This window comes from Hemitrygon akajei, chromosome 5 (assembly GCF_048418815.1).
Source record: "Hemitrygon akajei chromosome 5, sHemAka1.3, whole genome shotgun sequence".
In the NCBI taxonomy this organism is placed as follows: Eukaryota; Metazoa; Chordata; class Chondrichthyes; order Myliobatiformes; family Dasyatidae; genus Hemitrygon; species Hemitrygon akajei.
Genome location: NC_133128.1, coordinates 31,080,309 through 31,152,397, shown reverse-complemented (window position 1 = coordinate 31,152,397; position 72,089 = coordinate 31,080,309). Strand labels below are relative to the sequence as shown.

Here is a 72,089-nt window from a genome sequence, read left to right as displayed (position 1 = left end):
TAGCAGCGATGGAGGTACAAGGAGGTATGATATTTTCACTTTTGAAAGAATGTGCTTCCAGGATCACCAGAATCTTTATCAGAATCAAGTTTAATATCACCAGCATATGTCATGAAATTTGTTAACTTTACAGCAGCAGTACAATGCAATACATGATAAATAAACATAGGGAAAAGAAGAATTCCAGTAAGTATATCCATGTCTATTAAGTAGTTAAGATAAAATAAGTAGTGCAACAAAAAAAGGCAGAAATAAGGAAGTAGTGAGGCAGTGTTCAAGGCTTCAATGCCCATTTAGGAATCGGATGGCAGAGGGGAAGAAGCTGTTCCTGAATCACTGAGTGTGTGTCTTCAGGCTTCTGTACCTCCTACCTGACAGTAACAATGATACTGATTCACACAGATAAACATTGTTTTAAATGAAAAAGCAACAAAAAAAAATGTTGGAAATCTGCAATAAGAACAGAAAAGGCTGGAGAAACTCAACATGTCATCCGGATCAGTGAAGAGAGCAACAGAGTTAATCTTTCTCAAAAGACTAGTATGTAGATACAACAAGTAATTAGGAAAACTGACAGAATATTATTTATTTTATTTTATGTTATTTCATTTAGAAATACAATGTGGAATAGGCCCTCTCAGTGCTTTGAGCTATGCTACTTACAGAACAGTGCCAGAATTGAACACCCCAAGCTGTAATAGGTTAATTACAATGCTACCATGGCACCCCATATATTTTTCTTTCTAGCTAGATGAAATTAATATAAAAGTAGGGAGATGGTGCTTCACATGTGCTAGAGATTCACTTGTTTTGGTTTGGGGGGACTCTGATTTTTTGCCAAGCTCAGCTTCCTAAACACAGCAGCTGTGAGCTTCTAAAGGTCAAAGAGTTGAGTTAATCTTCCAACCACTATTCTTCGTTTAGCTTCTCATCATAAACGGGAACTAGTCTTCAGTTCTTAATGTAAATGGAAAGCAGTAATCAGCTTGAAGTTAAAAATCCAACTTTGCAAACAAGCAATGTCTATAGAACCCAGGGTGCTACTTTGCAAGACTAACTGCTGGAGAGGTACAGTGTAACACAATGGGCTTTTTAATTCAGCTTGTTTCAAAACTGAGCCAAATTAAAACATTTTTTAGTTCATGGACGTTTGAAGACCAGATATAAGTTAGCATGTTAATAACTGATCTATTAATAAGTTGGAAGGCTTGTGTACTCATAAAGTCAGCTTCACAACATTAACTGTGGGTATCAGGGAACTCCGTCTTCAAGAAGCTTTTAGACTACCTGTATTAAAAGGTATTTGAAAAAAATTTCATGCATGTATGAAGTCACCCAAAAGACAGTATAAGTGTAGAGAGCAGTTTAGTCTTATTTGGAAAGGTCAAGAAAAATCAAGAAGAATAACTGAAACACAGATTAAACTAGAATTTATTCCTCTCCCTTCAATTTCTGTGACAGACGACTGATTTGTCTGAGGCTCATGTGTATGTCGTTATAGCTTATAGAAATTGTACCTGTGTTTCGATATCCTTTGTGTTTTAAAAATAATTTGTAATTTGGAAACCTTTCATAAGGTAGAATCTTCTGTGAATTTTAAATGTGTTTTAAGAATGTTGCTTGGATTTAAACGTGTATCACTGAAAATAAATGAACTGCATTTAAGTTTCTTTGTTAGCTGGAAGTAACTCCTCCTTGGTAGGGAAGGGGGACCCACAACTCAATAATGGGTATTGGCAGCTAAACATGCCGTGGAAGATAAACAGGGAAGTGAACTCATCGTTGAAGATTGTGTACTTACAATATAACCTCTTTATTGTGAGAGTACCCATAGCTATCTATATTCAATGGGTTTAAAGTGTTCGTTTGAGTTTAGAATTTTGCGGTCAGCAAACCCAATACTATCTCACAGATAATTAGTATAGATCTGCCATTGCCTAAGGGATGTAACATCTGATGTGCTGCGTTCATAAGTAGCTGACTCATTCTCTCTTCTGAGAATCACTGGCAAAGAGAGCTTATGGTAAATGAGAAACACAGTTTATCCCAAATGCAGGCTGCTTTCGAATGTTCTTTGAAGCTGACACACAGCAACATGAAGATCTGTTACCCTGGGAATGATTCCACTCCTTCACTGCCCAGCTGATGAATGCCTTTCACAGTAAATCGAGCAAGTTAGTGCTCAGCAGCCTAACAGCAGCCATAATTATTTGATTCTACATCAGTCTGCTAAGTGATTTGCATTTGAACAAACCATTGTGGGCCTAATGGTTTCAACAGAAAGAGACAATCAGCAAAAGGGGAAGTTTCTGCAATGCTTTGCCACCTCAAACCCTTCCACATGGACAAAGTATCTACTCTAGCTGAGCTGTCCCACAATCTAAACATCACCTCTGCTGGCTGATGGTGTCGCCACAACAACTTTGCACTCAAAGCCTGTAAGACTAAATAATTGACAGTAGACTTCAGGAAAGGGAAGTCAGGACCACCAGATGTGATCGAGGGGTCAACTCCAGAAAGAGTGAACAGCTTCAAGTTCCTGTGCTTCATTGTCTCAGAAGATCTATCTTTGGCCCAACACATCGGTGCAATCATGAAGAAGGCACTCTAGTGGCTCTTCATCATTAGGAGTTTGAGGAGACGTGGTACGTCATGAAAGATTCGAGCAAATATCCTTGCACACAGGTGTGTAGAGCTGTTGGGGAGGGTTTAAACTAATTCAGAAAGGGGTGGGAACTGGAGTGTTAAGGCTGAGGATAGGATGGTTGGTGTACAAATAGATGCAGTCTGTACTGAGACTGTGAGGAAGGACAGGCAGATGATAAGAAACAATTGCAGTCAGTGGGATGATTGGAGGTAAAATCAAAATGGATGATGAATAAAGGACTGAAGATGTTATATAACTAAATGCATGTAGTATATAGAAAAAAATAGATGATCTTGTAACACAGTTAGAGATGGGCAGGTATGACATTATGGGCACCACTGATTCGTGGCTGAAAGAAGATCATAGTTGGGAGCTTAACATCCAAGAATACACATTCTATTGACAGGACAGGTAGACAGACAGAGCAGGTGGGGTTTCTCTGTTGGTACAAAATGAAAGAGGTGACATAGAGAATCCTTGTGGGTAGAGTTAATAAATTGCAAGGTTAAAAATTCCCTGATGGGAGTTATATACGAACTTCTGAAATATAACCAGGGTGTGGTTACAAGTTGTAACAGGAGGTAGAAAAGGCATGTAATAAAGGCAACATTATGATAGTTTTGGGTATTTCGTTATGCAGGTAGACGGGGAAAATCAGGTTAATGTTGAAACCCAAGAGACAGAATTTGTAGAATGCACATTAGATGGCTTTTATAGTGGTTGAGTCCTCGAGGGGAAAGACAGTTCTGGATTGGGTGTTGTGTAATGAGCCAGATTTGATTAGGGAGCTTAAGGTAAAGGAACCCTTAGGAGACAGTGATTATAATATGATAGAATTCACTTTGCAGTTTGACGGGGAGAAGATAAAGTCAGATGTTTCAGTATTTAAGTGGAGTAAAGGAATTACAAGAGCATGAGAGTGAAACTGACCAAAGTTGATTGGGAGGAAACACAAACTGGGATGATGGCAGAACAGCAATGGCTGGATTTTCTAGAAGTAACTTGGAAGGTATAAGATAGATACACCTACAGGGGGGATGAGGGAACTGTGGTTGACCAGAGAAGTTAAAGACAGCTTAAAAGGAAAAGAGAGAGCATATAATATAGCAATATTTAGTGGGAAGTTAGAAGATTGGGAAGCTTTTAAAAACCAACAGAAGGCAACTAAAATAAGGTAGAAGGAGATAAAAGATTAAATATGAAGGTAAGATGGCCAGTAATATAAAATAAGATACCAAAAATTTTTTCAGATATATAAAGAGTAAAAGAAAAATGAGAGTGGATATTGGATTACTAAAAAAATGACACTAGAGAGGTAGTAATGGGGGACAAATAAATGGTGGGTGAACTTAATAAGTATTTTGCATTAGTCTTCACTGTGGAAGACATTAGCAGTATGACTGTCAGGGGGCAGAAGTGAGTGTAGTTGCCATTTCTAAGGAGAAGATGCTTGGGAAGCTGAAAGGTCTGAAGGTAGGTAAGTCACCTGGACCAGATGGGCTGCACACTATGGTTCTGAAAGTGTTAGCTGAATAGATTGTGATTAGCTTTCAAGAATCACTAGATTTTGGAATGGTTCTGGGAGTCCTTGTGAATCATTTCCTGAAGGTTAACTTGCAGATTGATTCAGTGGTGAGGAAGGCTATGCGAGGAAAGCTTTCATTTTGAGAGGACTAGAATGCAAGTTCAAGGATGTAATGCTGATGATTTATAAGGCATTGGTCAGACCACACCTGGAGTATTGTGAGCAGTTTTGGGCCTCTTATCTAAGAAATATTGTGTTGGCTTTGCAGGATTTTGGAAATGAAAGGGTTAACTTATGAGCAGAGTTTGATGGCTGTACTCACTGGAGTTTAGAATAATAAGGGGATATCTCATTGAATGTTGTAAGACCTAGACAGAGTGGAGGTGGAAAGGATGTTCCCTATTGTGGGGGACTCTAAGACCAGAGGGCACAGCCTCAGAATAGAGGGATAACCATTTAGAACTGAAGTGAGGAGGAATTTCTTTATCCAGAGAATAGTTGATCTGTGGAATTCATTGCCACAGACAGCTGTGGAGGCCAAGTCACGGAGTACATTTAAATCAGAGTTTAATTGGTTCTTGATTAGTCAGGGTATCAAAGGTTATGGGGAGAATGGGATTGAGAGGGATAGCACATCATCCGTGATAGAATGACAGAACAGACTCGATGGGGAATAGTCTAATTCTGCTGCTATGTTCTATGGTCTTATGGTCAAATGTTTGCAGATGTATCATGGAGAGTACTCTGACTGATTATATCACTGCCTGGTATGGGGGCTCCAATGCGCAGGATCAGTTACAGCTGCAGAGGGTTGAATGCTCAGCCAGCTCCATCACAGGCACTAGCTTCCCCATCATCAAGGACATCTTCACAAGATGGTTTCTTGAGAAGGCAGCTTTCCTCTTTGGGGACCCTCGTCATGCCTCTTCTCATTAGTACCATCAGCGATTAAGTACGAGAGGCTAAAGACACACACTTACTGTTTTAGGAACAGTTTCCCTCTGCCATCAGATTTCTGAACCGTCCATGAACACATGAATATGACCTCAATATTTTGCTTTGTTTTCACATTATTTATTTATCCTGTATACAGTCGACTCTCCTTATCCGTGGGTTCCGCATGTGCGGATTTAACCAACCGCAGATGGGGAAAACCCGGAAGTTCTCTCTCCAGCACTCGTTGCTGAGATGATTTAAAGTACAGGCAGTCTTTAAGTCAGATTTGTACATAAATCGGAACAGGTATATCGGGTATTATTTAGCGTCAAGTTAGTCAAACGTGTGTCTTAGTATATAGTATATATTTTACCTTTCTATGCATATAAAACACTTAAGAAATGTATGTATTTCAATAATTAAACCACTGTGTTGCTTAGTAATAATTGTAGCTTTCATGGGGGCAGGGCCTTTCACATTCTCCATTATTCTCACTTTATCCTTTAAAATTGTCCCCATCATTGACCGACTGTAGCCTAACACATTTAAAATGACCGATGGCGTTTCACCTCTTTCTGATCGCTTTATTATTTCCACTTCACAGTATTTTCAATTGTGATTGTTTTCCGTCAACTGAACAGAAACACTGTGGATGCAGCAGCAGCTGTGGGCGGTGGGTCCGGAGCTCCCCTGGTTCCTAAAGTCCACCCGCACTGAGAAGGGTTAAATAAGGGACTTGAGCATCTGCGTTTTTTGGCATCCGCAAAGGGTCCCGGAACCAATCTCCCGCGGATAAGGAGGGCGGACTGTATAATATTGTAACTTCTAGTATTTTCACTATGTATTGCACTGCACTGTTCTGCAAAGCAAGAAATTTCATGACATACAATAAACTGATAACAATCTGATTCTGATGATGGTTTTGGAATATTGGGTACTTTCAGGATGTTAACATAATCAAGCAATATGTAATCCAATTGATTCCTGAGACGGTGGGATGTTGGCAATGTTTTCCTGGAAAAACTCTTTTGCTTTCTTTCATTAAGATTTGCCTTTTTACCCCTGCAACTACATTAAGCTATTGTCTTCTAAAATCCATCCTTAGTCTCTTAAATGCAAGTGATCCTGCAGTTGCTGGAAATCGAGAGCAACACACTTTGAAAGTCAGCAACTTGCCATGAGACATATTACTGCCATTAAGGCCGAATTACATTGAGTATCTCTGTAGGCAAAGATGGATGGGAGACAAACATAAGGGTGTTTCCCAGGGTAATAAGCTGATTTTCATGTGTGATGTGTTATGATTTCATTCATTAATTCACTCTGATATGTCTGCTATGTAACGACATTCATTCATGTATTATGTTCAAGAAGGGGTGAAGAGACGTTCAGCAGATAAAGTATGGGACCATTGGTGACTGAGGAATTGAAGCACTGGTTGCTGGATTAGTGCTTGTCTTAGATTTTCTACAGAAAGACCAGGACAAAAACTTATTGCCTAGATTGCATCCTCTCCAAATGTACTTCCTTCTCCACTGTATCTGGTAAAGGCTATGCCTTGTGATAGAAAAACTGTGTGGTATGTAGCAGATGGACATTGACACCAGATCTTCCAACTACTGCTGAGATCCTTCAGCATGCTAGTGATTTTATATATAATGCTAATTTCATAATACTAGGCTACAACATTATGTTCTGTGATTCACTGTCTATGACCATTCAGCAAATGGACTTTAAGAGAGTGGATTTGAATCCATTTCGGGTCAATGCAGCTTCTTTAAGGTGATATGCATATATTTAATCATATGCTGCAGACTGTGGAAATCTAAAATCTTCACAAAGTTACAAACTCAGTCTATGTGTTGCTATTTGGCAAAAAACCCCATAAAAAATCACCATCTCCCAGATGCAACATTTCTTGGCAAACTGTAAGACACTGCAGATATGTCTAGCTTGGACCAGGAGGGGTGAGGATGGGTGTGTCCGGAAGGTCACAGTGGAGTTGTTAGCGGAGCCACCTCCTCACAATGACCATACCCAATTCAGTCCTGAATACATTGGGCGCTTTCTGTTTGGAGCTTCCATGTTTCTTCTGTAGACTGCAGATGATCCATTTCCCTCCCACTTTCCAAAGGTGTGCAGGTTACAAGTAAATTGGCCTGATGTGTACTGTAAGGGAATGGCAGAATCTGGAGGAATTGAGAACATTCAGGTCAAATGCGAGTTCTAGATTCATACAGCATGGAAACAGGCCCTGTGGTCAAACTGATCTATACCAACCAAGATTCACATCTAAACTAGTTCTATTTGCCTGCAAATGGTCAATATTCCTCTGAACCTTCCTGTCAATGTACATATCTAAATACCTTTAAAGTTGTTGATGTACCTGCCTCAGCCATTTCTTCTGGCAGCTCATTCCATATACTGACTGTTCTCTGGGTGAAGGAGCTTTCTCTCAGGTTCCTATTACATTTCTCTCCTCTCACCCTACATTTGTGCCCTCTAGATCTGGATTCCTCATCTCTGGGTAAAGGACTGTGCATTGACCCTATCCATGCCCATCATAATTTTATACATCTCTGTTAAATCACTCCTCATTCTCCCACACTCCAATGGAAAAAATTTCTCAAACAAATCAGCCTCCCTCTATAATTCAGTCCCTTGAGTCCCAGTAACATTCCCGTAAATCTCTTCTGCACTCTTTCTAGCTTAATGGCAACTTTCTTACTGCGGGGAATGAAAAGTGAACACAATGTTCCAAATTGAGCTTGTCCAATATCTAGTAAAATGTAGAGTATGTAGGACTGCTGTAAATGGATGGTAATTGGCACAGACTCAAGGGTGGGGGAGGGGATGACTTCTCTATCGCATACATCTCTGCGAGTCCATTTTACGGTGTGCTTGATAAATAGGCATTCATTACCACAGTTACTTTGATAGAAACAATCCTTGCCCTGTACCAGTGTTCTGATTGGGGCACAGGAGGTGGCTGACTTTAGTCAGGCTGTTCTTATAGAATCAAAGCCATCTCACAGATTGTACTTCGCTGAGATTAAGTTCAGAGAATTGGGATCTGAACAAATGGGTGGTAACCTAGCAGCTGTGAGACAACCCCTGCCTATCCTTCTCCACCAGCAACTGTTCTTATTCTGTTCACTTTTTCCCAGTCTTGGTTACACTGAAGTGAATGCCTGCCGATACACCCATGTCTGGAATCAACTTAAAAATCAACTTACTGTCTGGAAAAAAAAACTTAAGTCACTAAAATGTTCTTCAGCCGCTGTTCTTCACTGTAGGTTTCAGCCACACAAAAACTCTGTAACTCCTAAAGTTCCCATAGAATCACAACAACATCAAAACGCCTCAATCAAATAATAATCTGAAACTAGTTGATGATCGCTTCAAATAAACTGATTGGGTTCATCAACTGAGTATGTGTTCCTCTACCCTGCAGGCTTAAGAAGAAAGCTGTCTGTGAACTTAAACTGCCAGTTATCTAATGACTTTTGGACATTGACTGACATCCTGATGTTCTACTTTACGTAATTCTAAAGGGCATTGTTTTTGCATGTGGCATAATTAATTTGACAAGTGTTTATTCATTACAGGCTTAATTTTGACTTGTAAAGATTTTTGTTATTAACAGAAATTGGATAATTTTGCCTATATTGTATAATTATGTGCTAAAGTATATGTTGTTTCTTGAGTTCTTTTCTTTTGAATGTAAGTTATTTTTATTAAGCCCACATGCATTCAAATGATATATTAGGGTATTAAGAATTAGAGAGATACCCCTGCAAACAGGAACAGTACTAAAGGTTTGTTTAATTTCTTTGCTTATATAAATCAGTCTTGCATGTTCTGCTTAATTTGGTAACGCTGAGGAGGTATTGATTAAAGATGTGTCTTAAAATAAATAAATTTGAGTTGTAGCCTTTTAGGTCAATGTAGATAATGTTTACTACTCAATAACAAATGCAAACAGTTTTAATAAATGGTTGCACCAAGAATCAGAGCCAACATTTACACACCAAAGCTTATTAGTATATAGTATAATTAAAGAACAGCAAATATCCAGCTTCTGCTGTATTTTTCATTTCTGCTCTAACTGGATATGCATCCTGGATTTTTCTTCTATAGCCTGCCATGTGTTTTTGGCACATTCTTTTTTCATATCATATATACTCCTGTTTTTGTCTGAGGGGAGGGGCATGAAAAGTAGTGATGTGGTATTGACATTTCTACCAGTGTAAGTCTGATGGCTGTAAGAATGAAATGGACTTCATTTTGTCATGTATTGCCACTCCCCTGATTGCTGCATTAAAATTAATTCACTTCAAATGGGAAATGATACAAATGCAGTGCAAGAAGATACTATCAATTATTCTTACATTACAAGTGCAGAAGATGAATAATCTGACATAAACATTGAGATGATCTGGGGCATCACAAAAGATAGCCTCTTTTCAAACAAAGATCTAGCTCTGTGTGTGCTGTACCACACATAGTGAAAAGACAATAGGCTACATAGTTGACGCATAACTAAATGACATCAACTAGATGGCAGCAATTAGAAAAGAAATCGATTTCTATTGCACTTCACCAACAAAATTCCAATATACCAGATAACAACCTGGTGTAGGTAGTGCGGCAGATGTAACTTCTGCACTGCAGTGAAGTGAGAAATTGCACTGTCACAAGCAGAAGTACGGAAGCAGCAACAACAAAAATGCATGAAAACTTCTCAATGTAGCGAAAAACCCGAGCCACATTTTGGGGCCAGAGTTAAGATTTGAAATAATGGCCTGACAGCTGCTACTAACTTAGAGGAGCCAGTCTCCATCTGATAAAGTTGGAATCTGTTTTATCTGATTTTTTAAGTTCAACTCTTGACTACTAATAGACCTTCTGATTTTTCCACATGCAATTTCTGTTTTGGATTGATAAATAAATTTGACAGTCTAGAAGTTTTAAAATGTTTCCTAGCTGTATGAGAGGATTAACTGCATCAGTGTTTTAGAGCCGAAATACTACTGTAGGGCTTATGTTATGATGCTGGTTGCTGCTGACGGATTATTCTGAACTGAGAAGGTTGCAATTCACAAATAAAGCAGGCGATTGTAATAGTACATCTTACACCTGTGATGCCGTGATCCATATTCATTGCGCACCTTTGAAAGTAACATCATTCTTAATGTCACTACCCCATTTTTACCCAGCATGTTAAAGGAGAAAAGGACATATCCATCTTCTCCCACAATTATTTGGATGTTAGTTAGAAGCTGATAATCATGGAATGCTTTGTCAACGTTCATACATTTCCAATAGAAAAATATTTTAATTATTTTTATTTTGGAATATTGATTGACAAAGATCTTTTATTTCAGATACAGTTTGATGAATAAATTGTTTTTTGAAGTCTACTCCTTTGCCCTCCAGTGGTGTAGGTAAATTACCTAGCAGGCTTAGGTTAAAATTGGGGAGCTTCACCTACCACCATTTTCCATGTTGTCTACAATACAAATGAGGGCAATTTTCATTTCACAATAGAAAACAGCCATCACCGCATGCAGAGAGATTTTCAAGCAGGTCTTGAACTACAAATCCTGTAATGGAACCAGTGGGAAGCATATTGTATTAATTGAACTATATTGTTATACCCAGTGGAATTTCTTAATCTCAGAGGTTGGTATGAGTGTCCTCATGAATATGACAGAAATAAAATACAGTTGGCCCTCCTTATCCACAAGGGATTGGTTCTGGGACCTCCCGCGGATACAAGAAGACGCAGATGGTCAAGTCCCTTATATAAAATGGCTATGTAAGTAGTTGTTACACTGTCTTGTTTAGGGAATATTGACAAGAAAAAAAACTGTACATATTCCTCTTGCTCACAACGCAAGCAGCAAACAAACGAGATGCGAGGCGGACAATGATCAAACAACGAGTAAAACTTGTAATACCTGTACAGTAGTTGTTACACTGCCTTGTTTGGGGAATAAGGACGCTTTGGAGGAGGCTCAGTAATACTAAAGTCAGGAACTGTGGAGGTTGAGGGCTGACAATCTTCAAGCGTTGAACGTCGAGACTTCAGAATTGCAGATGCTTTAGTTAGAAACATTGTTATAGGAAGCTGTCTCTTCTTTTTCTTTGCATCATCAAACAAATCTTGCAAGGTAGCCTTTCTCTTCTGTGAGATTCTTGAGCTCCTCTGGGAATGTTGCTGCGGCCTCGGCGTTAACCGATGCCAATTCTCCTGTGATCTTTACGTTCTTGAGGCTGTAGCGCTTTACATAGCCAGCCATCCCTTATTAGCCTTAAATTCTTTTCTCTCGCTCTCATCAACCCCGTCACAGTAGTGCTCATAGAGTCTAAGAGCTTTTTCACATATAATTTGGCCATCGACAGGGATATGATTCTGTGACATGTTCTCTAGCCACCCACTCATTAAGAGATAGCACTTTACGCTCCCTCTTAGCCTTTGAGGAATTGCTTTGACCACGTAATTGCTCTTTAGGAGCCATTTTTTCACGGGAACAAAGTAGCGAATGAATGAGATGCGAGGCAAACAATGCTTGAACAATGAGTGCTGGAAGAGCACTTCTGGGTTTTCTAGATTCGCAGTTGGTTGAATTCGCGCATGCGGAACTCGCGGATAAGGAGGGCCGACAGTACTGCAGACATTGAAAATCTGAAATAAAGCAGAGAAAGCTGAAAATACACTGCAGATTTGGCAACATTTGTGAAGGGAGGGACAGTCACTTTTATGAGTCAATGTATTCTCATCCATCTGTTGCTGCCAAGATTTGATGAGCAATGACTTTTTTTCTAATAAGCTGTGATATCTTTGTGGGATCAGAATAAATGCACCAACTGGTTCCAGCTGACCCATCCCCTAATCTGTCTTCACTTCTTTGATTCTTCATTCATGGGCTTAACCCTGGACATTAATCTCCAGGTTCTAAGTATTTTTGCTCCAATGTCAAGGTGCTGGCAGTTCCCCTGGAATATTGGGATGAACTTGACTCTGGTTGAGAGATCTCACTGCTGCCTTGTTGTTTTTGAAAATAATGTCCTTTTTTGTGTGTGTTTGTGTGGGTACATTAATGTGTATGAGTGCATGTGCAAGCATACAAATCATTTTGTGAAAGAAATGGAAATAAAAGATGGAATTAAGGAAGGTGAGGTGAACATTTGGCAGAGGGGTTTGAAAGTGTTATCTCTTAATGCAGCCCAAACGCATATTTGGATTATAACTCCAATACAATGAAAGGTACATTTAAAAGGAACTACCAATGTTCTGTGCTGTTACTACACAGACAGTATTCTAACGACTCAGAATACTGTAGAATAAAACAAAATGTCACTGCCTTGACATTTATGTCTTTAACATATTAAAAAAAACTATTCATGGGATGGAGCTTTCTGACAGAATATTCCTGTGGTGATTTCAGTGCAACCTGCACTTACTGAAACACACTCAGTGTATATACACTTTATCATGTATACCTGTACACTTGCTTGTTAATCCAAATATATAATCAGCCGATCATGTGGCAGCAACTCAATGCATAAAAGCATGCAGACTTGGTCAAAAGGTTCAGTTGTTGTTCAGACCAAACAACAGAACATGGAAGGAATGTGATCAAGGAGACTTTGACCAGGAATGATTGTTGGTGCCAGATGGAGTAGTTTGCATATCTCAGAAACTGCTGATCTCCTGGGATTTTCATGCACAACAGCCTCTGGAGAATGGTGTGAAAAACAAAAAAAAATCCAGTGAGCGGCAGTTTTATGGGTGAAAACACCTTGTTAATGAGAGAGGCTGGAAGATGGCCAGACTGAGAGGAAGGCGACAGTAACTCAAATAACCACACATTACAAAGGTGGTGTGCAGAAGAGCATCTCTGAATGCACAAGACATCGCACCTTGAAGCTACAGTAACAGAAGACCATGAACATAAATACATTGACCACTTTATTAAGTACCTATTACAGGAGGTTTTTCTTGAATCACGTTAACATCAGTAGCAACCAGGGCTGAGTCGTCTGCATACAGAAGCTCTCTGACACATATCTCTCTTGATTTGGTTGAGGCTTTGAGTCTTGACAGGTTGAACAATTTTCCATCTGAGCGAATCCTGATGTATACACCTTTGTCCAAATTATGGTCCATTATTTCCAAAACTGCAGCAAGATACAGTGTGAACAAAGTTGGAACAAGAACGCATCCCTGTTTTACCCTGTGGTTGATGGTGAAGGCTTCACTGACGTCTCCTCCGATAGATACTATGCCAGACATGTTCTCATGAAACAAAGCTGCTTTCTATGGCCAGCTACATGAAGGAAAGAGGAAGCATGGTGGTCAGAAGCTGCGCTACAAGGATGTGCTCGAGCGCCATATGAAGAACACTGACATGAATGTCAACACCTGGGAGAAAGACGCTTTGGACAGAAGAAGTTGACGCTGCATTGTCAAGAAGTCAATCCCAGCTATCGAGGAGAAAAGGCAGAAGAAATATGAAACAGGTCATGAACATTCGGTGCTAGACCAGTCAAATCACAAATGCAACCGATGTGAGAGACAGTGCCGATCTAATGCTGGTCTTGTAGCCCAGAAATGTGCCTGCAGAGACTAAACTCTTAGCACAGTCAACATCGAAACTGATAGACAGCTGAAGAAGTACAGGAGGTACTAATACAATGGCCACTGAGTGTAGTACAAGAAGGTTCATTGCAGAGGAATTACACAGGTGTTGGCAGTTTCTGTGTAACTACATTCTGTGAATGCTTGGGCACTTCACATGGCTGGGATATGAGAAACTTAAAATAAAACCAGACTACAATAATTTATATATTCAACTCTTTTTAATTGAATAAGCTTATTTTGATATGTAACTGTCTGACATTTCATGGAACTACACTTGATACACTGTAATTTGAAATGCCTTGAAAAAGTTTGAACACTAGAAGCCTACCAGTGCACAAGATTTCAGCTGCAGGTAAATTCAGTTTGTGTAATATGTTGTCTTTTAAGTTAGCATTTCTATCATATCTTATTACTTATTTAAATTAATTTCCTTTGATTAAAATCACTTCTGTTTTCTTAATTTAAGTTTACACAGATGGGAGAGATAGGCTTCTCTACCATTAAGAGTGGTATAAGATAGTGATGGACAGAGACGGAGTAAAAGCATTTTTTTCCTCAGGGAGGGGAGCTGAAAACAGGATGGCATAGGTTTATGATAAGAGGGACATCAGGGGTAGCTTCTTCATGCAAAAGGTGATGTGTGATTAAAATGAGCTGCCAGAAATAGTGATTGAGGCAGGTGCATTAGCAACGTTTAAAAGCCATCTAAATGTATACATGGATGAGAGAGGTTTAGAGGGCTAAGGGACAAATGCAGGCAGTTGAGACAAACTCACTGAACAAGACAGACAGCAAAGACACGTTGTGCTACAGCCTTGTTTCCATGCTGTACGACCAGCCCAGCACACACTGTTTCCTAAAGAAGGGCCTTGGCCCAAAATGGTGACTGTTTATTCCCCTCCATAGACGCTGTCTGACTTGCTGAGTTCATTCAGCATTTTGTGCATGTTACTCAACATTTCCAGCATCTGCAGAACCTGTGTTTATTATTAGGGCATTCTTGTGGTTGTACATAAAGTAATTAACTTCAACAACTAACTTCAGGCACCAATCTTCAGGTCTGAATATGGATTGTAGATTAAATTTAAAATGCAGCTTTAAACAATGGGTTCCTATGAGTCATGAACCACAGTTAAACGCAAGGGCAGACAATGCTGATTTCAATTCATTTGGGTATCTGTAGTGTGGGTGCGAAGAGGGAAGTGTGAAGGTTGTGTTCAGTTCAAAGGAAGTATTGTGAATGCATTGTAAAATGGAATTCTCCTTTGATCTTTAGCACATAAAATGTCATGTAGTATTGGGTGAAGCCTCTTCCTCCAAAAGGGTCTCAATATGTTCCCTGCTATGTCTCACTTTGTCGAATAAAGAGACTACTTAGTATCTTAGTGTATTAGAAACGGCAACTGTACTTTCATTTATAGATGCTGCCTGGCCTGCTGAGTTCCTCCAGCATTTTGTGTGTGTTACTCGGATTTCCAGCATCTGCAGATTTCCACTTCTTTCTACTTCCTATCTACCTGGTACTTTTCTCCGGTGACTTTGTTCAAGCAACAACATTTATGATATACTGTTTAAGCTGCACACACTTCAGGACACGTTAAAAAGCAACGCCATTGTGGTGAACTAGATATACCTGTCTGACTGCTCCTGTGGCTCCTCCCACAGACCCCTGTATAAAGGCGACTGTGGGCTGCTGCTCTCCCTCATTTTCCCCAGGATGTAGTGTTGTTTATTCTTCCAGTCAATAAAAGCCGATATCTCGTTTCCTAAGTCTCAGCGTGAGTTATTGATGGTGCATCAATTTTATTGGGTCCCCCATTACGCAGACAAGGCCCGCCCCCTGGTCAGGTCTACCACTTTTCCCCTCTCTGCCGAGGCCCGCGCGGCCTTCAGCTGCATTAAAGGGGACATTGCCAAAGCAACGATGCATGCGGTGGACGAGACCATTCCCTTCCAAGTAGAGAGTGACGCCCCACTTCTTTCTACTTCGTATCTACCTGGTACTTTTCTCCGGTGACTTTGTTCAAGCAACAACATTTATGATATACTGTTTAAGCTGCACACACTTCAGGACACGTTAAAAAGCAACGCCATATAATGCAAGAACCATTTGCTTCACTCTTCCATGATTTATATCTGGGGGGGAAAACTTAACTGAAGGTTTTACAACATTTCATTCAATGTGTGTAAGTGCATCAACTATGCAATCTGGAACCATGTATTTGAACCTGAACTATATGTTCCACATTGTTTATAATCTAAAGCTAGCTGTGATATGTCATATGTTTGGACATTGTGAAACTGAGATTTAGTAGTATCTCTTTACTCAAACTCATTCCATCATTGGCTAATCTAAATATCATTTATCATCCATTAAACTAGGCAAGAATAAACTGGAAGAAAATGAGTAGACTACTTATCTAAATTCACTATTTGCCTTTTTCTCTTTACATGTAATAATTTAATGAAAGTTAATACAACTTAATACACTTTTTAAAAATATTCATTATATTTCGCTTAACCTTCCTTTATATAAAAACAATTTTGACAAACCATGCTTACTTATCTCTGACAATGATAAAGAACAGTAGAGATCAGTACTGTAACCAAATTAGAACTGTGTTCTGCTTGTCGGTTTAGTATTCATCAGTTGTAGCTGCTTTATTTATAATATATCTATATTTCTCAATTTCATTGCAAAAGTAGTTTATTCACAAAAGCATTGGTTTAATGTGTGTATGAGATTAATTTAATTGTGAGAAATGTAATAAATTATGGAGGAATATGTTTTTACAGCTCTATTAAAAGTGCCATTGACTCTTCTAATAGACTGGAATTTATTTACTGTAAAAAAGATTAATTTGTAAACCTTTATTGCATATTAAGATGGATGGCCAATGAAAGGAATGAAATCTTGGTGTTTTATATAATTGTGGCTTTTGACACCAATTAAAGCCAAAACACATCACTTGGTCAAAGGCAAAATCTTTAGTCTAATGCAGCAGCTGCAATTACTTATCTCCAAATATGACTGATACTTACCTTTCACCCATCTTTAAATTAAAAGCTGTGTTTTTACTGTATGCAGTTACACAAACATTGGCACGATAAGCTTTATGGCAGACACATGATGGATTTGTTGGTATAAGTTTCTAAAAGAGAACAAATTGGCTCAAATTGTTCACTCAGAGCTAACAAGTTTTCAACGACTTGTACAAAAGGTATAGCTTAAGTAAAAAATGAAAACTTCCTATGATTGCCATATGGTTTGGTACCTTGAAAGGATGGTAATGCTTATGAAGCATTAAGCTTCAAACAGCTGGCATTGTGTATATGATTGTTAGCATAGTCATCTGTCTAATTATACAGGAATGCAGTAAAGTCCATGTTATGTTTTGACAGCTCAGATCACCGTGTTCCCTTAAGACTTCCAATTAGACTCTGGATAGAGGAAATACTTGTAGAAATAATTTTGAGTCAAACAAATAAATTTTTGGAGTCATTATTGCTTTTATTTCCAGGCATATTTAAAATACTATAAATATCTTTAAATGTTATTTTCTCACACATTGGGCTGTTATGGGTCTTTAAAATTTAACTCAGGAAACTTTGATAATCATTGAAATGTAGAACATTGTGTGAACATGTTATTTTACCTGAAATCTGCAATGTGATACTAGATTAAAACCAATGAAAATGATGAAAAGAATACCAGTTGTTTAAAGGGAACGTCCACAGGGGTTGAAGCCGGAAATATTTTCCCCATGTTTAGTTGTAGATGTGCAAACACTGCATTTAGTTAACAAGGCAGAGCAGAATCTTTATGAGAGTTTTTTTTTCCGGAAGTTCATTTAATAATATAATTGATTTTAACATTTTCCGTAGCCACAGGTCTGTGATTGCTTTCAATGCACATTTGCTTTTATTTAAGTGTATACATGATAAAATAATGCACAATAATCAGTGAGCAGAAGTGGGTTATGAGGTTAGGACCACCATGCTTTGTTTTTTAATAAACTACCAGTCCTTGTTTTGAAATCAGGAGTCCGACTGGGAGTGAAACAAAAGTTTTGAAAGCCTTTTGCACCGTACAGGAGGGCGAAAGGACAACAGGATTGTGGTGAGGGTTTTTAAAAACCTACATTGTTACCATAGGGATGGCCTCAACTAAACACCATCCATGCAGTGCTGAATGGTTTGGGTGATCTTCTAAATGTCATGAGTTCTGAAAAGTTTCAAAAGTGTAATCAGAGTACAAAAAAAAACTGTTTGAAGTTGGACCTTTATAAATTCTTTACTGGCATTAAAATCTGAAAGATTGCAGTACTTGTAGCTCTAATCTATATGCAAGGTATAAAACATTACTTGCTCAGTGATATGGATTTCTGACTTGCAAAACTAAAATACTTTGTAAAATATGGATTCAATTACTGTACTTAAAATTATAAGTATTAGGTTGGAATGAATTTCTGTTGACCAAATCAGTGCCCATCAAAAGTGTATTGAAATGTTAATTCATATTTGCCTTCAGACAAATCTTGAGATAGAGTATTTATATTTCAATCGACACCTGTGGGGACCACAATGTTCATCAGATCTTAAATGTAAGAGATGGATGCTAGTAGAGTCAGAAATAAAAACTGTGATAATTTTTAAAATTGTATTCCTTTCCACTCCCTGATAATCTTGTTTAGACCTCAGGACCTCCTTGTGCAACTGGATCCTCACCCTCCTGACTTGCAAACCCAATTAGTTCAGGTTGGCAACAACATCTCGTCTGCAATCACAGGTGAACTACGAGGCTGTGTGCTTAGCCCCCTGCTCTAGCTGCTTTATATGTGAGGCTAAGCACAGCTCCAATGCCATATTTAAGCCTGCTAATGATTCCACTGTCGTTGGATGAATCAAAGATGGTGACGAATCAGCATATAGGAGGGAGATTGAAAATCTGGCTGAGTGGTGTCACAACAACAGCCTCTTACTCAATATCAGCAAGACCAAGGAGCTGATTATTGACTTCAGGAGGTGGAAACTGAAGGTCCATGAGCCAGTCCTCACTGGGGTTTCAGAGGTGGTGAGAGTCAGAAACTAAGTTTCTCAGTGTCACCAATGCCCTTGAACAGAAAATCCTACAAAAAGTACTGGATGGGGCCCCGTCCATCACAGGTAAAGCCCTCCCCACCACTGAGCACATCTACATGGAGCATTATCAAAGGAAAGTGGCACCCAGGGACCCTCACTACCCAGGTCATGCTTTCTTCTCTCTGCTGCCATCAGGAAGGAGATACAAGAGCCTCAATACCAACACCACCAGTTTCAGGAACAGTTATTAATTCTCAACCATCAGGGTCTTGAGCCAGAGAGGATAACATCACTCGACTTCACTCACCCTATCACTACAGACTCATTTTCAAGGATGCTTCATCTCATGTTCTCAATATTTATTGCTCATTTATTATTATTATTCTTTAAAATTTCTCAACTCAAGCTGGTAAAACCTGAGGTACGAGCACAGTCGAGCATGCTCACTTGTCAATTGATAGGAACTTTTGGACTATTTTAGTGGTGTTTAGTATTGTGACTTACTGAAGATTTACATACTGTAGATAGTACTGTGTAACAATAATTGTATAATCATATTGTGCCTTTGAGATGACACCAGATGTAGATATTACTATCGGGACAATGTATACCTTGTTCATATTCCAAAGTCTTTCAATTTCCTCTTTTAATTTTGCATACTTCTGGTGTTTTTCATTAATTGATTTCTGTCATGTGTGTTTGGAATATCTATTAAATAAGTTGATTTTGCTTGTTTATCCCATATTATTATATCCAGATGGTTATTATGGATTGTCCTATCTGTAATAACTGATCGGTCATCATATATTTTGTGGTTTTCTGACCCTAAAACTGGATCAGGCGTGGTTTTATGGTAAGGTTTGATATCATTTATGAGTTTGTATCCTGAAGCAAGATTTTGATGAATGATGCTTGCAACTTGATTGTACCTTTGTAAGTAATCAGAATGTGTTAAACTGCTACAGGATCCTGTAATGTGTTGGATTGTTGTCAATATTTAGTCTGCTCAGATCATGGGATTGTCTTTCATGGAGGATCATGCAACTTTTTTTTCAATAGTGATTATTTCTTCATTTTTCTGGGTTGCGCTGTCATATAAGTTTAGTGGTATATACTTATTGGAATTGCATATGCTCACATGGAGTGCTGATTCCTGTTTTCGGTGATGAAAGTATATCCTTAGAAGTTTTATCTGACTGCTGTCTAGATGTTTAATGCCTGTTATTCCTCTTCCCCCTTCTGTCCTAGGTAGTGTTAACATAAGCACATTCAAATGTTTTCTGAAACTTGTCATTTCAGTTCTTAGTTTTCTTTGTAAATTTTCCAGATCAGTTTCGGGCCAAGATATTATGCCAAAAGAATACATAAATATAGCTATAGCAAAAGTTTTTATTGCCTTTGTTATATTTTTACTGTTGAGCCCTGTTTGGCAGATTTTCTTAAGCCTTGAAGTAAATTATGTCAGAAGTTCTTCCTTTATTGCACTGTGATCTATTTTCTTGTTGATATCCCAGATACTTCCATGTTTCATTTTCATCCATCGGTCGTATTGTATCCTGTATTCTATTAGTTCTATTGCACCTTTCTTTATGTTTAATGTTCTGCATTTATCCAGTCCAAATAGGTCTACTATTTGAATTAATTGCTTTAGTTTAACTGATGAAGGGGTGCATAATTTCACGGCACCCATGTATCATTGTTATTCTCTTTTTGTATTTAGACAGTTTGTTGTCTTTTGCACATTGGCGTTTGGCTGTCTTGTTGGGTGCAGTCTTTCATTGATTTCTCAGTATTTCTTTGTACTTACTAGGAATGCTTACAAGAAAATGAATCTGAGGCTTGTATATGGTGATCTATATGTACAGTATTTTGATAATAAATTTACACTAAACTTTGCACTTCTTTCTTTAATAGTCTGATGATGAGCATGCATCCAAAACAGTTTCTCTTCAGTTCACATAAAACAACAGACACTATGTGAGTTTTAGATTTTGTTGCCAATGTAACACTCGCTTCGCCTAGCGGCTTAATCTAGAGGGTGATAACCCCCTGCCCAGCCAAACTTAAGAAATCTCGTTTGGGTGATGTGTTCCCTGTTACAAATCAGTCCCCTGAAATAACAAACAGTACACAATATGTGATTAAACGATTAAGCTTTATAACTCCTACTTTGATATATGGTTAGTTGAGGAACAAAATATAAAAGAAAAAGGGCACTTATCTTATTAAACAGTCCGTGCACAATAGTTGGAGCTCACACTGTTCAGTAGTCCTTCTTCCACCACTGATCTGCTCCTTCGGACCCCCACTCAGAGTCCACCTCCTCCGGCGAGCTATCACATTTCTCCATTTGCGTCTTCTCTCTTCATCTCTCCGTCTCCTTCTGGCAAAAGCCCGCAAAAACCACTGCTTCCAGAATCACAAGACAGGGCAACAAAATCCCGATTAGCTAACATGCACTAACAGTCCGGTTATCTCCAGCAATAACCCAAACAATGCTGCTACAGAGAAACCGTTACCTCAGCTGTGAACATTACAAAGAAGCTACTTTACAGAGAAGCCATTACACTAACTTTCAGATTTTCAGCATCTGCAATTGAATGATTTTGCCTTTAATTTGTTTTTTTCCCCCTTCAATATATGAGAACTAAGCAAGAAAGTAACATAAGGAAAGGTTATTTGGTCCTTCAGACGCTTCATTCATCAAAGTCCTTCAGAGGGAGAGCCTCTGGTGAATTCTCAGATCTAATGGGATTCCTTCCAAAATTGTCAAGTGTATCCAGAGTTTCTATGTTAATCTTACCTACATGGTCAGGGACTGCAATTTGAACTTCAAAGTCAAGAAAGAAGTCAGGCAAGACTGTGCGATGATGGTGATATTATTTAACCTGGTGATTGACTGGGTTATGAGGCAAACAATGAAAGATAAGCAGAGAGTCTTTAAGTGGACTCTATTTTCTACTTTAGAAGACCCAGACTTTGCAGATGACCTCGTACACCAGAACACGCAAAAGAGAACTCATCACCTGTGTACCTTTGCTTGACAGGTTGGACTCAGAGTCACCAGAGAAAGACTGAGACCATGACCCTCAATGTTGAGTCTCCTCCTCCCATCAAGGCATATGGCATCATCTTACCCAGCACCGGCAGAGTCACCTAACTGGGTGTCATTCAGCAGGATGGTGGGACCAAGGATGACTTTCAGTGCAGACTCAGACTCATTTCATCAAAGCTAGAAATGTCTTCGGATCGATGAGCACCATGTGGCAATCAGCTTAGTACAATGTCCACACCAAGGTAAAACTGTACCAGAGCTGTGATCTGTCCAAAGTCTTGTACAGGTCAGAATGCTATCACATGACAGAGAGCAACCTTGCCAAGCTGTCCTCATTCCAAACCATGAGCCCTTGGAAGATCTTCTGTATATTCTGGCCAAGAAAATTCTCCAACCATGCCCTGCTCCTTCAGTGCCATCAAGAGGACAAGACCATTGGAGATGGACCACTGGAGATGAATCATAAACATTGGAGATGGATTGGGCACACGATGAGAAGAGAGGGTAATTCCATCATTCAAACAGCACCTCATTGGACCCTGAAGGGGGAAATGCAGGGGACTAAAGAAAACTTGGCACTGTGTGTAAAAGGTAGAGATGCGGATCCTGAACCAAACCTGGGGCACAATGGAGAAAATGGTAAAGAACATTTATTGTGTACAGTTCTGGTCACCGAATTATAGGAAAGATGTCAACAAAATAGAAAGAGTACGGAGGAGATTTACTAGAATGTTACCTGGGTTTCAGCACCTAAGTTACAGAAAAAGGTTGAACAAGTTAGGTCTTTATTCTTTGGAGGGTAGGAGGTTGAGGGGGGACTTGATAGAGGATTTAAAATTATGAGGGGGATAGATAGCGTTGACGTGGATAGGCTTTTTCCATTGAGGGGAGGGGAGATTCAAACAAGAGGACATGAGTTGAGAGTTAAGGGGCAAAAGTTTAGGGGTAACACGAGGGGGACTTCTTTACTCAGAGAGTGGTAGCTGTGTGGAACGAGCTTCCGGTAGAAGTGGTAGAGGCAGGTTCGATTTTGTCATTTAAAGTAAAATTGGATAGGTAAATGGACAGGAAAGGAATGGAGGGTTATGGGCTGAGTGGAGCTAGGTGGGACTAGGTGAGAGTAAGCGTTCGGCACGGACTAGAAGGGCCGAGATGGCCTGTTTCCATGCTGTAATTGTTAAATGGTTATAACAGACAGCGATAGAGGACATCATTGCTGCCCTGAGCGCCAGTCGCATAAATGGCAGTAAGTACAACAATCTATTGTAGTCTTGATAAAATACATTTCCATTTCCACTCTTCCAGGAATGATAACTGAACATTCTTTCTATCTTTCAAACATAGAACATTGAATAGTACAACCCAGGAACAAGGCCTTTAGCTCACAATGTTATTGCCAAACTAATTAAATTGGTAATAAAATGCCCAGCTAAACTAATTCATTCCATCCACACTGTCCACGTCCCTCAGCTTCTTGACATACAGATTCAGATTCATTTATTTAACACATATACCTCTAAGCATACGGGCAAACACGTCATTTGTGTTCATGAACAACGCAGCCTAAGAATGTGATGGGGGTAGCCTGCAAGTGAGGCCAGACATTCCAGTGCCAGTATAACTTGCCCACCATTTTCACAGAACACACAAGCAATGTCAACAACAGAATTCATGTGCATATCTAATAATCTCGTGAAAGCCCCTATCGTATTTGCCTTCCCCACCACCACTGGCAGTGCATTCCAGCATTCTCGGTGTTAAAAAAAACTTGTGTCACACATTTCCTTTGAACACATTCCTCTCACCTTAATTGTATGCCTTCTACTATTAGACACGTCAAACCTGGGAAAAAGCTATTGTAAGCCTCTCATAATCTTATAAACCTCTATCAGATCTCCCCTCAGACTTTGATGTTACAGAGGAAACAAACAAAGCTTGTCCAAGCTGTCCTTACAGCACGTGCCCTATAATCCAGGTACCATCCTGGTAAACCTCTTCTGCACCTCTACAAAGCCTCCACATCTCCCACCACAAACAACAGAAAACCTGCAGATGCTGGAAATCCAAGCAACACACTCAAAATGCTGGAGGAACTCAGCAGGCCAGGCAGCGTCTACGGAAAAGAGTACACTCGACGTTTTGGGCCGAGACCCTTCAGCAAGACTGGAGAAAAAAAGCTGAGGAGTAGAGTTAAAATGTGGGGCGGGGGCGGGAGGGAGAGAGAAACACAAGGTGACAGATAAAAATGGAAGGGGAGGGATGAAATAAAGAGCTGGGAAGTTGATTGGTGAAAGAGGTACAGGGTTGGAGAAAGGGGAAGTCTGACAGAAGGGGACAGAAGGCCATGAAGGAAAGAAAAGGGGGAGGAGCACCCGAGGGAGGCAATGTGTGGGCAAGGAGATAAAGTGAGAGAGGAAAAAGGAGATGGGGAATGGTGAAGGGTGGGGCATTACCTGAAGTTCGAGAAATTGATGTTCATGCCATCCTATGATGGAGAACCAGAACTGAATCCAATACTCCAAATGCGACCTAATTAGAGTTTTCGATAGCTGCAACATAACTTCTCAACTCACGAACTGAACTCTTCGAGTAATAAAGGCAAGCATGCCATGTGTCTATCAAACTGTGCTTCCACTTTCAGGAAGCTATGAACTTGCTCCCCAAGATCCCTCTACTCATCAACACTGTTAAGGATTCTGCCTTAACACTGTACTGTCTATTGTATTTGATCTCCCAGAGTGTAATATTTTACACTTGGCCAGGTTAAGTTCCATCTGCCATTTCACTGCCCATATCTGTAACTGATCTATATCCCAATGAATCCTTTGCCGGTCTTCTACAGCATCTACCACACCAACAATCTTCATATCATCTGAAGATTTACTAACCCACTGGTTTCCAAAGCAGTGGTCCCAGTCCAGTTCCCTGCGGAACACTACTGGTTACATACCTGAAAAGGAAGGGGGAAGAAACCAGAATAAGAGAGTGCATGGAAGGGAAGGAGTACTAGCTAGAAAGTGATACGTGAAGCCAGGTGGGTGGGGGAGGAAATAAGAAGCAGGGAGGTGATAGGTAGAAAAGGTAAAGGGCTAGAGAAGGAGAGGAGAGTGGTTTATGGGAGAAAGGGAAGGAGGAGGGGCACTGGGGGAGATGGTAACCAGGAGAGGAGGAGATGTTAGAGTGGAGTGGGGAATGGACGAAGAGGGAATGGGAGGGGCAAATTACCAAAAGTTAGAGAAACCAATGTTCATACTATCATGTTAGAGATTACCCAGACAGAATATGAGATGTTTCTCCTCCAGCTTGAGAGTGGCCACATCGTGGCAGTAGAGGCCACTTTGAGAGCATTGGATATTGTAGTTGACCCAAACAGATTTGCTGATGAAGTATTGCCTTGAATAGACGTGAAGGAGGAGGTGAGTGGGCAGGTACTCCCAATGTAGCCTCCTCTGTATTGGTAAGAGCCAATATAGATAGTGGGTCTGCTTTGTTGAGCACCCTCACTCCACCCGCAAAATGCAGGATATCCCTGCGGTCAACTATTTTAATTCTCATCCCCATTTGCCTTCCAACATGCCGGTCCATGGCCGCCTCTACTGCCATGATGAAGCCATTCTCAGGTTGGAGGAGCAACAATGTAAGCAGATCATTGACTTTACGCGCTTTGTGGATGGGTATGACTGGTGTGCTTCTAACAGTTTTCTAGTTACAATTTATCATGCTTTAATATGCCCTTGTCTGGATTATGGTTGTATGATTTATAGGGAGGCAGCTTGTTGAGTTTTATATAGGTTGGATGTTCTACAGGCCAATACACTTAAAATCTGTAGTGCTGCTTTCTGGACCACACCTAGAAATGCATTGGGGGTTGAACTAGCTGGGATGCCTCTTGAGATGTGGAGAGGAAAATTGAGCCTTGCATCCTGGACTTCCTTCGTAGAGTGGGGACGTCCCATTTGATGTATTCTGTTTTAATAGATTGGTGGGAATATACTAGCAGAGATGGTAAGTGTTTTGGGTTGATAATTAGGAAATATGTGCAGGAGTATGATCTTAGGGATTTGCAGATTAGCTCAACTGTGGCCTGGCCAGGAGTTCCACTGTGGAAATTCCAGATGTGGCAGTAGATTTTGATGTTAGTGGAGGATAGATAGGGTGTCTGCTCATTGATGGCATCAATAGATTTCCTTTTTGCCTATCTTTACAGATAGTTCTAAAGACCCAGTAAGTAACTGGGTGGGCTCAGGGATATTTATGCCCTAGTTTAATATTGAGGTAGGGAAAGGCTGAAAAATGTGTTGTCTGTCTATTCAGCAGAATTTATGACCATTATCATTAGTTTACAGTGGGTTGAACAAGTTAAGCCAAACAAAGTCGTGATCTGCTCAGACTCTGCCTTGGTGCTGCAGAGTTTGGAATCGACCTGATCTGCTGATGGAAGTGTATTGTAATGTAAAAACACAAAATGCTGGCAGAACTCAGCAGGCCAGACAGCATCAATGGGAGGAGGTAGTGACGATGTTTCAGGCCAAAACCCTTCATCAGGATGCTGTCTGGCCTGCTGAGTTCTGCCAGCATTTTGTGTTTTTATTTATTTCCAGCATCTGCAGATTCACTCATGTATTATAATGCATATGTTATGGAGAGTGCAAGAATAGTGATTTAGTTTTGTTGAGTACCTGCACATGCGGTTATATCGGGTAATGAAAGGGCAGCAAAACAGGCACTTACAGTACTGGTCTGAAATAGATAGTAGGCAGCTATCGATACCGGGGGATCATGGGTTTGCGCCTCTGGTGGACTGTGTCCGCTCCGGGGCGCAAGCCTGGGCCAGAAGATTTGAAGAACCGGCTGTTGCTCGTGCAGCGGGTTCCCCCTCTCAACATCACTGATGTAGTCCAAGGAAAGGGCGAACAACAACACACAGCTTGGCATCAGTGTCATCGCAGAGGTTGCCAGAGTGAAGTTGTAAACAACATCAAACTGCCTTAGGGACCCTGGCTCCAGAATTCTTCATTGGGGTTTATTCCTGAAGCCTTTCCCATGGGCAGGTATGGCTGCAAGCCAGCGGATGTCTAAAATCAGAGTTTTCCCTCTCCTAGGCGGGCTGCCGTCCTAGGCTGATGAGCCCCACCCGCCCGAAGCAATTGTTTTTGCATGCCAGTGGTCTGCCTTTGCCCTTTCTCTTATCAGTAGAAACTGTTCCGCCAGGCCTAGTAGCTAAGCCATATGTAAAAGCCAAGAGTTGGACTTGGTTTTCAGAGGCGTCTGAATAAACATGCCATTTGGAGCTCTTTATAGGTAGTAGGAGCTTATCCCCACTCCCACCCTGGCTATGACAACCTTAGGAACCCTGAAGTAGATATTATAATTAATGTGGAAAAAGACAAAGTCAAATCTTGTATTAGGTTGGCTAGGATTTGGGAAATGGCAGAAATTGTGGGATAGGGACGTGGTATTACAACTTGTTTCTATCAGACAAGGGGAGGTGCCCTTTGGGAAGGAATAGGAGGGAAGGTGTGTGTTGGCGAGACTGAGGTTTGGACATACCAGTTCGCACTCTACTTTGGCACTTCTTCATAAGCATGAGAATGAATGGTGTGATTTCTGTAAGGTCCCAGGGATGGTGCCACAGATATTTGTTGGAACATAGGAAGCTGTTTAGGCAATTGTTGGGTAGATCTGAACTGTCTAGTTTGCAGGATACTCTGGCACCTAAGGTAGGGATGATTAAGTTGTGTAGGGCCCTGGTGAAATTTTAAATCCAAATAGGTTTAGGGGTGGGGACAGTTAGGATTTGATCCTCGTCATTTCTCCCTTTATAATCCATTACAGTAGGTGGCGGTAATGCACCTTCCTGACAGGTGCAAACTCCATTAGCATAAAAGAAGAAAAAGATTTTACTTGCTCCACCACTGATAGCAATGAATTCCGTTGCCAGGAACCTAAGTTCTTGGGTCCTCCCCTTCAATGCATCTGCCTCTCTACCTCTCTTTCATCTTTAAAGTGCCCCTTAAAACTTACTATTCTGAACAAGTACATATTTGATTGTAACATCTAATATCCCCATATTTAGGACACTGTGAAATTTTCCCTGTGAAGAATACTTGTCTTTTTAAAGGTACTAAGTAAACATAAGTTGCTTTTGTTCCAGTGTAAATCTGGACTTAAACACAGCAAAATAAAAGGCTTGATTTCATTTCAATTTATTTCACATTATCTTTGGTATAGCTGTCATTATTTACATTTGATATTTAATTTCATGAGATAAATATTTCCACACAGCAGATCAGTCTAAAGTGAACAATAAGACAATAATTTTGAGCTTGAAACTAAACATTGAGTAAACCTTGAACATGTTAATTAACAATTATTTATGACTTTTATGTACAAACAGAAATCGAATACATACCAAATAATTGGCGAGATAACATACATAAAATTTACACACAAATGATCTGTAGAGCCTTGCACATAGTGAAAATATACACTATATGGACACATTTTTAGGTACGCCTACACACCTGTTCATTAATGCAGATATCTAATCAGCCAATCATGTGGCAGCAACTCAATATATAAGAGCATGCAGACATGGTCAAGAGGTTCAGTTGCTGTTCAGACTAAACTTCAGAATGGAGATAAAATATCACCTAAGTGACTTTGACTGTGGAAAGATTGTTGGTGCTAGATAGGGAGATTTGAGTAGCTCAGAAACTGAACATCTCATGGCATTTTCACCAACGTTCTCCAGAGCTTACAGAGAATGGTGCAACCCCCCCCCCCCCAAAATAAAACATCCAGTGAGCAGCAGTTCTATGGATGAAAACACCCTGTTAATGAGAGCAGTGGAGAATGGCCAGACTGGTTCAAGCTGACAGAAAGGTAACTAACTCACATGATCACACATTACATGCAGAGCATGTTTGAACACACAATGTTGAAGTTTGAAATAGATGGGCTACAGCAGCAAAAGACCACACCAAGTTCCACTCCAGTACCTAATGAGTTGTTCCTCATAGTCTAGTGAGGTATTATTGTTATAGTATTACTGTTTTTATTAATCAGTTTTGCACATTATTGTGTATGTTTGCATGCATCACAGTATATTGGAAATAGATAAACAGAAGTGAATATATAACTGTTCTATTATGTAATAGCACAATTAACTATTCAAACACGAGGAAATCTGCAGATGCTGGAAATTCAAGCAAGACACACAAAATGCTGGTGGAACACAGCAGGCCAGGCAGCATCTATAGGGAGAAGCGCTGTCGACGTTTCGGGCTGAGACCCTTTGGTCTATTATTAACTATTATTTATTACTATTAATATTAACGAATATTATTAACTATTGTTTGTTCTTTTATAAAACAATTAACTAAATTTATATTCTAGATTATCTCATTCCCGTGATGCTATGCCATACGGGCAAAGTTACTAAAGACGTTTTTTTTTCCAACTTGTATTTGGAATCTTGCCATAAAGGGAGTAAAGACTATAATACAAAAATAATTTCACCACGTCATTCATAAATTGTTCTACAGTTACATTGTAACGACGTCAAAGTGTATTGTCTCCTACCCTAGACACAATGTAAAATTTTCCACCGTTGTTTAAGAATTGACACAAAATTGTTTTTTTTATTAGGGAATGTATCTGTCTATTTCTTTTAACTTGGTTTACTGTCCATATTAGTGCAGGGTCTTTGATATATATAGCCGTAGAAACAACAGTTGAAGCTCTGTGAAGAAACTGCTGGCTGCACGCACTAATTAATTTGGGGAGGGGTCCTGCAGTCTTTCCTTTTGCTGTTTTTGGCCTGCGGATTGGAATGAAGTTATTGGCGCGGTAAATAAACCAATGAGAAGTGCTAGCACTAAATACTCTAAATTCAACTTTGATTCGCAATTAGAAGCTAATTATTGTCGGCTTATTAGCTCAATTGATTAGAGTAGTTACCAATAATGTTAAGAGTGCGGGCCTTGCCCCCAATATTCTGATGTACCTTGGCTGGCTTTGTGGATTCCGTCCATAAACATGCCTGTCTTTCATTTCTCTGCTGAAAGTAAATTAAGTTTTTTTTTAAAAAAGTGTACTTCATAGATTGAGCCTCAAACCAAGAAGAAAAGAGCTCAAGAACACTAAAGTTTCTGCAGCTTCTCAAAATGATTATTTAATGAGATCCAGCGCGGAGTGGTAACGAGGCATTTACAAAGTACAAGTTGCAGTCAGTTACGGACTGTCTTGGCAATGTGAATTAAAGCAGGCGATAGGTACGTCGACATTCCTGACAAAAAAATAAAGGAATTGACTTCTTCCCCATTTAAAAGACTTTACAGAATCAGTAAAACTGGAAAGATAAACTTTGCCATTTTATTTTAATAGATAGTCGATAGAGGTAAAGGATTACTTGACTTTAATACGGTATCTTACTCGAGTTAAACATGTTGATGCAACGTAATTGTATAAATAAAATAATACATAACATAATTGATGCAAACAGCTGTCATATTATATCGGGAAACAACAGACTGCTACTAAAAATAATCTTTTTTCCGGGCTCACCTTCATACCACCAACTGCATACTAAAATGCTACTTGGATATTATACGTATGGACTGTTTATATCATGTTTGTAATACCAACTTTTTTTTAATCGGGCCTCTTTAGTTTCTGATACTATGTGATACCATCGGTATGAAATAAGGAATGGTGTACACTGACACACATTTCACCTCTAATAGAGCCGTCAGAGTATAAAGGAACGTTTAACTGATTATTTAGAGCTATCGGACCTCGACCCCTTAGCTCATCATGGACCAGCGCATTTCGGCTCACCATTTTCTGCCATTGTTTGTTACAAGGCACAAACACAGTGAGCGGCACAATGGCCATATATTTTGAACCCATTCCACGCGCAAAGCTCTGGCTTTGCCGATCATTTAAATAGTCTGGGTAAACAGCTGCCCACGGACTGGTTGCATTTTATTTTTGTCCAGTCGGGCGATAGTTGACAGGCAAGTTGGACATAATGTTTGATGACAGCATTTTACAACTTGTGACTATGTTCCATTGTGTACGTTAGTTATTTACAACTATGCACAAATGAATCTGCGCAGATGCACTCTTCCACCGTGGATCAGAACTGGTTAATCCAGCAACGGCACCTGAGATCATAATTTATTACCGTGCTCGCGCCCATTCTGTCTGAATGCAATTTAGTTAGACATTCCACAGACACGTATTAATTCATAGACTTTGCAATAAATTTGACAGAAGTGGGAACTAATATCAGATGTACACTTCAGTGAAAATGCTATGTCAATACAAGGTAACTGCTGGGGCTCTGTTTTAAGTGCAGCCCGTGCGTGGTTGAAACACACAGCTGCACCTTTTACACGTATCTGTATCCGTGGCTTCCACAGAAATTGTCGGAAGGGAATATTGTTCTTTGCTTTGAATTAAGAATGGGAATATGCTGTTCATTTTGCACACCACTTAAGGGTTTGCCCTGTGGTTCGTCCAATTTATTTACTCCTTCAGCTGATTTTCTGCTGTTTCAGGATACCAAAGATGATTTGAGCAAATTTTCAGGACTGTTCTCAAACATCTTAAAAGCCGGTATGATGTCTGTCGGTCTTCAGTTCTCCGGTGAAAGCACGTGCGCCCTGAGATTTTCCCCTCAGAAGTTGGGTGTGTTTGAAGAGGCTCTTTTCTCACGTGACACGGTGCACCTCATCTCCCTTTGAAGGTAAGACACCTTCTCTGGGCACAGTTGAAAATAATTTGTTTTTGAGCAGTTTGGAGAATTTGAAATGCCTCCAAGAAAGACATTCTTACGGAATGCTGCGAAATCTAAATCAGAAAATAATGAAACGCCCTTTTCAGTGTAGAAGCTTTGAATCTATAGCGTTTAGTCGCCCAAATGCTATTGTAAAATAAGGAACTCACTGATTGGAAGGTTGTGTGTGAGTCCCCATAGGAAACTGTTAATAGTACACCGCGTTCAAGATACTAGAACATTTATGAATGAGAATGTATTTATACTGTTACCAAGCGAATTGTCCGCAGATCACTTTGGTTTTAGAGAACTGACCCAGAACAAATCTCCCTGGACGCAATTTCACTCACTGGATGGACGTTTAATCATGAGGCGTTTGTGAAAGGCACCACAATGCTTAGAGACATATGCACAGCTGGAAGTAGGAATATCTGATAAAGCAAGCCAAAAGGGGAGCAAGCGCTGCTTATTTAAAAATGTTTAATTTTCTCTGAAACTTCTACTACAGCCCAATTTCTAATGCAGTTCCTACCTACCCAGTACTTCTGAACGTGGCTGGCGGAAGATCACGCTGGGAAACAACCTGTCGGCTCACGTCAGCGTCAACGGTTCCAATTTAAACATGGTCTGAATCCCCATCCACAAATCGTCTCCCATAGAGTACACCAAGGCACTTCCACTCTTCCGAGTAGATTCGTAAGACACGAAAACAGTCCTACAGCTCACCGAGCCGGCGCCGACCATCAAGTACCCACTTGCACGAGAAACTGCAGAGTTTTATATAGACAATAGGTGCAGGAGTAGGCTATTCGGCCCTTCTACCCAGCACCGCCTTTCACTGTGATCATGGCTGATCATACACAATCAGTACCCCGTTCCTGCCCTCTCCCCATATCCCTTGACCCCGCTATCTATAAGAGCTCTATCTAACTCTCTCTTGAATGCATCCAGAGACTTGGCCTCCACTGCCTTCTGTGGCAGAGCATTCCACATATCCACCACTCTCTGGGTGAAAAAGTTTTTCCGCATCTCAGTTCTAAATGGCCTACCCCTTATTCTTAAACTATGGCCTCTAGTTCTGGACTCACCCATCAGCGGGAACATGCTTCCTGCCTCCAGCGTGTCCAATCCCTTGATAATCTTATATGTTTCAATCAGATCCCCTCTCATCCTTCTAAATTCCAATGTATACAAGCCCAGTCGCTCCAATCTTTCAACGTTTTAATCCAAAACGTCGACACTTATCCCCTACAGACGCTGCTCGACCTGTCTAGCAGTTTTTTTATTGCTTATATTTTATTCTCTTCATTTTTATCTTTCACAATACAAATTTGTTATGGAAGTTTATATGATTATCATTGTTTTTCTGCAAGTCATTCATATATTTTCCCTCCAGGTCGTGGAATTCTAATTGTGACTGAGTTGATTTTTCTGTTTAACAGACTGATTGCAATGATGAAAACGTTCACATATTTGAACGGTTGCATTGAGAAACAAAGATTTCTGTTCTCCAACACTGGGTCTGGTCGCGTTTATAAAGAGGCTCCAGTTAACCAGAGTGTTGTTGGGCGAGATAATACCCTTAAAGTAGATGACAGGAGGGATATGTGGCTTCGTGAGAAAATTCGAGAAATAATACATTGAAAAACGAGGAAGTACGGGTAGAACCGAGTAATTATTTAGTTCAGAGCAAATAGTTCGAAGTGATAGGGAATAAGGAATAAGTATGGTGCGGCAGGCTGAGGTAATAAAATGGGCAATGTATAATAAGGATAATGTATTGTAAATAATACGGACAAACACGGATACATATTGACAACAAAATTGAAAGGTTTTTTTTATCTAATAGCTACCGAGGAGATACGGTTCCAGTAAGGTAGAAGGGCAAATATTTCAGAGTTAAATTAATATCGCAGCTGCACGGAGCATTGGGATTATTCAGCAACTTCGTCACGAAGTATTTGATCTCTCTGGTGTACAATACAGGTTTTCCCACGCAGCAAACCGCGGCAAGGCTTCCACGAGTATTGTTGGTAAACGCATGCCATTACATACGGAGCAGTTAATACATCAGGCAATATTAAACAGGACCAACCGGCGTTTTCGTTCCCGGTGGTGTATTCAGATTTGGCCAAACTATGACCAGATCTCAGATCGCGTTGCTCTAATTCAGGGACTTTGCACTTACACGTTGCTAAAATCTCCGACATTTATATATCTTCTATAAACTCAGTATGTTCACTGTTGGGAATTGTTAAACTAAAGGTTATAAATCCGACAGTGTGTTTCTTTTAAAACGGTTGAAGCCACGTTACTATGCCGTTTTTCACAAAAATATACGGCGTTTTTGAGGTTAATTCCTCCTATGTCTGGCGTTTAATAGTTTGATCTTCTCTGGCTGCACTGTTTTAATGTAACAAAATACCTCTCATTGACACACAAACCATGGACAGCTGCAGAAATTTCAACGGAGAACAAATTCATAACAAGCTTTTGTACGTCCCGGCAGATGGTTTGAATCTGCTCCGTCAACAATTGCTTCGCCGAGGGAACCACACAGCTTATTGTTTCTGTATAAAGAAAAATGACTAGATAGTTTTTTCCCCTCTCTAGAATCATTTTGATTGGTTTTGGAAAGACCGCGGTTAGCAAAAATTGAACCAAGGCGTGAAGCTGCTGAGAATTTGTTTTCCTGATAAGGCTGCCAGTTATAATAACATTGTCCGTTGATCAGAAATTGAAAGATCATACATGGAGTTGTAAACAAAGTTTTCATCATTTTTATTAACGAGTTTTGTATTTTATTATACAAATACTGAAATTCGCAGAAAGAATTTTGCTACAAAATGTTCCTTTTTGACTTTTAATACGCATTTTTCATTATAAACAAAGAACAATATATGTAACATCTCGGAAAGAATATGTATAACACAGAATCCTGGCTCCATTCATTAAAAAAGTGTCTACTTTCCTTCTTTCATAACATTTCCAAAACTGATGATAATGTTACCATGTCATAGGTTACAGGGTGTGGTTGGGGGAGAGGGAAGGAGCGAAGGAACTCTGAAACATCATTCCTTCCCGGAAGTATTTTACCTTTGAACTCATTGGCAGGTGATTTATCGGTGCGTCACTGTTACTTTTTCTTTTGCTTTTGGTTCATCTACTTGGACCACCGACAGAATGCAGTCCGTGTAAAAAAAAACAATACTGTGCTCTTCCTTATAGTTAAAAGTATCGCGTTGTTATCTCCATTAACGGAGAATGGTTATAATCCCCAAATTATAGATTGATTTTAAAAGCTTATAAGACAAAATGATTCACTTGTACAAACAGATCAAAGTAAAAACATTTATGATCACGTTACTGGAATGGAAGGTTCCATAGCCTTCTAAAAGATGAATCTATAAGTTTTCCTCTTTTGAGGATGCTATAAAATGTTGGAAATATATCAGAAAGTCTTTTCCATCCTAAAAATGTATGATATGCTGAATCTCAGAAATCAGGGCCATTGTGCATCTCCTATGGTAGGTAAAGAAAATGAAAAGAGTTTAAACCTGCTTTTTTAAGGACATGGTAAAAGTGCTATTGCAGTCCACAAATGGTTAAACTATATTTAAATAAGTAAGAAGAAATGCAGAAATCCCTGGTAGTGTCATATTACATTTTTTAAACAATCACAGTATTTGAAATTTATTTTAAAAATCCAACACTTCACATAATTCTTAAAACATAAAAATAAAAACATTTTCTGTTGTGCCGCATACAATATACCGGCCAGTGCTTCACCTTCAGAAAATGCAAATGTTCACTCTTCTTGTGTTTATGATCCTCTAAGGCCATCAAATATTACACAACTCCATTATGAAACACATTGTTGGGCACTGAAAATGTGTGTTTCTTTTTCTAGCTGCAATAATAGTTATTGATGCACTTCATCGTTCTTCAAACACCACACATGCCAACAGTCTGCTTTTCCATTTACTCTAAATAAAAAAGCTGGCAGCTTGTTCAGAATAGAATCCCATTGTTTCTTCCATCAAAAACAATCCTTCTGAAGATAATTGTTCCAGACCAATTCTATTCCATCAGATACCATGGTTATATTAATTTCTTTAGCGAGGGAAAGATCCACCATAGAAGGGGTTCATACCCAGATGAAGTAGAGACGTTTAATTTAAGAGGCTGCAAAACAAAGTAAGGGAACTATGGGCTAAAACCAAGTGTGCTCCTTGTTTTTCTCTTGATGTAGGAGTCCTAAAAAAGAATTGGAAGTATTTTTAGCAATTGCTTTAAAATATAATTTTCTAATTTATCAGCAATAAACTTAAAATTATCTACACTCTATTGGAACAAAATATTTTTATAATAATTGGCCCTCAAACTGATTTCAAAAATGAAAAGCTTTAAGCATTCATGGGATAAGAAAGGGTTAATCATCACTTTGCATCCTCTCATAAGATCAATCACACAGTTCAACATTAGTGAACTCCTTAAGTGGTTCAGAATATAGAGAAAATCTCAGATTGTACCATCCATGAGTCTGAGTATCAAAGTGATTGATGACTTCACTGTTGTCATTGTGTGAACCTTACTTTAAACTGCAAACAAACTGCAAATTTACAGTCATGTAAATTGACCTTATTTATTCCTTATGACCTCCAAGAGGACCACAACCTTAACGACCTGGAGAGCTATGTTTGCTGGAGTCAGGCCTTTACGCTTTGGCTCTTGGTAGAGTCACCCATGCCAAACAGGTCAAAGGGTAGAGGCCAGACTAAGAGTGGCCCACCGGTCCTCCAGGTTTGGGGGTTCAGCTCGGGGCTAGCAACCGTGACTGGTAAAACAAAACAGTTACAGAAACAGCAGTGAAAAATCATTCTACATCTGAGTGTGATGGCCTCCATTTGGGACTTGTGTGACTGACAGTCGTGAAAACCGAGAGAAAGCTACTGACATGATGAAGGAAGTCCTGAGCACCACCAGAGATGGAGGAGCATCATTGCTGCCCTAAACGCTGGTGGTGTAATGGGCAGTAAGTCAGTATTCCTTACGAGTTACTCAGTTCTAAATGGGATCTTGAATTCATGAGAAGCAGATGACATTTAAAAAAATAACTAAAGACCAGTTAGGACAGCTAAAAATGAAAAACACCAGTAGCAGAGCAACTATGCAAGAGAAACACTTAAAATTTCAAGCAGGAACTTTGAAGGAAAGTGTTCTGTGGGGGAGGGATGAAGGGAATATCTCTGACTGGGTGAGACCAAAAGATCGAATGTAGCAGATACAGTAGCAAATAGAATGAGATTATGCTTCTTTATCTGTATAATATGTTGTGAAGGCTATGGTATATGCACAGCAGACTAGTATACACTAACAGGAAAAATAGGAAATTTGAGCCAATATCATTTTATAATTAGAAAAGGTATTGGAGTAAATCTGCAGAGAATCACAGCAGAAAATGTAGACTTTCCATACAATCTGATAAAGTGCAAGATCCAGACATAACAAGTTGAAAGGACCAAAGCTGAGTTTTTCACAACATTACACTGAAGAAATGCTCTCTGGAATCTTGGCCCTGGTCAGACCAGTGCAGGATTTGATATTCATAACTTTTATAGGGATTGTGGATCTATGAGTCAGAAAGCGATGGGAAAATACAGCACTGTGCAAAAGTCTTAGGCACATATATATATATATATAGACTTTTGCACAGTACTGTATATTGGTTAAAATAGGAAGGGGTTGAGAAGCAGAAATAAAATTACTTAGCTTTGTATTAGCTCAGTAGCATTAAGAGTTATTTGGTAACTGGAAAGTCATGATATACAGTACTGTAGATGCTTTTAGTTTTATGTTTTGAATTAAATGTTTCCGTTAACCTTTAAAAAATTTATTCACTTTAATTTTTCAAAAGTCTTGGAATATGTGGAACATATAAAGACAGTTAGAAATTGCTCACAGATTTACTCTGAAGCCAAGGCTTTGCCAGCATTCAGAACTTTCAAAATAATTCTAGCATAGATCGCAACTGCTCTGCTGCTGCTGAGGTCAAACCACTGGAATTCTGGGCACGGAGATCAGATAGGAATGGATATGAGAAGACTTTGGATAGTCATTCCAGGTAAGAGGAAATATTGGCAAAACTCATGTGGATAATTCTGCAAATCCTCATAGTCTATCCCTAGGCAACTGAAGGAAATTGGAAAGAATAGACTAAAGCATTTGAAAAGTTTTTTCCCTAACATTCTTGGAATCTAAAGTGTGCTGTAATGGTTGGAGGGCAATTTTTCATTTTTCTGTTGAAAATAGAACAGAAATGTAATTTAGCTTATTATGGCATTGATAGTAACATTTAATTTGAGAAAACCTATAAATCATAATTTAAGAGAATTTGTGGAACTTTGAGATTTAGAAATATAAAGTGATGTTGAAATTCATCATAGGTTTTTAACACCTGCTAATCTTAATTCTCTAAAAGTATATACTAAATGATATAGATTGATAAAGGGAAAATAAGAGGTGGGTGTAAATAGATTATCATGGGAAGCTCATTAGAAGAGTGCATGATATTATTATGGATGCAAAAATCAGTTGTTAAGCAGAAAATAGAGATAGGATAAATTTAATTTTTAACCTGAAATGTGAACTTTGTTTCTCTCTCCACAGGCACTGCCTGATCTGCTGAGTATATCCGTGTTACTTTGAGTGTGTGCATGATGCCAGTATAAATGCAAAGTATCTAAAATGAAGAACAATTGCAAAAGTTATAGTCCAGAGTCATTGTTTTGCTACAGTATTTCTGTTTCTTAATTTGGGCTTGGACTTTGAGTTTAATATTAACATCTAACAATGAGCCAATTCAAAGTGGTTGATGAACAGTTAGGACAGCCAGCAGATGGACAGACTGCTGGTAAGTGCAAAATGGAAGGGTGTGACTGTAGAGAACTGATCTGAAAGCTTGGTTTAAAAAAAGGTAATATGTGCAGAGGAACAAAATGAAACATGTTCAAATATGCACTGTTGATATTTGAAAGTGAGAATTTAATTATCAAAATGCATTGAACATTTTGTTTTCTTAAGATGAATAAAGTACAAAACTGATTAATGTAAAGTTTGTAGAGCATAATTGGCTATAGCTATAATATAGTTTTCAGAGAGGTATTCATTGAGGATAACATAATATTCAGATTCATTTGAGAGAGCTCAAAAAGGAAACAGTCCATGCTTATGTACAGTAAGATCCAAACTACATTCAGTCTTAGGCTGATAAGTGACAAATAACATCTATACCATGCAAATGGCAAACAAATTACTATTAGGAACATGATCCATGATATTCAATGGCTTTTATAACCATATAACAATTACAGCATGGAAACAGGCCATCTCGGCCCTTCTAGTCCGTGCCGAACGCTTACTCTCACCTTGTCCCACCGACCTGCACTCAGCCCGTAACCCTCCATTCCTTTCCTGTCCATATACCTATCCAATTTTTTAAAAATAACAATATCGAACCTGCCTCTACCACTTCTACTGGAAGCTCGTTCCACACAGCTACCACTCTCTGAGTAAAGAAGTTCCCCCTCGTGTTACCCCTAAACTTTTGCCCCCTAACTCTCAACTTGTGTCCTCTTGGTTGAATCTCCCCTACTCTCAATGAAAAAAGCCTATCCATGTCAACTCTATCTAACCCCCTCATAATTTTAAATACCTCTATCAAGTCCCCCCTCAACCTTCTATGCTCCAAAGAATAAAGACCTAGTTTGTTCAACCTTTCTCTGTAACTTAGGTGCTGAAACCCAGGTAACACTCTAGTAACTCTCCTCTGTACTCTCTCTATTTTGTTGACATCTTTCCTATAATTCGGTGACCAGAACTGTACACAGTACTCCAACTTTGGCCTCACCAACGCCTTGTACAACTTTAACATTACATCCCAACTCTTATACTCAATGCTCTGATTTATAAAGGCCAGCATACCAAAAGCTTTCTTCACCACCCTACCCACATGAGATTCCACCTTCAGGGAACTATGCACATTATTCCTAGATCACTCTGTTCTACTGCATTCCTCAGTGCTCTACCATTTACCATGTATGTCCTATTTTGATTAGTCCTACCAAAATGCAGCACCACACACTTATCAGCATTAAACTCCATCTGCCATCTTTCAGCCCACTCTTCTAACTGGCCTAAATCTCTCTGCAAGCTTTGAAAACCTACTTTTACTGAGTCTTTCACTACCCTCGGTCATCAATGAACTGGAACTCATTTGGGCTACCACATAAATATTGTGATTGCAAGAGCAGGTCAGGGTCTGGGTAGCCTGTGTTGAGTGCCTGCTCTTCTCATTCCCCAGCACTTATCCAGCATCTATAGGATACAAGTCAGGGATGTATGTATGCTGCTCCAACAGTACACAATATATAATCATATATAACCACAAAAAGCTTAGCACTATCTAAGACAAAGCAACCCACTTAATTTACACTCATCTCCACACACCAAATATCCATTCCCTCTACCAGCAGTGTACTGTGGCTATAGTGTATACCATCTACAAAGTGCACTGAAATTATCTGTGTAGGCGTCTCTGAGAAGGTAACTATGGCATTTACTATCAAGAAGGTCCATGGGTGCATGGAAACATCAACACTGCAGAATTTGTTCCAACTCATACACCATTCTCGGGTGCATTTCATTGTACCTTTATCATTCTCGGGATCAAAATCATGGAACTTCCCAACCAATTCTATTGTGGGAGTACCTTCACCAGAAGAACTACCCATCCCTAATTGTTCTTAAGAAGGGTAGTCAACACTGATTTTACTTGGAAAGTGCACATCCTAAAAGAAGATGAATAAAATTTGTTTTGGAAGGATATTAACATGTTACAGCATAACTATGTAAATCTTGAGAGGCCAAAATTATGAACTATTAGGGACATTTCTATTCAACTGGTTATCTGAGAGTTTTATAAAATTCTTAAATGTTTTACATGAGTTGAATTGACTTTATTTTTTATATCCGTCACATACATGAAGAGTAAACATCTTTACGATATGTCTCTGTATAAATGTGCAATCATAGTAATTTATAATAAATAGAACAGTCAACAGAAGTGGCATGAATCCAAAAGCATTCTCACTGGACAGAAGGAACAAGGGCATTAGTTTAAAATAAAGATAGAATGATTAACAAGGGTTGTAACAAAAGGCAGACAGGATTGTTTGAAAAAGACTGTAGGATGTTGCCGGGTGTTGAGAACCAGAGTTATAGGGAAAGGTTGAATAGGTTAGGACTTTATTCCCTGGAGCATATGAGAATGAGGGGAGATTTGACAGAGTACACTAAAATTATGAGGGGTGTAGACGGGATAAATGCAAGCAGGATTTTTTTTACAGAGATCGGGTGAGATGTTTAAGGGGAACATGGGGGGCGGACAACTTTACTCTGAGGTTTGTGAAAGTGTGGAATGAGCTGCCAGAAGAAGTGGTGAATATGGGTTTGATTTCAACATTTAAGAGAAGTAATTGAATGGAGGGATATAGTCAAGGTGCAGGTCAATGGGATTAGGCAGAATAATGGTCTGGCATGGACGAGATGGGCCAAAAGGCTCACTTCTGTGCTATAGTCTCTGGCTCCAGGATGGTTTGTGGTAAATCTGGATAAAAAAGGACATGAAGCAGAAAAGTAGCAAACATGATTATGAAAGAACACATCCAGATATGTTACGCTGAATGGATTTTGAAGCACTGTAAACTTCCATTCATTTTATAACATTGAGTGCAGCTGGTACTATCTCATTTTTGCTATTCTGTGAAAATATGTCTTTTTGATAAATAAATTCAGCTTCCATCTTTCAACTGCAACTATGAACAGGAGCACAAATCGAGATTAACACTCCAATAAAATATTGAAGAAATGCTTCTGAAAGTGGTATCTTTCAGATATTAAATCCCACCAGCTCTTGCTCTCCTGGGTAGATCTGAAGTAATATTCCAAAGAAAAGTAGTATCTTATGGCGGACGGTCTCTCTCCCGCATCTTCAGCATCACTAAAACATCATCTTGTCATTCGGATGAGTGGAGCTCCCGTAAATCTGCTGCTTTAACCCTTTACATTATAACAGTGACAGAATGTGTAAAATGATTGGCTCTAAAGTGCATTACACTGTCCAGAGGAGGAGCGGAGCGGTTTGGGCAGGGTGGGAGCGATGGAGAGAGTTCAGAAATGTAAGCATTTCTTGTTTACACATTCCGTGACAGCTTTAATGAAATGTAATCTTCTGTGAAGTACTATATGAAATAACAACTGAAAAGGTACCGTTAATATTTCGTGCTACTAATTATTATAAACTTCTCACCTGCGTCAACTCCCTGCGTCACGTCTAGGGTTCCATGAAAGGCTCCAGTCCATGGGGAAGAAGCCGCTGCGGCAGTAGGGTCTGTCTTTGTGATCTCGCCCGGCCCTGCAGCAATCCGAGCTGCCCTCACCGACGGCACCAACAAAGACCCGTAACGAGGGTCTAGGTGCGGATTATGATGGTGGGCGTGGGCATGTGGGTGGTGCACGTGTGGGTAAACGTCGTGCACAAGTTGGTAGCTGGAACTCCCTTGCGATGCCAACGTGTAGGGCCACGCCTCAGCATTTGGTGGGGGAGCGCTGGGCTGGTGTAGTCCATGTCCAGGCCAAGCCATGGAGTCGTGGGAATGAAACACACCGCCAGTCGCAGCAGAGAAATCGGGATGACTCCCACTCAGACACGGTGGTGCCGGGGCCTGGTAGGTGCTACTCCAAAAAGAAGCAGGGAAGCTGTTCTTCTGATTTGCAGAAACCGGTAATCCTTCTGGAGGGGGAAACACGACATTTATATGTTTTGTATTTTCTTTTAAAGTGCTACAATGTGACTACAGAATCTTGAGCAGGAGAATGAGAATGTATGATGGAGATGGTATTATTCTGTTGAACAAAGGGGCGAATGCTTATAGCTGTCTTTACAAACGCACGCGCACACACACACACAAATCCTCGCAATCACGTATAATCTTATAATATTTTGGAAGTTATATTGTAATCAAGAACAACGCTGACTCAGACTCTCTAAATCTCCCTCCCATCTCTGTCAGTGGTTGACGCTGCTGCTGGGAACTGAATTCAAATGAAAGTTAACGTGCAACTATGGTCCTGGAATAAAACACTTCATCTTTCGTATCTATAGTAAGTATAGTCTTTAGTAGTCTAATCAAAATCATAATTCGCTTAACTGCTCATTGCCTTCATTGTCCTAAAATGAACACGTAAAATTTTAGATATATGAACCTATACGGAAATATTGTTTGCTGAAACTAGATCAGTCCAATATAATGATTGCGAGTTGGCTCTGGGAATTAAGTATTTCCGGTTGCTACACACAGAATCGGTTGTCATGGTTGTTTCAATTAATTGTGTAATCTCTTGAGTACATATTATCATTGGTCCAGTCGCTAAAATAAGTTAGCAGAAAGATAGGATACTTTCTGGTTAAGAGTCGTCAGCATAAATTGATCTTTGTCGGATTTCTAAATTAGTAACAGTCAGGGAAGTAAAAACTCCTGGAAATATCAGTGCTCTACTTAAAGTACATGTTCTTTCCAGACACTGCCAGAAGTAACTAATTTTCTGGCTACCTACTTTGTGAACTTGTAAACTAATCGTTGTAAATATTATATGGAATTGGTGAAAATAGGTTTTGTCCACTTTCTCGCCTTTTGCTGGATGCGTAATATTGTCAAATGGTGGTAAGTAAGACCACATAATACAATCTCTATCATAGGGATCTGTTCTAATGTTGGACCTTCAGTATAATTCTAACGATTTTTTTTTATTAAACAGACTTCTGGCGCTGAGTATTTGTCTCCTACCACCGCTGTAAGTTAGAGTCGACAATGCTTTCTTTTAACTAAAACGTCCATGTAAAATATTTGTCAATGACAGTTCATTGGGGTCGTGTTTTTTTTTTGTTTTCCACGTGTTGCTGACCCTACCTTTCCATAAGGTGCTGGACGAAGCGCGGGTCTTCGAGCTCGGGTTGTCCGCGTTGAAGTGGCTCAGAGCCCTGCTGAAATGCTCATCCACCACGGCGCCGATGTCTCCCTGGAAATATGTGAGCAGCACACATCTGGAACTGATGTACTCTGCCTCAGGAGGCTGCTCCTTCTCGTTCTCTTTGCCCTGCGAGTTGCTCTCCATCGACTCCTGCATCTTGCCGTACAGGGCTAACTTCTGCTGCGGGGACACAGGAGCCAAAGGCAGTTCAGGCACAGCCTCACCCTGGCACATCAGCAATATCTCGTCACGAAACTTCCTCCCAATGCTCCACCGGCCTGCTGCGGGAGCAAGCTACGGCCTTAACATATTGCGCCCCCTCCCCACGCACCAGCAAAAATGGACAACTAATTCCTGGGTATCCACGACAGAACATTACAGATAACTGGACGCATCAAATTAGAGCGCGAACCTTCCCTATTTCTGAGGTGAAATGGAACGCAGGAAGATCCATAATCAATCGGTGTTCAAAATATGTCAGTGATCTGTTTTAGTGTAATTCTCACTGGGCAGTATTATAAAAGTACTTTTATATAGCCGGTGGATCGTTATTACTGGAAATATACATGAATCCCATATCCCCAAATAAGTTACAATAATGCAAGTGTTCAGGGTGTGTCTTTACCTCGGCATTACTTGTGCACCGTGTTTCATGAGAAACACTTGTTGAATTATTTTTAAAAGAAACATTGAACTCAAGACCTTAAATTCCCCTCCTTTCACGTTCAATGCAAGGTTTGCCTGCTTTATGTTATCTGGAATATCGTTTCCCAGAATACCCAATCTCATTCTGTCTAAAATGTGTCGCTTTCCCACGGTTTATTACTGTGGTCCAGCGAGTCTGCTCCCAGAGCCATTCACATCTTGAGTAAGTTTAACGTGACATTATGTCCAGTGAAACGGTAGCATTATCCGCATCGCTCCGCTGTTAAACACCACCGTGTTATCTTCGTTCACTTACATGTGGACTGTCCATTTCAGTTATTTAGATTTGCTTAATCGCCTATTTGGTTTTACAGGGCGTTACTGTGTCCATTTGAACTAAGCTTGTTGGTCGATTTGATATTTGCTCCCTGTGGGGATTCGTTTAAAATGAATAAAATGAAAGTATTTGTAATATTGGGTGGGGGGGGGGGGTGGTGGGAGGGAAAGAATTTAAGGGCTCATATCGAATCCATCTGAATTGTGACTTTACACCGCACTATTACTGAAATTGTCAGTTTATCTATCCTGTATTTCACTCCATTTCACTGAGCAACACTATCTTAAAACTGTTGGCCCACCCCAAATAGTTCAAAAAATTATCAATTTTAGTGTGACGTTTTGATCATGGAGAGCGCATTACATCAAACCCTTTGGCTGTTATTTCCTGAAATTTGCATACAGGAAGACAAATCAGTTTCTTTCAGTCGGGAATATTATATACACTAATTCTGACTGCCGTTTTATTTAATTTCTGAAAGTACTTTTGGTCTCGCGGCTAAAACTTTATGGAGAACACACCCCTCCGACCACGGGCTGCTATGCAGAGAATTTCAGTGCAAGCTTGTCAGACATATCAAAGAGATCGCGTAATGTGTTGTCAAACGGAATGAAGAAACCACAGCGGAATGTGACAGCTGACTCGGAGCCAGTTTACAAGGCAGCTGCAAACTCGCCTCTCCTTTTTCTCTGTCTTCCTCCCTTCGGCCAGTTGGTCTCAGTCGGAGGCATTTCAGCTGTTTTCTTACCTGCTGGGAGTGGTGGTGGTGGCGGTAATAAGCGGCAGTGTAGGCGGCTGCAGCTGCTGCTGGGAAGTACTGGTGCGCTCCATAAGACTGATGATACATAACATCCAGACAACTCATGACCGGCCTGATCACCCGAATTGAACGGTGGCAACAAACGCAGCTTAAGCCTCAGACGGGTCTCGCTACACACATCCTCGCTTTTATAAGTCGTACGCTCGAGAAGTGGCACAGAGACACAGAGAGAGGGGTGCGAAGTATTAACATAAAGACAATGCGAGTACCCTCCCCGCCTGCCGGCTGCTGGGACTCCGAAAAGTTTGGAGCTGATTGATCGAAGCATCAGCAACCCCGCCTGCAGAAACTGGGCTCACTTCTGATTGGCCAATACATGATCCTTAATAGTAAGTTTCATTGGGCAAAACATCGACAGGTCCCTCCCATTTGCAGTACAAAAGAGTTTCAAATTCATCTTTAGGTACTCGGGGTTTTATTCTAAGCATTTACCGAAACTATGACCACAAACATGCCCGGTTCCGTTACTGATGCAGTTACAATTCAGTACTAAACATTAAATGTGTGCTTGTACGTTTAATTAAGGATCATCAGAGAGTGCTCTATGTTTGCCTTCAAAGTTTCTGAAAAGGTGCAGGGTGAATGGTTTCGAAAGAGTCGGCAAGTTTAGGGCAAATATTGGCAGTTATGATGCGAAGGGTCGCACTATAATGTTCCCGCGAAGAACATGGTTCGTGTGGTAGGTCGGCGTTTCGCTGGCTGCTTTGTATCATGTCAAACTCTGCAGACCGATCAACTTCTCGATTCCGATGAAGGGTTTCGACTCGAAACAGCAACTTTTTATTCCCCTCCACAGATGCTGCCTGACTTGCTGAGTTCTTCCAGCATTTTGTGTGCGTTGCCCTGGACCCTTCCCTGAATCAGGCAGAGCGTCCGCAGTCTTAATTTTACGTATCGGCACATTTAAGTAGCTTCACTTCATGCACGAAGGACATTGTGCCCGATTCAGGTAAAGGGCCTAAAGATCTTCTATTCCATTATAACATTGTAAGATTTCCATTTCAAATGCCTAAAACGAAACATGCACCCAACTCATCGTATTTGTTGCTTTATTTTTGCTCGAACAATGTGATCATTGAATTTCAGGACTTAGTTTCATTACAGTTGAATCTTGTAGATTGCACCAAATTGGTAACTCAAAGCTTCAATGAAACGTTGAGGACCATGGACTCCTGTTTGGTACTCTCTTGATCATCTCTCCTCGTTTTCTTCCTCTACCGAAAGCTTAAACTCTTCCTTTCCAAGTCAGTAGCCATGCCACCCCTCCCCTCCCTCTAGAGAGCCTCTTCTCTTTTCTGAGGTCTGCCCTCCCCCCGATCGCGATTGATTCCTTCGACTCTAAATAAATTCTCTTCCCGGACCTCCCCGTACTTCGCTGGTATTGCAAAAATGCGTTCTCTCCTATCGCTCTGCCTGGTAATGTTGCAGCCAAACTTTATCATAGACAAGAGAAAATGTGCAGAAGCTGGAAATCCAACACACACACACACACACACACACACACACACACACACACACACACACACACACACACACACACACACACACACACACACACACACACACACACACACACACACACACACACACACACACACACACACACACACACACACACACACCTCAACAGGCCAGACAGCTTCTACGGAGAAGAATATTGTCGACGTCTCGGGCCGAAACCCTTCGCATAGAATGGTTTCAGTAGAGGAGGAAGTCCATCTTATCTACATCTGTGCTCTACCGGAGAAACGCTCAAGTTCTATCCACCAGCCTTTTACCTGTACCTTTGTGATTTATTTCACACTTAGTACCCTCCAATTCCACCGCGAAGGCCAAAATGGAACCCACCACTATCACGTTAGCAGGTCATATCTTCCAGGTACAATTATACACTGCACAGAAGCGGTTCTCCTTGTATCATTAGTTCCCACCCGCTATTATACTCCAGTGGTTCCTAATGCCTAAGCTCCCTCCACCAAAGCCCCTATATGCTATCAAATTCCCCCTGATCCTTTTTTTAAATGTCTTTCTTTCTTCAGCAATGCAGCACGAGTAGTTCCTTCAACCCCAGCAGCCCCCGACAATCCCGATTTAACGCTAACCTAATCATAGGACAATATACTATTCACGGGACCACTGAACCTAACCGGTAGGTCTTTGGACTGTGGAAGGAAACCGAAGTACTCGGGGGAAATGCACGCATTCTGCTGGGAGGACGTACAGACACTGTACAGAGGAAGCCGGGTTTGAACTGAAATGCACCGAACTGTAATACGGTCGCACGAACCACTGCGCTACTGTGGCGCCCAGTCTCTCAGAAGACAGAACATACAGCACAGTACAGGCCCTTCAGCCCGCGATGTTGTGTCAGACTTTTAAACTACTACAAAATCAATCTGCCTCTTCCCTCCCAAATACGCCTCCAGTTTTCTTTCATCCATTTGCCTAAGTGTATTGTAAATGTCCCTAATGTATCTGCCTTTACCACCACTCCTGACATTGTGTTCGATGAACTTATCACTTCCTGTGCAAAAAAAAACCTCTGACATCTGCCCTATACTTTCCCCTAGTCATCTTAAAATAAGTTCTATTCTATTGGCCATGATCATCTTTGGGTGGTGGTTTTAGGGTTGGGGATGTCTCTGGCTGTCCACTCTGTGTGTGCCTCTGAAAGAGGATAACTACACTCATTCTATTTCTGGTGTTCTCACAATAGATGATCTCACCTTAAGGACTCTTTATCTTGTTATTTCATGCTCTGGTTATTGCCATTTATTTGCATTTGCACTGTTTATTGATCCTGTTTAGAGTTATTGTTCTATAGATTGGCTAAGTATGCCGTTAGGAAAAAGAATCTCAGGGTTGTATGTGGTGACATGTATGCACCCTGATAATGAATTTTAGTTTGAACTTTGAACTTTATTATCTTGTCTACCTCTCATCCTCCTTTGCTCCAGGGAGAAAAGCCCTAGCTCACTCAACCTTTCCTCTTAAGACATATTCTCTAATCTCTTCTCCAAAGGAAACAGAACCGGCCTCTCTTATTAACCCTTTTAACTGCAGTACTTCATCTCATTTTCTACAATCATCTCTATACCCTTTCTTATGCCTTCACATCTTTTATATAATGCGGTCACCAGAACTGAACACAGTCCATTGTTTGAGGCAGTTTTATGAAAATTCTGCACAACTTCCCTGCTTGTATACTGTTACTTCAAATTATAAAGTACGGAATGTGTCTAATTCACTGACTCCTCAACTTGCCCTACCTCTCCCAATGATTTCTGCTCCCATACCCCAATTCCTTCTGCTCTGCATCACTTTTAAAACAGCACCCTTTACTCTGTATTGCTTCATCTCATTCTTCCTAACAGAGCATCACTTCAAATATCTCTACGTTAAACTATTTGGTATGTGCCTCCACATTCCATAAGACATAGGAGCAGAATTAGGCCATCTGGCCAATCAAGTCTGCTCCGCCATTCAATCATGGCTGATTCTTTTTTTTTGCATCCTCAACCCCAGTTTCCCACCTTCTCCCTGTAACCTTTGATACCATGTCCAATCAAGAATCTATCTGTCTGTCTATCTATCTATCTATCTATCTATCTATCTATCTATCTATCTATCTATCTATCTATCTATCTATCTATCTATCTATCTATCTATCTATCTATCTATCCCATCTATCTCCACTCTATCTCTGCCTTAAATACACCCAATGACCTGGCCTCCACAGCTGCAAGTGGCAACAAATTCCACAAATTCACTACCCTTTGGCTAAAGAAATTTCTCTACTTCTCTGTTTTGAAAGGGCACCTGAGGCTGTGCCCTCTTGTCCTAGACTCTCCCACTATAGGAAACATCCTTTCCACATCTACTCTGTCTAGGCCTTCCAACTTTGAAAGGTTTCATTGAGATCCCCCCCCCCCCCCCATCCTTCTGAATTCCAGCGAGTACAAATTCAGAGCCATCAATCATTCCTTGCATGAAAACCCTTTCATTCCTGGAATCATCCTTGTGAACCTCCTCTGGACCCACTCCAATGCCAGCACATCTTTTCTAAGATGAGGGGACCAAAACTGTTCACAATACTCAATGTGAGGCCTCACCAGTGCCTTATAAAGCCTCAGCATCACATCCTTGCTCTTGTATTCAAGACTTCTTGAAATCAATGCTAACATGGCATTTGCCTTCCTCACCGCCGACTTGACCTGCAAGTAAACCTTTAGGGTGTTCTGCACAAGGACTCCCAAGTCCCTTTGCATCTTAGATTTTTGGATTTTCTCCCTGTTTAGAAAATAGTCTGCACATTTATTTCCATTACCGAAGTGCATGACCATGCATTTTCCAACATTATATTTCATTTGCCACTTTCTTGCCCATTCTCCTAATCTTTCTAAGTTCTTCTGCATCCTACCTATTTCCTCCACCTGTTTCGGATCAGCTACAAATTTGGCAACAAAGCTATCTATTCCATCATCTAAATTATTGACATACAGCATAAGGCTGTCTACAAGAAGGGTCAGAGCCGTCTCTGCTGTCTACAAGAAGAGTCAGAGCCATCTCTACTTCCTGAGGAGACTGAGGTCCTTTAACATCTGCTGGATGATGCTGAGGATGTTCTACGAGTCTGTGGTGGCCAGTGCTATCATGTTTGCTGTTGTGTGCTGGGGCAGCAGGCTGAGGGTAGCAGACACCAAAAGAATCAACAAACTCATTTGTAAGGCCAGTGATGTTGCGGGGGTGGAACAGGACTCTCTGATGGTGATGTCTGAAAAGAGGATGCTGTCCAAGTTGCATACCATCTTGGATAATTTCTCCCATCCACTCCATAATGTACTGGTTAGGCACAGGAGTTCATTCAGCCAGAGACTCATTTCACCGAGTTGCAACACTGAGCGTCATAGGAAGTCATTCCTGTCTGTGGCCATCAAACTTTACAACTCCTCCCTTGGAGTGTCAGACACCCTGAGCCAATAGGCTGGTCCTGTACTTATTTCCACTTGACATAATTTACTTATTATTATTTAATTATTTATGGTTTTATATTGCTATATTTCTACACTATTCTTGGTTGGTGCGACTGTAACAAAACCCATTTTCCCTCAGGATCAATAAAGTATGTCTGTCTGTCTGTCTAAAAAGAAGTGGTCCCAACACCAACCTTTACGGAACACCATTAGTCACTGGCAGCACCAAGAAAAGGATCATTTATTCCCACTTGCTGCCTCCTACCAATCAGTCAATGCTCTAACCATGTTAGTAACTTTGCCGTAATACCATGGGCTCTTGATAAGGAGCCTCATGTGTGGCACCTTGTCAAAGGCCTTCTGAAAATCCAAATATGCAACATCCACTGCATCCCCTTTATCTATCCTACTTGTAATATCCTCAAAGAATTCCAACAGGTTCATCAGGCAAGATATTCCCTGAAGGAAACCATGCTGACTTTGTCCTATCTTGTCCTGTGTCACCAAGTACTCCATCACCTCATCCTTAACAATTGACTCCAACATCTTCCCAACCACTGAGGTCAGGCTAACTAGTCTGTAATTTCCTTTCTGCTGCCTTTCTCCTTTTTTTAAAGAGTGGAGTGGCATTTGCAATTTTCCAGTCCTCTGGCATCATGCCAGAGTCCAATGATTTTTGAAAGAATTTGGCCCATCCATTCTGCTTCACATTCCATCATTGCTGATTTATTATCCCTTTCAACCTCATTCTTCTGTTTTCTCCTGTAACCTTTCGTATCTTTACTAATCAAGAACCTATCAACCTCTGCTTTAAATATACCCAATGACTTGGCCTCCACAGTCAAGTCAAGTCAAGTCACTTTTATTGTCATTTCAACCATAACTGCTGGTACAGTACATAGTAAAAATGAGACAATATTTTTTCAGGACCATGGTGTTACATGACACAGTACAAAAACTAGACTGAACTACGTAAAAAAAAACAACACAGAAAAAAACTACACTAGACTACAGACCTACCCAGGACTGCATAAAGTGCACAGAACAGTGCAGGCATTACAATAAATAATAAACAGGACAATAGGGCAGTAAGGTTTCAGTCCAGGCTCTGGGTATTGAGGAGTCTGATAGCTTGGGGGAAGAAACTGTTACATGTGTCATTGCCACAGCTATCCGTGGCAATGAATTCCATAGATTCACTATCCTCTGGCTAAAGAAATTCCTCCTCACCTCTGTTCTAAAGGGATGTGCCCTCTGGTTCTAGATTCCACTACTATATGAAACATCCCATTTATCTCCACTCTATCTGTGCCCTTAAATATTCAATAGATTTCAGCAATGTTCCCTCTAATTTTTTTTATAGCTGACTGGACTAACCATTGCTCTGCGCAGCAGATTTTTATACAGACTGAAGACTGTGCACCACTTTAATTAAACATCATCTAAAAGAGAATTCCAGCTGTGCAGCAGGAAAGGCTATGTGTGCAGGAGCATTTCAGTTACTGTGCAGCCATGCACCTGCGCAGCTTTGAAAGAAGACCGGATTTCAAAACTTCAGTGTCTATAGGTCTTGAGTCATCATACATTAAATCTTTAATTTCTGGGATCATTCTTGTGAGCCTCCTCTGGACCCTCTCCAATGAGAGCCCAGAGTTTCTTAGATAAGGTGCCCAAACCCTCTCACAATATTTGAAGTGTGGTCTGACCAATGCCTTGTAAAGCCTCAGTATTACATCTTTGCTTATATATTCTAGTCCTCTTTAAATGATTGCTAACATTGCATTTGGCTTCCTTAGCAATCATGTATTTATATCCTGCTGTGATTTATCATTATCCACTTTGCACTTCGCTGCTAAGTATTGTGTCATCGTCAAATATAGAAATTGTGGATTACCCCTGCCCCAGGTGCGGGGTTTTAAATAAATCAGAAAAAGCAATGATCACTGGAGAACGTTATTATTCACCTTTTGCCATCAGAAAGACAAAAATGCTTAAATATCTCAGTCAGTCAAGCGACATCAGTGGAAATAGAATGCAGTAAGCATTTCAGTTCGTGGACACATTCTCACAGTTGCTCAGTTCCACATACCCATTTCAGAGAAAGGTTCCCTGAGTCGACCCATTAATTGGATTGTCTTTCCACCGATGTTGCTTGTTTGGCCGAGTTCTTCCAGTATTTCAGCTTATGTTGCAGATTTCAGAATTTCAAAGTTCAAAGTAAATTTATTATCGAAGCATAGATATGTCTCCACATATTACCTTGAGATTCATTTTCTTGCAGGCATTCACAGTAGAACAAGAAATATAATAGAATCAATGGAAAACTACACACTTGCAAAGACAAAAACGACAAAAACAACCAATGTACAAGCTAGGCAAATACAAAAATAATTAATAACAGACAATCAGACAAATAAATAATACTGAGAACATGAGTTGTAGAGTCCCTTAGAATCGCGTCCGTAACTTGTGGACCCAGTTCAGAGTTGTGGTGAGTGAAGTTACTCACGCTGGTTCAGGAGCCTAATGATTGGTGACCTGTCCAACCTGATGGTGTGGGACTTAAGGTTCCTGTACGTCCTTCCCGATGCAGCAGCGAGAAGAAGGTGTGGCCTGGATTGTAGGAGTCCTTGATGAATCTGTAGATTTACCTGTTTTCTCTTCAGCAGGGCCCCCTGTTGTCTGTTAATTAGCCAACTTTGTATCCAGATTATATTACTTCTTTTGTGCTACACATCTCTACTTTGCTGTTAAGTCTGTGATATGGCACTTTATCACATGGTCCAATACTTGAAGTTTTGTGAAGGGATCCATTAGAGAAGCCAATATAATCAGGTTTATAGGGCATTGTTGTAAATGAAAATGCCCCAGTACCAACAACAAACAAAAAACATGATTACAGCTCTGCTCCCGATTAAAATCTATTGTTGGTAGATTTAGTAATTTCTATTTAACAATATCTATTATTATATTGTGTGTGATTAATAATGTTGCATATGATTAATACTAAAAGGGAAATTAAAACAGCAAATAATTGGGGAATTAATTAATGCTAATTAAGTATTAATATTGAAGTAGTAAAATGGATTCAACAGTGGCTGGATGGGAGATGCCAGCGAGTAGTGGTGGATAACTGTTTGTCAGGTTGGAGGTTGGAGAGGGTACAGAGGAGATTTACGAGAGTGTTACCTGGATTTCAGCACCTAAGATACAGAGAAAGGTTGAACAAGTTAGGTCTTTATTCTTTGGAGCATAGAAGATTGAGGGGGGACTTGATAGAGGTATTTAAAATTATGAGGGAGATAGATAGATAGAGTTGACGTGGATAGGCTTTTTCCATTGAGAGTAGGGGAGATTCAAACAAGAGGACATGAGTTGAGAGTTAGGGGCAAAAGTTTAAGGGTAACACGAGGGGGAATTTCTTTACTCAGTGAGTGGTAGCTGTGTGGAACGAGCTTCCAGTAGAAGTGGTAGAGGCAGGTTCGGTATTGTCATTTAAAATAAAATTGGATAGGTATATGGACAGGAAAGGAATGGAGGGTTATGGGCTGAATGCAGGTCGGTGGGACTAGGTGAGAGTAAGCATTTGGCATGGACTAGAAGGGCCAAGATGGCCTGTTTCTGTGCTGTAATTGTTATATGGTTATATAATTAGAGACAAATGCTTTTGTGTTAAATTAAAGTGATGGTTCTTTAATAGTTTTTTAATAGCTTTCCTTCTCAAAAATAATTCAGCTTTCTGAAGGCAAATTCATTCTGAATTTGACATTTTATATATTATTATGCTCAGCTTAATCTCTTTTCTAGGTACTTGTGACAGATTTCATATAATTAAAGAAATGAAAATGGAAATCTAAGCAGCAATATGATAAATTTAATATATCAATTATTAAAGTATTAAAGATTTTGCTTGTTTAAAGCCCCAAGCAGGACAGACTGAAACAGGTGGATAAATAATTACATTATTTTGTTTTTCAACTGGTGCTGGAAATGTTAAGCTTTAAAATATAGGATATTTAATAAACTTTAAAACATAAGAGATTCTGCAGATGCTGGAAATCTTGATCAATGCACACAAAGTGCTGGCAGAACACAGCCTGTCACATTAACAAACTCATGTTTTGTGTGACATGTCGTTGGCTCAAGATATTTTAATATTTTAATTATCCTCACCTTGCATTTATCAATATTGAATTACATCAGTTTATTTCTTCATCTCTCTACTTACCCTTTGAAATAATTACTTATTTTGTAGGTGATGTCAGGGTTTTGCAGGCTGCTATAGGATGCAGGAGGCAACTAAATTTATGTCTTTTAACTTGGCATTGGCAACTTAACCGCCTGGTTTATGACCCATCCAAAGTTTATTTCAGTTTTGGAAAGGAAGATAGGTGGGTTGTTACACAGATGGGCACATCACAAATGGCTATTTTGCTATTCACAAGTAAAGGCTAGATTTACCGGTGGTAAGTCAAGCTCAGATGCTGTCAAAAGAAGAAGCAAGGGCGGAGGTCACTGTAGAAAGATGGTGGGAAGGAGGGCAAGTCAGACCTGGGTGAGAAAGAGGGATAAAAGTGGGATGGGTGTCAGAGGAGGTTGGAAAAAAGGAGAATACGGGAAATGGCTGGAGAGTAAAGAATAAGAAAAGTATCACTGTACGGGATACAATAATATTTTCTACTGAGATACTTTATATACTCCTCGACCTTGTACGCAGAGATTTCTCTGGCCTGCCCATCCCACCAGTTCATCCCTTGCTTGCTTTTTTTTGTACTTTCTCTTTAGATACTTTTCAATATTTCTTTGCAAATATGCAAGAGAAACTAATAGCAGCACTTTCAATGTGACAGACTGATTTTGAAAAAGGGAATATTGGAGAAATGCCAATGGAATTTATGTCAATATATTCAAAGGAGAAAAAACAATAATTAAATCAGCCACATCAAAGGTTTGGAAATCAAATTCAGCTTAACAGGGGTTCATATCTCTCTGTTAGGTATGAAATGTTGAAAAAATTGTAAGCTTAAAACCAATCCATGATGGAATTTATAATTGAAGGGTCTACTTTGAGATTTTAAACTGAGGCCCCACCTACTTGTTCATGGGATAACAAAAGATTCCATGGTACTGAAACAAGATAGCAAGACTGACTAGTTGTCTTGGCCAACAATTATCCTTCAACAAGCTGCACCATGAACAGTCATTAGACGTTTATCTCATTTCCTCTTTAGGACTTTGTATGCAAATTTGGCTGTTTGGTTTGTCTTAAAATCATAATGCAATGAGAAAAGAAAAATTGATTTAGGTAATTAATTTTTGTCTTTGTTCCCAGATCATTGAAAACTTCCTTAAAATAGAAAACTTGCCAAATAAAAAACATGAAAGACAAAAAAAATTGTTTGTAAAAATATTTACATACATCATTGAAATATACCAAAATACCATACTTGCTTGTAAGTCTTATATTTCAGCAGTGCTAGTCACTAAAGAATGACCACCTATCAGTGTCAAAGGGAATTACTGAAAACAACTGGAAGATGATGTAACACAATTCATATTAATTGAAACCTCATCAGAGAAATATTTTGAAGTATCATGTGTTTAGTTTTGAAGCTGCTTTTGAAGTTAAATTTGTTTATGAAGTATCATACAATTATTATTTCTAATTGATATATTTTAATTAAATACTGAAGTTTAAAGGTTGGATTACTTTAAGGACCTTCTTAGATTGGATAGTTCTTGATAGACCATGATTTTTCATTCGTTTTATTCATTTTTGGGATGTATGTGCCAGTTTTAAGGCATTTATTGCTAATCCCTGATTGGCCTTGAACTGATAGTTTTGTCAGACCAGTTTCAATGAGGAATTTAAGACTCAACCACTTATTGAAGGTATGAATATATTACTCAAGCAAGGTTTGCAGATTTTCTACCCCAATTGGATTTTATTATCAATTCAATATTTTCACAGTGAACATTATTAGTAATATATTTCTGTTCAAATTTTTTTAACTAAACTAGATATTTTCAGTTCTGATGAAGGACATTAATCTGAAACATTAACTCTGTTTTCCTTTCCACAAATGTGGCCTGATCTGTTGATTATTTCCCGCAATTCTTCTTGACTAACTTTCCACTTAAGGTTTGATTTAAAGTCTCTAACTCTTAGGTTGCACACACTAGGATTGCTAGTTTAATGTAACAACTGGCCATACACTATGTGATAAGCAAAGATCAGTTTAAAGAATTTTCTTAGATATTATGAAATATGGCTCTTTTAAATTGAATTTTCTAGAACAATGAGAAGGAATTAAAATTAGCATTTCTTCAATTAAACACATTACTATAATACTCTTTGACATGACTTCATTAGGAAACAATTTTTATATCAAAATTTAAAGTTAAGTGATAAAAAAGGACGTAAGTGTTTTAGAATCTTTGGCATTATTTGGATAAATCAGACCCTAGTTCAACTGATATTGCTTCCATTTAGTATATAACATACAAATCTTTTTCTTCAGGTAATTTTTATTATTTAGCAATATCCATTCTTACTTAAAATTTCTCTTTAAACTTGGACTTTAACCAAATGTGCATAAACATGTGTAAAATATTTAAAAAATGCAATTATAGGTTTGTTTGTTGAGTGTTCATTCCTGCCTCAAAGAATGAAACACAGAAGAAACAAATCTATTTTTAAAATGGAACTTTTTTTTCTTTGAAATAATCTTCCTGGGGCACATCTGACTACTGGCTACTGTCTAAATATTAGTTGCTTCAAAATTAGTTACACCATTTCTTAGCGTTAAGGATAAAGCTATATAAATGCTTTGACTAGCTTTATTTGTAGTCGCAGGAAAGCAGCATCGGTCAGCAAGGACCCCCAAAGCCAGGCTCTCTTCTTGCTGCTGCCATCAGAACAGCAGCCTCAAGTCCCACACCATGAGGTTCAGGAGTAGTTATTACCCCTCAGTCATAAGGCTCTTGAACCAGAGGGGATAACTTTACCCACCCCAACACTGAACTGTTTCCACAATCTATGAGCTCACTCTTAAGGACTCTCAATGTTTTCAATATTTATTATAAATTTATTTAATTATTTTGTATTTGCACAGTTTGGTGTCTTTATGGTTGTTTGCTCATCTTTATTGGTGTGGTTTTTCATTGATACTACTGTGTTTCTTTGTACTTACAATAAATGTCCTTAAGAAAATGAATCCCAGGGGTAGTATATAGTGACATATATGTTCTTTGATAATAAATTTACTTTGAATTTTGAACTTTCCATCATTGTATTCATAGAATTCCTGGGATTTGGAAATGAAATAGGAAATTGGCTTGGAATGGTATTGATTTAATTTTAAAAATACGCTTATGTACATTCAGAATTTTATTGGGATAGAAATACCAGAAAATGCATCATGTTAAAGTCAAAATTCTTTGGAATTTCCTTCAACTGCCTAGCCAGTACATCTCATATTTTACAATCACATCCGTTTCAGTAATTTCTAATTCAAAAACTGCCAGTAATTATACTTATGCTTCTGCAGTAAAAGTGATTAAATACTTAAGTATTAATCTAAAGTTTAAGTATGACAAATCTCTATCCCTTTGCAGATGCATTCAGAATTTTATACAAAGGATCATTCAACCTTCTTTTCCTACGCTTAAATACTTGAAGAAAAGTTTTCAGGGCTATGGTGAATGAAAAACTGACCTCTTCTGGATAGTTCTGTGGGTGGCAAGTGTTACAGATGGTAGAACCACTGCCTGACAGTGTTAGAGACACAGGTTCAATCCTGAGTGTGTTGCGTTTGTGCATTTTCCCTGTGTCCATATCCCTGTTTCCTTCCACATCCCAAGGATGAATGGATCTGTAGGTTAATTGGCCATCATAAGTTCTCCCTACTACATAGTTGAGTGTCAGGGGAGAGTTGATGAAAATATGGCAAGAATCATAAAGTTGGATTTTTGTTGAATTAGTGCGAATTGCGGCTTCATGGTTTGAGCAGACTTGATAAGCCAAGGGACTATTCCTGTGATGCCTTTCTCTGTGGTAAAATTACATCTTCAAAGCTGTTATTCACATATGTTGGGCTGACTGGCCTGTGTGCTGTGTGTGATTCAATGCAAGAGTTTTAAAAGAGTTATTTATTTCATTTCATTCCAATTTTAATATTTGAAAGGTATTTTCCACTTCTCTTCTAAAAGCTGTGATCCATTTTGTTTTAATTTTCTTCTGAGAAAAGTGTGTCATTTTGTAAGAAAACTCCGTGTACCACAGTATCTTTGGCTATGATGTTAAAGTAATAATTTATAGTTACATTGCAGAGCCAGTGAGAATAGCTTCCCCATTTATCACATTAGGCTCACAGCTAAAACGTCTCAACCATCAGTCCTGATGAAGGATCTCGGCCTGAAACATCGATTGGCCACAGATGCCTCTTGCCTTGCTGAGTTCCTCCATCGCGCTGCTCAAGATTTGCAGCATCTGCAGAATCACTTGTGTTAGCTGTAGATGTTGTTTTAGAGTGTCAGCTGTTTGGGCTTTTGAAATCATTGGTCAGATTTTTAGTCTTCTAGATCTGAAAGTCTGCAAGCCATAGACTCATTCTGTTACACCATGAGAGAAAGGCAAGGAAAGGAATGTCTGCTCTAAGTGAGTTTGTGCAGCAAGATATCCAGGTAGGGAATCATAGTTATTTATATTAACACACCTCTTTCCAGTTGTTGCTATTAGAAAAACCACTGGGCTCCAAGGGAGTATATTTCTCAGCTACCTGAAAGGGGCTCTGTTCCTCCTTTGTCAGAACCCTCCAGAAATCCCAGTAACCAGCACTTCATTTACATTCTCAACACAAGGAGCTCTTGTGGCTTTCTGCTCATAGCTAACATGTGTAAAAAAAATCTGATCAAGAAAAACAAAATGCACTAAGGAGTATTTGAATCAAGAATATTACATTGCAACTTGCACCTTGAAATCTGCTCTGTGATGAGAAGCTGCATTTATGATTCAATTCAGTTAACAGTATAACTACAAAGTGTTACTCCAATTTTCTGAATAAAAGCAGTTAGTGTGTGTCCACAGATAGCCCAATGTGAGTTTGCACATCTTTTGATGCAGTGATAATGTAAGTATTCTCAGACAACACGTTAATTCAGTTTTACTATAAGCCAGCAGTCTGACCAGTATTTGTAGAAATTGCTATATGATGTGTAAATCAAGTTGGTTCCATAAGGTTGTCATAGCCAGGGGATAAGCTCCCACTACCGATTAAATATTCCCAATGGCGTGCATCTCAAATAGTCTCTGACAGCCAAGTCTAGCTCCCAGCCTTCACATGTGGCTCAGCTTTTAAGCCTGGAGAGACCATTTCCAGTGACAGGAGAAAAGCCAAAGCTGGGTTACTGGCGCCTTAAAACTCATCGCTTGGGGCAAATGGGGCTCATCAGCAGCTCATCTAGGAGAAGGAAAGTTCTCATCTCAAAGCTTCACTCCTTGCAGCTGTGGAGCAATGAGTGGAGAAGGTTTCTGGAGGAAAGCTCAAGGAAGAGACCAGAGCTGGAGTCCTTAAGGCAGCCCTATGTTGAGTCCAATGCTGACTGGCAACTCCTGCGACACTGCTGGTGCCAAACTGTACCTGTCTCTGCCGTTCCTTTGGATTCATCAGCTTTGTGGAGAGGGGGAGCCTACTGCATGGACAACAGCTTGCTCTTCATATTGTACTGCACTGGCCTGCATGCTGGCTTGCATAGACAACTATGATGCAGCACCCGTGGTCAACTCTGATCAATGGAGGGACTGCAAACCAAGCTGGCTTCACCTTCCACTGAGTTTAAAAGACATGCCTATACTGTATGTACTTGCACGTATGAGCTACACCATCTTCCCCCACCCCACCACCACTAGTCATATATTTTGAACCAGGGCAGATACAGGTGGCATATAGACCAAATTTTGGATACCTTGGCAGTCGTTTACATTTTTATTTGCCTACTTTCCATAAGACATAGGAGCTGAATTAGACTATTTGTCCCATTGAGCCTGTTCTGCCATTCTATCACAGCTGATTTATTATTCCTCTCAACCCCATTTTCCCATCTTCCCCCTATAGCCTTCGATGCTCTCACTAATCAAGAACCTATCAACCTCTGTTTTAAATATACCCAGCGATTTGAACCCCACAGCTATCTGTGGCAATGAATTACACAGATTCACACCCTCTGGCTAAAGAAGTTCCTTGATGTTTCTTTTACAATTCTTCATACTTAATGAACAGGATTTGATAAGCAATCTTGAAGTAAAGGAGCCATTAGGAGGTAGTGACCATAATATGATAAGTTTTTATCTGCAATTTGAGAAGGATAAGGGCAGATCGGAGGTGTCAGTGTTGCAGTTGAACAAAGGAGACTATGGAGCCATGAGGGAGGAGCTGGCCAAAGTTGACTGGACAGATAGCCTAGCAGAAAAGACAGTGGAACAGCAATGGCAGGTATTCTTGGGAATAATGCACAAGGTGCATTAAATCAGTTCATCCCCCAGAGAAGGAAGGATTCAAAGGGGGGAAAGGGGCCACAGTGGTTGACAAAGGAAGTTAGAGATTGCATAGCATTAAAAAAAAGGAAGTATGACAGAGCTAAGGTGAGTGGGAAGACAGATGATAGGGAAATTTTTAAGGAACAACAGAACTTAACTAAAAAGGCAATACGGGGATAAAAAATGAGGTACGAACGCAAGCTAGCCAGGAATATAAAGGAGGATAGCAAAAGCTTTTTTAGGTATGTGAAGAGAAAGAAGATAGTTAAGAACAATGTTGGGCCCTTGAAGAATGAATTGGGTGAAATTGTTATGGGAAACAGAGAAATGGCAGAAGAATTTAATAAGTACTTTAGATCTGTCTTCACTAGGGAAGACAATAGACAATAGACAATAGGTGCAGAAGTAGACCATTCAGCCCTTCGAGCCTGCTCCGCCATTCTGAGATCATGGCTGATCAATTCCTATCAATACCCGGTTCCTGCCTTGTCCCCATATCCCTTGATTCCCCTATCCATAAGATACCTATCTAGCTCCTTCTTGAAAGCATCCAGAGAATTGGTCTCCACTACCTTCCGAGGAAGTGCATTCCAGACCCCCACAACTCTCTGGGAGAAGAAGTTTTTCCTTAACTCTGTCCTAAATGACCTACCCCTTATTCTCAAACCATGCCCTCTGGTACTGGACTCTCCCAGCATCTGGAACATATTTCCTGCCTCTATCTTGTCCAATCCCTTAATAATCTTATATGTTTCAATCAGATCCCCTCTCAATCTCCTTAATTCCAGCGTGTACAAGCCCAGTCTCTCTAACCTCTCTGCGTAAGACAGTCCAGACATCCCAGGAATTAACCTTGTGAATCTACGCTGCACTTCCTCTACAGCCAGGATGTCCTTCCTTAACCCTGGAGACCAAAACTGTACACAATACTCCAGGTGTGGTCTCACCAGGGCCCTGTACAAATGCAAGAGGATTTCCTTGCTCTTGTACTCAATTCCCTTTGTAATAAAGGCCAACATTCCATTAGCCTTCTTCACTGCCTGCTGCACTTGCTCATTCACCTTCAGTGACTGATGAACAAGGACTCCGAGATCTCTTACCCAACTCTATACCGTTCAGATAATAATCTGCCTTCCTGTTCTTACTCCCAAAGTGGATAACCTCACACTTATTCACATTAAACGTCATCTGCCAAGTATCTGCCCACTCACCCAGCCTATCCAAGTCACCCTGAATTCTCCTAACATCCTCATCACATGTCACACTGCCACCCAGCTTAGTATCATCAGCAAATTTGCTGATGTTATTTTCTATGCCTTCATCCAAATCGTTAACATAAATGGTAAACAGCTGTGGTCCCAATACCGAGCCCTGTGGCACCCCACTAGTCACCACCTGCCATTTCGAGAAACACCCATTCACCGCTACCCTTTGCTTTCTATCTGCCAACCAGTTTTCTATCCATGTCAATGCCTTCCCCCCGATGCCCTGATCTTTGATTTTACCCACCAATCTTCTATGTGGGACCTTATCAAATGCCTTCTGAAAATCGAGGTACACTACATCCACTGGATCTCCCCCGTCTAACTTCCTGGTTACATCCTCGAAAAACCCCAACAGATTAGTCAAGCATGATTTACCCTTGGTAAATCCATGCTGGCCTGGCCCAATCCTATCACTGCTATCTAGATATGCCACTATTTCATCCTTAATAATGAACTCTAGCATCTTTCGCACCACTGATGTCAGGCTGACAGGTCGATAGTTCTCTGTTTTCTCCCTCCCTCCTTTCTTAAAAAGTGGGATAACATTAGCCATTCTCCAATCCTCAGGAACTGATCCTGAATCTAAGGAACATTGGAAAATGATTACCAATGCATCCACAATTTCCAGGGCCACCTCCTTTAGTAACCTAGGGTGCAGACCATCTGGACCTGGGGATTTGTCAGCCTTCAGTCCCATCAGTCTTCTCATCACCGTTTCCTTCCGAATGTCAATCTGTTTCATTTCCTCTGTTACCCTATGTCCTTGGCCCATCCATACATCTGGGAGATTGCTTGTGTCTTCCTTAGTGAAAACAGATCCAAAGTACTCATTAAATTCTTCTGCCATTTCTCTGTTTCCCATAACAATTTGACCCAATTCATTCTTCAAGGGCCCAACATTGTTCTTAACTATCTTCTTTCTCTTCACATACCTAAAAAAGCTTTTGCTATCTTCCTTTATATTCCTGACTAGCTTGCGTTCGTACCTCATTTTTTCTCCCCGTATTGTCTTTTCAGTTAAGTTCTGTTCCTTTAAAAACTTCCCAATCATCTGTCCTCCCACTCACCTTAGCTCTGTCATATTTCCTTTTTTTTAATGCTATGCAGTCTCTGACTTCCTTTGTCAACCACTGAGGCCCCTTTCCCCCCTTTGAATCCTTCCTTCTCCAGGGGATGAACTGATTTTGCACCTTGTGCATTATTCTCAAGAATACCTGCCATTGCTGTTCCACTGTCTTTTCTGCTAGGCTATCCAACCAGTCAACTTTGGCCAGCTCCTCCCTCATGGCTCCATAGTTTCCCCAGTTCATCTGCAACACTGACACCTCCGATCTGCCCTTATCCTTCTCAAATTGCAGATAAAAGCTTATCATATTGTGATCACTACCTCCTAATGGCTCCTTTACTTCAAGATCGCTTATCAAATCCTGTTCATTACGCAACACTAAATCCAGAATAGCTTTGTCCCTGGTCGGCTCTTGTACAAGCTGTTCCAAGAATGCATCCCGTAGGCACTCTACAAACTCCCTATCCTGTGGTCCAGCACCAACCTGATTCTCCCAGTTCACCTGCATGTTGAAATCCCCCGTAACTACTGCGACATTACCTTTGCCACATGCCAATGTTAACTCCCTATTCAACTTGCACCCAATATCCATGCTACTGTTTGGTGGCCTGTAGACAACATCCATTTGGGTCCTCTTGCCCTTACTGTTCCTCAGTTCTATCCACACAGACTCTACTTCTCCTGACCCTATGTCCCCCCTTGCAAAGGACTGAATCTCATTCCTCACCAACAGGGCCACCCCACCCCCTCTGCCCACATTTCTGTCCCTACGATAGCACGTATATCCTTGTACATTCATTTCCCAGGTCTGATCTCCCTGCAGCCATGTCTCTGTTATCCCAACAACATCATAGTTACCCATTCGCACCTGGGCTTCAAGCTCATCCACCTTATTCCTGACCCTTCGTGCATTCAGATATAGAATTTTTAACCCATTTCTCCTCTCTCTGTTTGAATCGCTGCCTATTGTGCTTAACCCAGCTCCCCAAACTCCCATCGGGCTATACACCCCTAGAATTTTGTTGTCCTTCCTAAATTTACTTATTCTTTCAACACATTTAACTCCATGTTCCGTCAGACCATCCCTCTGTACACGAGTCCTCCTTATCACTTGTTCCGCCCCGCCTTCCTCTACTACACACTTAATATTCCGGAACCGTGTAGTCCCCACCTGTCCTTTATTCTTCCTCTCGCTATCCTCTCTCACATTCTGGATCCCCGCCCCCTGCAAATTTAGTTTAAACCCCTCCAAGAAGCACTAGCAAACTTCCCTGCAAGAATGTTAGTACCGCTCCAGTTCAGGTGTAAACCGTCCCTTCGGAACAGATCCCACCTTCCCTGGAACAAGGCCCAATTATCTAAAAACCTGAAGCCCTCCCTCCTACACCATCCTCTCAGCCATGTATTAATCTTTATAATCCTCCTGTTCCTTGCCTCACTCACACGTGGCACAGGTAGCAATCCTGAGATTGTTACCCTGGAGGTCCTGCTCTTCAGCTTCGCACCTAACTCCCTGAACTCCCTACGCAGGATCCCCTCACTCATCCAACCCACGTCATTGGTCCCTACATGGACCACAACATCTGGATTCTTGCCCTCCCTCTCAAGAATAACCTGCACCCGATCTGAGATGTCTCGGACCCCGGCACCAGGGAAGCAACATACCATACAAGACACGAGCAATCTCCCAGATGTATAGATGGACCAAGGACATAGGGTAACAGAGGAAATGAAACAGATTGACATTAGGAAGGAAACGGTGATGAGTAGACTGATGGGACTGAAGGTTGACAAATCCCCAGGTCCAGATGGTCCTAGGGTACTAAAGGAGGTGGCTCTGGAAATTCCGGATGTATTGGTAATCATTTTCCAATGTTCCTTAGTTTCAGGATCAGTTCCTGAGGATTGGAGAATGGCTAATGTTATCCCACTTTTTAAGAAAGGAGGGAGGGAGAAAACAGAGAACTATCGTCCTGTCAGCCTGACATCAGTAGTGGGGAAGATGCTAGAGTCCATTATTAAAGATGAAATAGTGGCATATCTAGATAGCAGTGATAGGATTGGGCCGAGCCAGCATGGATTTACCAAGGGCAAATCATACTTGACTAATCTATTGGAGTTTTTTGAGGATGTAACCAGGAAGTTAGACAAGGGAGAGCCAGTGGATGTAGCGTACCTTGATTTTCAGAAGGCATTTGATAAGGTCCCACATAGGAGATTGGTGGGTAAAATCAGAGCTCATGGCATTGGGGAGAAGATATTGACATGGATAGAAAACTAGTTGGCAGATAGAAAGCAAAGGGTAACGGTGAATGGGTGTTTCTCGGAATGGCAGGTGGCGACTAGTGGGGTGCCACAGGGCTCGGTATTGGGACCACAGCTGTTTACGATTTACATCAACGATTTAGATGAAGGCATTGAGAATAACATCAGCAAGTTTGCTGATGATACTAAACTGGGTGGCAGTGTGACATGTGATGAGGATGTTAGGAGAATTCAGGGTGACTTGGATAGGCTGGGTGAGTGGGCAGATACTTGGCAGATGACGTTTAATGTAAATAAGTGTGAGGTTATCTACTTTGGGAGTAAGAACAGGAAGGCAGATTATTATCTGAACAGTGTAGAGTTAGGTAAGGGAGTAATACAAAGAGATCTAGGAGTCCTTGTTCATCAGTCATTGAAGGTGAATGAGCAAGTGCAGCAGGCAGTGAAGAAGGCTAATGGAATGTTGGCCTTTATTACAGAGGGAATTGAGTACAAGAGCAAGGAAATCCTTTTGCATTTGTACAGGTCCCTGGTGAGACCACACCTGGAGTATTGTGAACAGTTTTGGTCTCCAGGGTTAAGGAAGGACATCCTGGCTGTAGAGGAAGTGCAGCGTAGATTCACAAGGTTAATTCCTGGAATGTCTGGACTGTCTTACGCAGAGAGGTTAGAGAGACTGGGCTTGTACACGCTGGAATTAAGGAGATTGAGAGGGGATCTGATTGCAACATATAAGATTATTAAGGGATTGGACAAGATAGAGGCAGGAAATATGTTCCAGATGCTGGGAGAGTCCAGTACCAGAGGGCATGGTTTGAGAATAAGGGGTAGGTCATTTAGGACAGAGTTAAGGAAAAACTTCTTCTCCCAGAGAGTTTTGGGGGTCTGGAATGCACTGCCTTGGAAGGCAGTGGAGGCCAATTCTCTGGATGCTTTCAAGAAGGAGCTAGATAGGTATCTTATGGATAGGGGAATCAAGGGATATGGGGACAAGGCAGGAACCGGGTATTGATAGTAGATGATCAGCCATGATCTCAGAATGCCGGTGCAGGCTCGAAGGGCCGAATGGTCTACTTCTGCACCTATTGTCTATTGTCTATTTAAACCTATGATTTTTGATAACCATGTAAGATTCACAGTGTCCCTGAGCTATATGATGCAATCCTAAACTCCTGGAGGCTGGGGAATTGATAAGGCTCTATGTACATATAAACGTCATTGGTATCAAACAGCTAATTCGTTCCTACCTCTGGGGAGATCGCAGTATGGGTATAAGAAGCTACTGCCTCAATAGCTTACCATAACTCACATTTAAAACGATGAAGAGTATTCAAGATCAAAGGGTGGTCCACTTGTAAGTTGCAGCAGCCATGACCACTTAATATGAAACAGCTAATATGGATTTGGTAGGTCTGTGAATCTGCCTGACAAACTTTTGTTAGCCTTTTTGAGAATAGTACAAAGGGATTAAGTAATTGTAATTCCCATATTTGGACTTCCAAAAAGGTCGTTAAAATTTAATGTGGAATACATTTAATGTAATGGAAGCCACTGGCTTTGCAGAAACTATTGAATAAAGGAAACAGAATAAGAGAATGATTTCCATTGGTTAAGTTTCCAACGAGATCATAAATCCATTCTTTTGGATGTGTTTTTTTTAAACTTTATACTAATATCAGCTTGGGGAGTGGATCTTCAATCAAGTCTCCTAAGGTTTAGTGCAGACGACTCTCATTGGTGCTAATCTGTAAACCTGTCCACATTGCTGAAGGGGAAAATGCAGAACAAGTTATAAAGCCGGAGAATGTATGAAAGCTTTCCAGAGCAGTTCAGATCAACTATATATCAAGCAGACAGGCAGCAACATTGATGAATGTAAACTGTTACACTCTGTTGCAATGGTTTGCATCATAACGACACAATGAATGGAAATGACTTAGTAGAAACATGCATAGAAAAGAACCTGTGGTGAAGTTAGACTCATTAGTTACTATGTCTAGACAAACTCTAGACAACGTGTTGAAATAATTTATATAGTGGTTGAAATGCTAGGACATGTATACATAAAATAACGTCTCTGAAATGTTATGATACAATGAGCAGGCTTCATTTGGAATGTTCAATCTGGTTACAACAAAACAAAGAAAAACTTGTAATTGTATACTTCCTTTCACAAGCCTTTCAGAATATCCTAAAATGAAGTCCTTTATGAAGTGTAGTCACTATACAGTGAAAACAGTACACGGTGAGCTTCAATAGACAACATTGTGACAAGAAGTTGTAACACACACACACACACAAAATACTGGAGGAACTCAGCCGGTCAGGCAGCATCTATGGAAGGGAATAAACAGTCGACGATTTGGGATGAGACCTTCATGATAAATCATCAAGACACAAAATGAAGTCTCTGAAGTGTTATGCCACAACGATCAGGCTTCATTTGCAATGTTCAATGTGATTACAACAAAACAAAAAAAAACTAACATTGTTCCTTTCACATGGCATTCAAATTAGGTATGAAAGGTATAAGTTCCTCCAGCATTTTATGCGTGTTACTCTGGATTTCCAGCATCTGCAGATGCTTTTGTGTATATAATCTGAAGAGTCTCTTGTTTTGTGATTAGAAATTGAAGGGGAATAAATATTGGCCAGGAAACTAGACTTAATTCCGGTTTTGTTTATTATTGTCACATGTAGCAAGATACAATGAGAAGCTTGTCTTGCATACTGTTGTACAGGTCATGGTGGACTGAGTGAGAATAAGGTAAAACAACAACAAAACAGGATAAAGTGCAAAAGCTACCAAAAAAGAACAGCACAGGTAACCATAAAATGCAAGATCATATAAAGTCATAATTTTAATATTTTTTCTGCTTTTCTTCAAAATATCAGCACAGGGCCTTTTACATCTACCAGAAAGGGCCTTGGTTTTCATCTGAAATACATGAATGTTGCTTGCTTCAGTGCTGCACTCCCTGAGGAGCAGAACATCAACCTGGATTTACAGGGTTAATTTTCTGACTCAGACTTTTTGAGGTAAGAGTGCTACAAAGTGTGTCACTGTTGATGTGTCATTGAAAGAATGCACATAAGAATGGCAAGACACAGTTCCACCTTTTATTATGATGATATGGAATAAAACCATATGTCTAAAGTCTGATTAAGCATGAAATTAACTGATAACATTTGTGGCTCTTGATTTATGATTGGATTTCTACGTTCATTTTGTGAATGATTTCTTGGAATTTTAAATGAAGACAGTATTTTTAACTCACAAAGAATTGTTGCACAAATAGACATTCAGAAAATCAATTTGTCAGATGACTTTGGGAGGAACAAGTAAAAGACTAATCAAAAGTTGTAATACTTTAGAGAGAGTTTTAAAGGTGAAGAAGGAAGATGAGGTGAGATGCTGGGATTGCGAACAGAAGGATGGAATCAACAGAAGAAAAGATACAATCTGTCAATTCCTATATAGCTCTGAAACATGGAGATCAAGAAAGAAGACGCTACAGAAACTATAGGCTTTCATCAACCACTGCCTTACAGGGATCCTAAACACAAGATGGATTGACAAAGTAAGCAACTAGACACTGTGGGAAAACACCAACCAGGAATCCACAGAGATACACATACACAAACAGAAATCGAAGTGAATTGGCCACACCTTGAGGAAGCCAAGCTACAACATCACCAAGCAGAGTTATACCAATGCTGTTTATATAAAATACAAGAACCTGAACAGCAAGGAGCACAGATTCATGCTGTTGGGTTTGATGCAATATTGCTTACTGATGAGCTGCAGTTGCTAATACGTAGCTCAGTAGGTGTGGTCTTTCAAGGGACATGACACAGGTCAAATGGCATTCTTGAAGCTACAGGGGAGAGCAGCTACTGAATGAGTAGTTGCTGCAATGATGAGAAGGGAAGTGGGAAATTGCTTCCGGTTTGAAGGAATTTGACATTGTAGATAACCAGAAGGAGGCACTATCCAAGGCTGCAATATGGAGACCTCCCAGGATACTTGGAAGGAGTTTTCCAGGGAGATCTCTGCAAAGAATCTACGTGGTCAGAATCAGAATCAAGCTGATTATCACTGACACACATCGTGAAATTTGTTGTTTGTGGCAGCAGTAGAAGACATAAAAAAAGGTCTATGTGTGCCTGCACATCAAGCCAATGCCCCTCCCTGCTCTACTTACCCTGCTTTATTTACAAACTAGCGTCCTCCTCTTGTTAGATACAGAGTTTGCTTGATCTCCTTAATGCAGCTGTGAACACCCAAATGTGAGACATAGCGGGATTTGCTGTAACTTGCTGGAATGATACTATAAAAATGAGAGGATCCATCATTGGAAAACCAGGGGGGGGCATACATATAAAGCTGTATTTCAGGTTATAAGATTGCAGTTGGAGTGTTAGCCTATTAATTAGCATGGCATTAGAGAAAACAATTAAAATCTGGTTGAGTAAGAACTGGTCTTATTCAGACTAGTAAATTGTAAATCTCATTACAAACCAATTCCGCGTGCTGCACAACAGCCAACATTATTTGGGTAAGTTTAAGAATAAAAAATGTGGAGTCAAATTTCCAGACAGACCGACACCAAGAAATGGACACGAAAGTATTCTACCTTGAGTTAAGCTGAATTTTTATTGGAGTTGAATTCATGTATAACCCAATATTTGCAATGTATAACTTGGAACAAGTGAAAGGATGGGGAAAAATGCTCAAAGCTGGGGCATCTGTGGTGTTTTTGTATTGCCTTCTGTGTTTGAGATATCTAGTATCTGATAACAATAACAGTTAATAAAGCCAGGAATCAAATAATAAATCATGAAGAATATGAACTGGAAAAAAGATCACTGGTTTATCTTCTGAACTTTGAAAAACACTGAATGTGAAAGCACAAATTAGGTAGGCAATCATTTTCAATTCAGTCACATAATTAAGAGTCAGACCTGCCTTTTGAAATAAATAATCATACACAAAAAGAACGTATAAACAGCAGTCTAGCTACAGCCCTGTTTATGCCAAGGACCAATACCATTAAGTAAGGGGTCCATGGATCCTAGATTGAGATCCCCTGATCTACATGAATTCCAATAAGTGCACAAGTAAACAAATGGAAGGATAGGAGACTTAGACAAAAGATGGATAATCGTTGGTAACTAAGAATGATGAATATATAATAAATGATTATATTTTATATTATATAATTTATATGAATTTATAATTATATAATTTTATTATATTATATTTTATATGTCCTATGGTATCTTGGAAAAGTTCTCAGTATGAAGCTATTACAAAGATTATGCTGGATGTTAAAATGGGCAGACGTTTTATGTCACCTAGGCCATTAATCTCTAATGCTGTTTAAATTTGCAAATTACTTCATTTTTTTCAATTCAATTGCAATATAAACTATGGATTTTAGTTTTGCTTTGGGTAGAGTGCAGTCACTCAACGAGGTCGCTAAGGTACCACTTAGAGTAGCTTGAAGGAGCAAAGTGGACCTGTATCACAAAATAATATACTAATATGTTTATTTTCTGATCTGTCACATTAACTTATCTGTCCTCAGCCAGATGCTTGCACACACCTAAAGAGAACACAAAATGGATCACCTAAGGGTTTGTTGTCAGTGATGGCAATCTATGTACGTGTCCTTTGTCCAAATGGCCTACAAGTTCCCCTCTTGATCAACGTACAAGTGCTGTATATGATTGTGTTTGGGGATGGGGCAGGGTTGACTCAAAGCATTTAGCATTGGACTTCCCTAAATTATCCTGTGTACTGAATGATGATTTGTAGACTGTATTCAAGTACTCTGGCCATGATTTGCTACTGGCACCTATCAGTATTTAGGTTTATTGTTTATATTTCATGTAGCAATGCTAAGCTGAATAACTCACAGCAATGTAAATGAAATATTTGGGGGCTGAAAAAGCAGTTAAAGCAAATGTACATCTATCAATCCAAACAAGTCGAGGAATGGTGGAATATGCAAGGATTAAAAGTAGGTATAACTTCAAAGGGGTACCTTTTGTCAATTCAATTTTAAAAAGAGAGCAGAGACTCAAAGATTTGATGAATAGACAAAGACAAACTGAAAGGGAAAGCAAAACATAAACTTCTATAATAAGAGTTGTTAAAATTGACACATCATTGAAAGATCTGAAAGATAAAATTAATTAAGGGGTGTCCATTTTAAATAATTACAAACACACCCCTTTCATTATCCAGATCAGTTCCAGCCTTCCATGGCATGGTCTAAAGGACAACATCAACTAAACTCCTGAAAACTATTGTGCTGATGATCTTTACAACTATTATCCTGCCTGTACTGATTAAATTTTTCTGTTAATTCTGGTCATAAAAAGAAGTTCGTTGAAAACGTTCCAA

General features: G+C 39.9%; 1 protein-coding gene and 1 long non-coding RNA gene across 6 annotated transcripts; one reads left to right on the top strand and one right to left on the bottom strand.

The window, feature by feature from the left end:
- Positions 1-31,523: 31,523 nt before the first annotated feature.
- On the top strand, positions 31,524-38,863 carry LOC140727591 (uncharacterized). The gene is made up of 3 exons (XR_012098882.1): positions 31,524-31,649; positions 37,699-37,803; positions 38,349-38,863. It is a non-coding gene; the product is annotated as an uncharacterized lncRNA (long non-coding RNA).
- On the bottom strand, positions 34,437-45,822 carry vgll3 (vestigial-like family member 3). Of its 5 annotated transcripts, none has more exons than XM_073045124.1 (4): positions 45,500-45,822; positions 43,709-43,949; positions 42,049-42,531; positions 34,437-35,936 (listed from the first exon to the last, which is right to left on the bottom strand). In XM_073045124.1, exons 1-4 carry the CDS (start codon positions 45,614-45,616, stop codon positions 35,893-35,895), a joined length of 885 nt encoding a protein of 294 aa, XP_072901225.1. In that variant the 5' UTR covers positions 45,617-45,822; the 3' UTR covers positions 34,437-35,892. The 5 variants fall into 5 exon arrangements, with proteins under 5 accessions (XP_072901225.1, XP_072901226.1, XP_072901222.1 ...); XM_073045125.1 differs by having other exon boundaries at positions 34,437-35,201; XM_073045121.1 differs by lacking the exon at positions 34,437-35,936 and adding an exon at positions 37,947-38,421.
- Positions 45,823-72,089: the final 26,267 nt, after the last annotated feature.

What these genes read in the sequence shown, in the direction of transcription:
- vgll3 (XM_073045121.1), bottom strand. Translation starts at nt 45,616, where the DNA reads ATGAGTTGTCTGGATGTTATGTATCATCAGTCTTATGGAGCGCACCAG. An exon ending in ACCACCACCACTCCCAGCAG is followed by an intron (nt 43,950 to 45,499) that starts GTAAGAAAACAG and finishes GTGTCCCCGCAG; the next exon opens with CAGAAGTTAGCCCTGTACGG. An exon ending in GTCCAGCACCTTATGGAAAG is followed by an intron (nt 42,532 to 43,708) that starts GTAGGGTCAGCA and finishes TTCCCCCTCCAG; the next exon opens with AAGGATTACCGGTTTCTGCA.